Source organism: Azolla caroliniana, unplaced genomic scaffold, assembly GCF_043228905.1.
Source record: "Azolla caroliniana isolate FFs.n. ecotype wild unplaced genomic scaffold, voAzoCaro1.0.p SCAF_4, whole genome shotgun sequence".
Classification (NCBI taxonomy): domain Eukaryota; kingdom Viridiplantae; phylum Streptophyta; class Polypodiopsida; order Salviniales; family Salviniaceae; genus Azolla; species Azolla caroliniana.
Window position 1 is genome coordinate 7,015,790 of NW_028230439.1, and position 72,089 is coordinate 7,087,878.

Below are 72,089 nucleotides of genomic sequence, written 5' to 3' on the forward strand. Positions count from 1 at the left end.
GAGTGTATCTTGGGTCCTCTAGCAAGCAGGAGGTTCCCCCTGTGGAGTGTCCACCCTCCCGAAGAAAAACCGGCACGAATGTCGTCTTCATCTAGTTGTCCGACTGAGATCAATGGCCTTGAGAGCTCGGGTACATGTCGGACATTGTGAAGTACAAGTGTAGAGCCACCTGCAAGGTTGAGCTCTACTGTGCCGATTCCAATGATGTCACAGTGTTGCGAGTTGCCGACTCGAACTGAGTCGGAGTGACGGATCGTATATTGCCGAAATTGGGATCTATGAGGAGTCACGTGAAATGACGCGCCCGAATCTAAGAGCCATGTGCTCGATTCTTCAGTCGTGAGCAGAACTTCTGATCCGACTGGATTTTCGATTGACAGTATATTCGGGTCGTTTGGTAGCACATCAGCTGAGAAGCTGACGTAATTGATCTCCTCATGCCGGCCACTCTTCTTGTCTGATTTCTGAGACTTGTCGTTCTTGTTCTTGAGTGCGCGGCAGTCGGCTTTGATGTGTCCGGGTTTCTTGCAATAGTTGCAGATTCGATTATCCCGTGACTGGCTCCGTCTTCGTTGATTGTTCGGCTACCGTGAGGAATCTCTTCCTCGTATGTTCGATCGGTCTGTCGAACCTTGTACTACATAAGTGTCGTATGTTGAGTCTTTGGCGAAAGACTTTCTCCGAGCTGCTTCGGTCAGGATTGCGCTCGCGACTTCGGAGTATTTAACAGCCGTGGTTGACGCGTTGCACACGGTTGTGACGAAAGTTTCCCATGATGAGGGAAGGCTGCTCATGAGTATCATTGCTCTGAGTTCATCCTCGATTTCCGTCCCCTGAGATGAGATTTGGGAGCTTATGCTTTCGTACTCATTGAGATGTGCTTGAACCGAATCTGATTCTTTCATTCGCAAGTTGTAGAGGCGCCGGATCAGAAACATCTTCGTTGCAGCGACCTTCTTTTCGTAGGTGTCCGACAGTGTTTTCCACAGTTCGAATGTTGTCGTACACGATTGCACCGTAAAGTATACCGATTCCGATAGGTGCATCCGAATCGTGGCGCGGACGATTCTGTCCAACTTCTGCCACTCAATTGGTTTGTATCCTTCTGGAGGTTCTTCATTTTCGATGGGATCGATTTGCCCCTTGACTATGAGATAGTCCTGCATTTGCTCCTTCCAGAAGTTGAAGTTCGATCCATCGAACTTTCGTAGACTCATTTCTGACGAGCCGGATGTTGATGCCATCAAATTTGGTTTCGGTTGACGAAGCTCGGTTCGGAGTTGACTACGAACCTTGTTGGAGTGCAGCCGGTTGGCTCACCCGATATCGTTCTAGTCGGATTTGAACCCGAGTCGGTTCGGCTTCGGATATATGTATTGTTGAACTTGCTCGAATTGACTCCGGTAACTTGAGGGACAGAACCGACTGGTCTTCCCGAATGTTGCCGAGTCGGAGTGAGCCCGGTTCGCTTCCGAATATATATGCCAAATACCGATTATTGAAACCGATTGTCTGGACCGATTCTGCTTCGGGTGACTGCAGCGACGAGAGAGACGGATCCAACTGATCCTCCCGAATGTCGATCAGCCGGATGAAGCACGAATTGGGGTTGTTGTCTTGAGAACGATCTGCACCGAGTGGTTACAATGAGCAGCGAGCAGCGTTTGATGACCTCTTCGGATGCCGTTTAACCGAGTGGAGCACGATCGTGTCAATGTTGCACAAGGGGATTTCACCTCGAGCGGTTACGATCACAAGAAACATAGTACAACCGGCTGGCTTACTCCAAGCGAAGATGATCTAACGCGATGAGATGCAAGCCTCGTTTTTTCTTCTTCTTCTCTCTTCTTCGAATGACGCAGGAAACCGAATGCTGTGCAGGCTGAGACGACGGCCGACAGCGGATTGAAGGACCGAATACTGTGCAGGCTCTGATACCAGATGTTGGAGACAAGGCCGTGTCGATGCGGAAGATCAAGAAGCATTCGATTAGGGTTGAGTACCTGCGTATGACAGTTTGCACGATCGTGCACAGAGAGAGAGAGAGAGAGAGAGAGAGAGAGAGAGAGAGAGAGAGAGAGAGAGGCACAAAAGACTTTCTATTCCATAGAAACAATAATACAACCAACCTTACAAAAAGGTTACAAGGTCACTTTATATAGTGAAAAACTTAGGGCAACTACCCTTTATGTTAATTACACAAATGGCCCAAACTTGAGCTATACAGAAGGATAGTGTGAATACGTCCATTATACACTTGTATTCGACACAAACTTTTAATTGTTGTTGTCATTTTCTGTTTTGCACGAGATTAGTGTGCGTAACTGTACAGAGAGAGAGAGAGAGAGAGAGAGAGAGAGAGAAAGAGGTCGTTGCCTTTGTTGTAACCGCCGCCTGTGGCGAAGATTTGTGAGCACGAGGTCGGTGCCTCAGTGAACTCACTGTTGTATATTCCTACATAGTGACAGTTTGCAGCCTGTGGGCTGCCGTGGTTTTTCCCCTAGTTTGGGGTTTTCCACGTAAACCTCCTGTGTATTCTCTTCTTCTTCTTGTCGTGTTTATTTCCCGTTTTCTGTGTATCATTCTAAGCTCGGTTGTGGCCGAGCGTCGCGCTTAAGGAACGTTGGGTTCCCGTCATGCTCTGAAAATAAAGAGCATATGTGAATCACTTGCTTCTATCAATGTGAAGGTAGAAGATGATGATAAGGTGGAAATATGCTTAAGAGGTTTAGGACCTCAATATAAAAGCTTCAAAACTTCTATTCTCACAAGGGATAACACCCCAAGTTTTCCAGATCTGGTTTCAATGCTTGTAGTAGAAGAAAGAAATCAAATGGATGATGTAAACAAAGGAAACTTAGAGAATGAGAGGTAAGCCCTCTACAATAGTCCTGGAAGAGACCGAGGAAGAGGCCATGGAAGATTTAGTTCAGCTAGAACCAACAATAATTATCAAGGAAGAGGACAAGAAGCCATTATTGGAAGAAACAACATCAGAGGCAGGGGAAGTAATCGAGGCAGAGGTAAGCAAACCTATTTGAATGATGATGGTTGTTGGTATTGTGGAAAACCAGGCCACACACAAGCTGAATGCTATAAAAAACAAAATGATGAGAAAAGAGGGAAGAGACAGCAAAATAATTATGCCTCAACTAGTGAAGATTGTGATAAAGATGGTGCATTTGTGATGCAACATGAAACAGCAGCAGTGGCCGAATGTTCACAGAGATGGAATGAAGAGTTTATGTGGTATGTAGATTCTAGGGCATCTAATCATATGACAGGACATAAAAACTGGTTTGAAAGTCTAAGAGAACCAGAGATTCCTGGTTATGTACAGACAAGTGATAATACTACTCACCAAATAGAGCATGTTGGAGATATCCCATTGTGGGAAGAAAAAGGGAAAACAAAGTATATGCTAAATGTGATGCATGGTCCAAACCTTGCAAAAAATCTGATTTCTATTGGACAGATAATAGAGCAAGGAATGCAGGTTAAGTTTAAGCAAAGTGGATGCTTCATAAAGAAAAATGGAAAGCTCATTGCAAAAGGAAAACGAGAAGGAAGGATGTTTGCGTTAGATGTGGATATGCCTAGGAAGATTACAGCCATGTTTACAGAAGGAATGAGTGTAATCTCAGAAGTGGAAATGTGGCATAAAAGAATTGGTCACATAAGTATGCAAACATTGAAAAATATGTTGAGGAAAGATGTAGTGGTTGGACTGCCTAAGTTGAAAGACTGTGAGATGGGAAAAATATGTGAAGCATGTCAATATGGAAAGCAAAACAGGTTTCCTTTCCCTCATGAAAGACATGTAAGCCAAAATTTGTTGGATTTGGTACATACAGATGTATGGGGACCAACAAAAATTGCATCAATTAGTGGATGTAAGTTTTATGTAACTTTCATTTATGATTGCTCAAGGAAAACATGGGTTTACTTCATGAAAGAAAAAAGTGAAGTATTTGATTGTTTCCATAAGTCTAAATGCATGGTAGAAAATCAGGTTGGAACTAAAATAAAGTGTTTAAGATTTGATGGAGGAGGAGAATACTTCTCAAATGAGTTTTCTGAGTTTCTATGTAATCAAGGGATAAGGAGACAGTTTACATGTAGATATACTCCACAGCAAAATGGAGTTGCTGAGAGGAAAAACAAAACTTTGGTGAACATAGCAAGAGCCTTAATGACAGAAAAAAATATGTCATTGTATTACTGGGCAGAAGCTGTAAACACATCAAACTATATCCTAAATAGATGTATAACATTTGGAGTACATGAAGTAACTCCTGAAGAATGTTTCTATGGCAGAAAACCGAGTTTAGGACACTTAAAAGTGTTTGGATGCCTTGCCTATGTTCATGTACATGTTGAGGTGAGAAGTAAGCTTGAGCCAAAAGCTGAAAAATGTATTTTTGTTGGATATTCAGAGGAGCAAAAAGGGTATAGATACTATAACCCTTTGACAAAAAAGATTGTGGTAAGTCGGGATGTAATATTTGATGAGTTGGGTAGCTGGTACAACCCAAAACAAAATGTAGAAACTGATAAAGACTGTGAAAATGAAGACAAGGATAAATCTGAAAATGTAAGAGATAACCACAGAGATGGAAACAATGTTGGACAACAAAGTTCCACATCAATGGAATGTAATGGACCATCTAGAAGCTCAGGTAGTAAATCTGAATCTAATGCATGGAGTGGAAAACATGCAAGACACAAAAAATATGATGATAAAAAGGGGAAACAGAAGATGCCAGAATATGAAATGCTTGATGATGGGTCTAGAAACATGGAAGATGTAGATTCAGATACATCATTGGATGATGAGCTTGGTATAGGAGTCCTGAAAATCCCTGGTATGAAAAAAGCAATGAAGGATGCAAATCAAAAACTAAGAAGATCAGATAGAGAGAAAAAGATTGTTGAAAGATTTGGCTATGACACATATATGGCTATGCATTATGCATACATGTCTAAAGTGGTACAAATCCCTGATCCAAACAGCTTTGATGAAGCAAAAGTTGAGAAAAAATGGGTGAATGCAATGCAAGAAGAAATAGATGCATTGGCTGAAAACAGAACATGGGATTTGGTAAAGTTATCGAAAAGAAAAAATGTGGTAGGTTGCAAATGGGTCTACAAGACAAAGCATGATTCTAATGGAAATGTTAGTAGACATAAAGCAAGACTTGTGGCAAAGGGATATGCTCAAATGCAAGGAATTGATTATGATGAAACATTTGCACCGGTTGCAAAGATGGCAACCTTGAGAACACTACTTGTTGTGAGTGCAGCCAAAAGATGGGTTCTGCACCATATGGATGTAAAAAATGCCTTTTTACATGGTAACTTAGAAGAAGTGTATGTGTCTGTTAAGAAAACGTGAAGAAGGCACTCGGGCTCTTCTTATGTGCGCGGCGGATCGTAGTGTGCTGGATCGTTAGCGTGCTCTAAACAGACAGAGAAAGGAAAGGGGACTTACCTCTGTAGTAGCAAAATGGTTTTCTTCTATTACATGTAGAGCTCAACTTGCTCTCGTCAGTCTTCTGGTCTCTCACTCTCTCTCAGAGTTCTCTACTCACTGTTCTCTGTTTTTTTCTTACTGCTTACTTTTCTATTCACTCACACTTACTTTTACCTAAGTCATAAGTTATTACACATGCAGCTAATTAGCTGCCAGTAGCTAATTAGCTGTCAGTCGCTAAATAGCTGTTCACTAGCTAATTAGCTGTCACTAGCTAAATAGTTGTTTTACCTTTTTGTTCACTAGTAGCTAAATAGCTACTATAGCTTATTTCTCATAAGCATCACATACCATGTTGAGCTTGCTTCTCAACACTCCCCCTCAAGCTCAACTTATTCTTGCTTGAGGTTCTCTTCAATCTTCTTTTCCATTTTGCTTTTTAGCCATCTCATCAATGTTTACAACTCCCATCATGTTCCGAAACTGTGTATGCTTTTCCACACTCAATCCCTTCGTAAGGATATCAGCAACCTGCTGATTTGTATTCACATACACCAGATCAACTTCTCCTTCAATCACTTTTTCTCTAACAAAGTGATAATGCACTTCAATGTGCTTTGTTCTTGCATGGAACACAGGGTTCTTTGCAAGCTGAATGCTGCTCATATTGTCACACCAGATTGTGACAGCACCATCTATATATACTCCCAGATCAGCAAGCAGTCTTCTGATCCATACTTCTTCACATGTGGCTATTGCAACCCCTCTATACTCAGCTTCTGTACTGGACAATGCAACAGTAGCCTGTTTCTTGCTACTCCATGAAATTCCTGCACTTCCCAAGGTAAACATGTATCCACTTGTGGATCTCCTGTCTGTTTGGCTTCCAGCCCAATCAGCATCTGTATATCCTTCCAGATTTATGTCTAGATCAGCCCTGTAAAACAATCCATAGTTCTGAGTAGCTTTTACATACCTCAGAATTCTTCTAATGCAGTCCAAATGTGGCTTTGTTGGCTGTTGCATAAACTGGCTGACTAATCCAACAGCATAGCTCAAATCAGGTCTTGTTATAGTCAAATAAATAAGGCTGCCTACCATAGACCTGTACATGTTTACATCTTCTATCTTGGCTCCCAAATCAGCCCTCAACTTGCAGTTTTTATCAAGTGGTACAGCAATAGGTTTGCATCCAAGCATACCATACTTTTTCAACATAGTTGTTGCATACTGTTTTTGCAACATACATATACCACTTTCAGATCTGATGATTTCAATACCAAGAAAATATCTCAGATCTCCCAAATCTTTCATATGAAACTGCATTTCCAGATTTTTTTTCAACTTCCTTATTTCATCCACGGAATCTCCTCCAATAATCAAATCATCTACATAAATCAGAATAATAACAATGCAATCATTTTCACTTTTTACATACAAAGAAGGATCAGCTTTTGACATTTTGAAACCAAGATTTTTCAGAGAATCTGACAGTTCTCTGTGCCATGCTCTTGGTGCCTGTTTCAGTCCATAGAGAGCTTTTTTCAGCTTACATACATAATCAGGATGTTTCTTATCTTCAAAACCTGGTGGTTGACTCATATACACTTCTTCTTCCAAGTTACCATGTAAAAAAGCATTTTTTACATCCATGTGATGCAAAATCCATTTTCTGGCTGCTCCTACAGCAAGTAGTGTTCTCAAGGTTGCCATCTTTGCAACCGGTGCAAAAGTCTCATCATAATCAATCCCTTGCATCTGGGCATATCCTTTTGCAACCAATCTTGCTTTATGTCTACTTACATTCCCATTGGAGTCATGCTTTGTCTTGTAGACCCATTTGCAGCCTACCACATTTTTCTCTTTTGGTAACTTCACTAAATCCCACGTTTTGTTCTCAGCCAACGCATCAATCTCTTCTTGCATTGCATCCATCCATTTCTTCTCAGATTTTGCTTCTTCAAAGCTGTTTGGGTCAGGGATCTGTACCACCTTAGACATATATGCATAGTGCATAGCCATATATGTATCATACCCAAATCTTTCCACAGTCTTTTTCTCTCTATCTGATCTTCTCAGTTTCTGATTTGCATTCTTTATTGCCTTTTCCATACCAGGGATTTTCATTTCCTGTATTCCAAGGAAATCATCCAAAGACATATCTAAATCTTCATCTTCCATGTTTTTTGATAGGTCATTCGGGATTTCATACTCTGGCATTTTCTGTTTTCCTTTTTTGTCATCAGATTTTTTCTGTCCAGTTTTTCCACTCCAGGAATTTGAATCAGATTTACCATCTGAGCTTTTTGATGGTCCAGAACATTCTGTTGATGTTGGACTTTGCTGTCCAACCTTGTCTCCATCTCTGTGACAGTCTTCTACATTTTCTGATCTGTCTTTGTCTTCATCTTGACAGTCTTCATCAGTCTCTAGATTCTGTTTTGGGCTGTACCAACTAGCCAACTCATCAAATATCACATCTCGACTTGTCACAATCTTTTTAGTCACAAGGTTATAACATCTGTACCCTTTTTGTTCTTCTGAATATCCAACAAAGATACATTTTTCTGCTTTTGGATCCAACTTACTTCTTACTTCTGCAGGCACATGTACATATGCAAGGCATCCAAACACTTTCAAGTGTTGTAAGCTAGGCTTCCTGCCATAAAAACACTCTTCAGGAGTTGCCTCATGTACTCCTGATGTAATACATCTATTTAAAATGTAATTTGCTGTATTTACAGCTTCTGCCCAATAGTATAATGGCATGTTCTTCTCAGTCATCATTGCCCTTGCTATGTTCACCAAAGTTCTGTTTTTTCTCTCAGCAACTCCATTTTGCTGTGGAGTATATCGGCATGTGAACTGTCTTCTTATTCCCTGATTGCACAAAAAATCAGAAAATTCATTGGAGAAATACTCTCCTCCTCCATCAGATCTCAAACATTTTATCCTTGTACCAGCCTGCTTTTCTACCATGCATTTAAACTTACGAAAACAGTCAAATACTTCACTTTTCTCCTTCATGAAGTACACCCATGTCTTCCGTGAACAATCATCAATAAATGTAACATAAAATCTGCATCCACCAATAGATGCATTCTTTGTTGGTCCCCATACATCTGTATGTACCAAATCCAACAGATTTTTGCTTACATGTCTCTCATGAGGGAATGGCAACCTGTTTTGCTTACCATATTGACATGCTTCACATACTTTTCCCATTTCACACTTTTTCAAGTTTGGCAGTCCAGCCACTGCATCTTTTCTCAACATATTCTTTAATGTTTGCATACTTATATGGCCAATCCTTTTATGCCACATTTCCACATCTGAGATTACACTCGTTCCATTTGCAAACATGGCTGAAATCTGTTTGGGCATTTCTACATCCAAGATAAACATTCTTCCTTGTCTCTTCCCTTTTGCAATGAGCTTCCCATTCTTTTCTATATAGCATCCACTTTGCTTAAACTTCACTTGCATACCTTGCTCTACAATCTGTCCAACAGAAATCAGATTCTTAGCAAGGTTTGGAACATGCATCACATTCAACATATACTTGGTTTTTCCTCTTTCTTCCCACAATGGGATATCTCCAACATGTTTTATTTGGTGAGTTGTGTCATCACCTGTTTGTACATAACCAGGAACCTCTGGTTCTCTTAAACTCTCAAACCAATTTGCATGTCCAGTCATATGGTTAGATGCCCCCGAGTCTACATACCACGTAAACTCTTCATTACATTTCTGTGAGCTTTCAGCCACTGCTGCTATCTCATGTTGCACTGCAAAAACACCTTCCTTTTCACAATCTTCACTAGTAGAGGCATAGTTACTCTGTTGTCCTTTTCCTCTTTTCTCATCATTTTGTTTCTTGTAACATTCAGCCTGTGTATGGCCTGGTTTACCACAATACTAGCAGCCATCATCATTTACATAAGTTTGCTTACCTCTACCTCGGTTGCTCCCCCTGCCTCTGTTGTTGTTTCCTCCTCTATGAGCTTGTTGTCCTCTTCCTTGAAAGCCATTATTATTGGTTCTTCCTGAGCCAAATCTTCCATGGCCTCTTCCGGCATTATTATAGAGAGCTTGCCCCTCGTTCTCTGAGTTTCCTTTATTTGCATCATCCATCTGATTCCTTTCCTCTACCACAAGCATTGAGACCAGATCTGAAAAACTTGGGATACTATCCCTTGTGAGCATAGAAGTTTTAAAACTCTTGTATTGAGGTCCTAAGCCTCTTAAGCATATTTCCACTTTGTCATCATCTTCTGTCTTCACATTGATAGAAGCAAGTGATTCACATATACTCTTGATTTTTAGGGCATATTCATTTATTGACATCTTACCTTTTTCTAAGGTATTTAGCTCAGTCTTTAACTGGAGCTTTCTAGCCTTTGTGTTCACAGCAAACAGTTTTACCAAGTTGTCCCAAGCTTCTTTTGGGAGCCTAGCATCTTGTATATGCCCAAGCATTGAATCTGAGATGCTGAGTGATAGCCAATGCATTACTTTCCTTGCCCCTTGATTCCAATCTTTAAATGCCTTAATATGTGCAGCTGTTGCATTCTCTTCTGGGATCTCTGGAGCCTCTTCTAGGTCTCCTTCAATGTAATCCCAGTATCCTTTCCCCATCAGAAAGTTTGTCATTCTGAATTTCCACGCCGGGAAATTGTTTTTATCTAGTTTCTCTGTGACCATTTGGCCTACATTCTCTGCAGCCATTTTTTTCCTTCCAAAGACCAGGGTTTTGCTTTAGTTACTTCAACAAGTAACTTTCTGATTTCTGATCAGCAACCAGAGAAATAACTTTCTCAGATTAAGGCACTGCTATACTCTTCCTTACGAGCTACTCTGCTCTGATACCATGTTAAGAAAACGTGAAGAAGGCACTCAGGCTCTTCTTATGTGCGCGGCGGATCGTAGTGTGCTGGATCGTTAGCGTGCTCTAAACAGACAGAGAAAGGAAAGGGGACTTACCTCTGTAGTAGCAAAATGGTTTTCTTCTATTACATGTAGAGCTCAACTTGCTCTCGTCAGTCTTCTGGTCTCTCACTCTCTCTCAGAGTTCTCTACTTACTGTTCTCTGTTTTTTTCTTACTGCTTACTTTTCTATTCACTCACACTTACTTTTACCTAAGTCATAAGTTATTACACATGCAGCTAATTAGCTGCCAGTAGCTAATTAGCTGTCAGTCGCTAAATAGCTGTTCACTAGCTAATTAGCTGTCACTAGCTAAATAGTTGTTTTACCTTTTTGTTCACTAGTAGCTAAATAGCTACTATAGCTTATTTCTCATAAGCATCACATACCATGTTGAGCTTGCTTCTCAACAGTGTCAACCACCAGGTTTTGAATATAGGAAGCATCCTGAATATGTTTGTAAGCTGAAAAAGGCTCTCTATGGACTGAAACAAGCACCGAGAGCATGGCACAGGAAACTTTCAAAATCTCTAAAAAAAATTGTTGTCAAAATGTCAAAGGTTGATCCATCATTATATGTAAAGAAGATAAATGATTGCATTGTTGTGATCTTGATATATGTTGATTATCTAATCATTGGAGGTGATTCTATGGAAGAGATAAGTAAGTTGAAGAAAAATCTGGAAATGCAATTTCATATGAAGGATTTGGGAGAGCTGAGATACTTTCTTGGCATTGAGATGATAAGATCTTAGAGTGGTATATATATGTTGCAAAAACAGTATGCAACAACTATGTTGAAGAAGTATGGTATGCTTGGATGCAAACCTATTGGTATACCACTAGATAAGAACTACAAATTGAGGCTTGATTTGGGAGCCAAAATAGAATATGTAAACATGTACAAGTTTATGGTGGGCAACCTCATATATTTGACCATAACAAGACCTAATTTGAGTTATGTTGTTGGATTAGTCAGCTAGTTTATGCAATAGCCAACAAAGCCACATTTGGACTGCATAAGAAGAATTCTGAGGTATGTAAAAGCTACTCAAAATTATGGATTGTTTTACAGGGCTAATCTGGACACAAAGCTGGAAGGATATACAGATGTTGATTGGGCCGGAAGCCAAACTGACAGAAGATCCACAAGTGGATATATGTTTACATTAGGAAGTGCAACTATTTCATGGAGTAGCAAGAAACAAGCTATTGTTGCATTGTCAAGTACTGAAGCTAAGTATAGAGGAGCTGCAATAGCTACCTGTGAAGAGGTATGGATCAAAAGATTGCTTTTTGATTTGGGAGAATATATAGATGGTGTATGTCACAATTTGGTGTGACAATATGAGCAACATTCAGCTGGCAAAAAACCCAGTGTTCCATGCAAGAACAAAGCACATTGAAGTGCATTATCACTTTGTTAGAGAAAAAGTGATTGATGGAGAAGTGGATCTGTTGTATGTAAGTACAAATCAGCAAGTGGCTGATATTCTCGCAAAGGGATTAAGCATGGAAAAACATACATAGTTTGGAGACATGATGGGAGTCATAACCATTGGCATGGTAGTAGAAAAGATTGAACATGATCCAAAGAAAGGATAAGTTGAGCTTGAGGGGGAGTGTTGAGAAGCAAGCTCAACAAAGGTATGTGATGCTTATTGAGAAATAAGTTATAGTAGCTATTAGCTAATTAGCTACTAGTGGACATAAAGGTGAAACAACTATTTAGCTATGCACAACTATTTAGCTACAGGCAGCTAATTAGCTACATATATAAGTCATTTATGTACTTAGGTAAAAAGTAAGTGTAGTAAGTAGAAAAGTAAGAGTAAGAGTGAGAGTAGTGTAGAGAGTAAGAATAGAAAACAGAAAACAGACAAGAGCGAGTTGAGCTCTGCGTGTAATGAAGTAGAAGCTTTTTGGACTGTGCAGAGGTAACCCTCCTTCCCCTTCCCCTTCCCCTTTTCGGTCTTGAGCACTGAACGATCCAACATTGAACGATCCGTTGTGCACACAAAAGAGCCGTAGCGCCTTCGTAACACTTACCACAAAGTATAGAGCCCTTTTAGGGATCTGATACTACAATGACCACAAACTCAATGCCACCATGCACACCAATTGAAATGGCAAATATGATGATATGTGCCTTGCAAAGATCTCTCTCTTCATGGTTGAGATTTTGTGACTTCTCTAGCACTGTCAATTGCCACAAAAGGAATCCTTTTAACTTTACAACATATTTTCTCACCCTAACTTGCGAATCAAAAGTGAAGGCATTTCAAATATTCCAATTGAACCATAACCCCCAATACTTCAAGAACTCAAAAATAATTTTGAAATGAGGCATCGACTCATTGTTCTCCATATGTGCAAAAAACCCAATTGAAGGAAGATAGGCTTACTTCAGTTAGAGAAGTCCATACTAAATTGATACACCTCCAAACAATCCTAGCCATCAAGCATGAAACCACCAGGTCATGGGCTTATGAAAACCCCATATCTTTATAACCCTTTCTTTCATCCACTTATATTTGTCTATCAACTTGTGATAAGCATTGTTTGTTGAGATAATATTCAATCTCCTATTTCCAACAAACGTCCAATCAAACTCTTGAGATCCCCCATCTAAATCATGACTTGGCTCATATAATGATAGTATTTATAGGCTTTCCACGCATCTTTGTTCAAACCCAATCCTTGCACAAATTTCTCCCATAGTCATAATGTGCACTCTTAGTTGCGACAAACATTAGTAAAGTTCTACATACATTACGTGAAAATGATAGGTCATATTTGACCTCTGAAGACGATAATCTCTCTCTCTCTCTCTCTCTCTCTCTCTCTCTCTCTCTCTCTCTCTCTCTCTCTCTCTCTCCTTTTTGCAACGCCAATGTATCATGACATGGGACAAATGTGGTGGCTCACGCTTCACACATTATACTACAAATGTTGCACCTAACTACAAAACCATATTCTTCACAGAACGGGGAAGCCGTACACATCGATACATGTTAGAGCCCATCCCGATATCTGCCATTCGAACCATTGCTTCCATCCGACTTAGCTCGCATGCATTAAGATGTGAGATGGGGCGTTGGGGCACAAGTGATGAGAGTGGCCGACTATGCACACTTTGCCCTAAACAAGTTCAAGAGTCTGAGTATCACACTTTGATACAATGCTCTACCTTTGATCATATTCAACCATGCTTTCCACATCTCTTCGATCAAGCCCAATCCTTGCACGAATTTCTCTCACAACCACGATGTGCACTCTCGATTGCAACATTCATTGGTAAAGTTCTTGAAAATCGAGAGTCGCTACTCACCTTCACACATATCACATGAAATGTAATATTTTTGGTCTCATAGGTCATATTTGACCTCCGAAGACGATAATATAATCTCTCTCTCTCTCTCTCTCTCTCTCTCTCTCTCTCTCTCTCTCTCTCTCTCTCGTTTTTATTATCACTTCCTTTTTCAACAATCTCTTTGGCTCTTTCCATGAGAACAATTGATTGAAACAAGAATGGTTCGATGGTGCACACGTCTCCTAGGCATAGGGGTTTTGTAAAGGAAGGCAGGCAAGCAAGGACGTTCTTCGACGACCGAGGGGGGAGGGGTCTTCGAGCTGTCCGAATTAAACTGACTTTCTCCTCCGATGTCCCCCGATTGGATGAACACCTAAAACTTTCTCAGTCCCTCTTCTCCGATGATGATGCTCTAGGCATGATGTGTGTGTGTGTGTGGCACACGGGTTCGCCATACCATCGTGATTGCTGGCGGGCAGGCGCCTCCTCCTCGACCTGACCTGGGTAGGAGTGCCACGTCAGCCCTAATCATGGCAAGACTTACCCCCACCCCCCACCCCCACCCCATCATCATCGTCATTTACGAAGTTCCAAGATTGTTCCTCTCTGTCTCTCTTGTCTGTCTGTCTGTCTGCCTGCCTGCCTGCCTGCCTGAAATGATTCCATAGCTATATTCGTGGTCTGTGTTTTGGCGACCTGCTCTATCCCCCCCCGGCCCACCTCAAGAGCCTTCCCCTGCGAGACATCCATGAGCTTCACTTCTGCCGAGAAGCACTATGGATCATCATCCCGCCGAGGTTCTTGTTGATGCTTCCCTGGAGGAGCAAGATTGGGGTATGCTTTCTCGCTTCGCTTCCTTTCTGTTGTTTTTCTTCTGTTCTGCCGTGGCTTCTATGGGTCAAGAATCTTTGCGAAAGTCATACCGGATTCCTTCTTTGAACAAAGTTTTCATTGCCACGGAACGATGTACTGCAAGAAATGGAGACGCGGTAGTGCGGAGATACATCAGAAATCTGTCTTGTCTTTCTTTAGTCTTATATGAATGTAAAAGTCTTGCTATTGATGTTATTTCATAGCCTTCAACAGACTCTTCTTGGAACGAAAGTCAGATATGGATTCGTTTCTTTTCTTCCATGTGGCTTCAGCTTAGAACTCGTGGCTTTGGCAGTTGGATGTTGAACTTTTTATTTGGCAGATAAAATGATCTGCATAGAGGTGATCCTTCTAGCTCAAGCTTAAAAGAAAGAAAGAAACAGACTAGTTCAGATCTGCTTATCTGCAATGTCAAAGTGTGACTTTGCTGTTGACTTTAGAACTTTGGAAAGAACCGTTAATCATGAAGTAAACAAGACCATGTGAGAACCTGAAAATGATTGTCCAGGAAAATTGCAGTTCAGTTTAGAACCTCAAAATGATAATTCTAGTTTAAGAAGCTCAAGTTTTCTTCTCTTGCTTCGACATATCACCACCAAAACCACAAACATTATTTTGTTCTCTTGAAGAATCCAACTCTGCAGAAACACTGCAGAAATATTTTAAGGTAGTAGTTTTTTTGTCTGACTGCAGATGCAGATGACTTTGAAATTCCAACTTTAAAACCAGAGAAGGATCAACCCTCTGAAGATGCTAAAAGTGTCAAAGTTGATTTAGTTAGAAAGGTATTGCAATTGCTAAAACTTACAAAGATAATATCTTCTTTGCATTCTTACTGATAATGAAAATGTATGATGTGAATTGATACAAACAGGATAAGGTTGAAACGGGAACGATTTACCTTGGACCCCATGGAGCTCCACCATCTCAACTGAAACAACAAGAGCAGAATTCTGCTAGTACAAAGAAGAGCAAAAACAAACAAAAGCCCAAAGAAGCAGATAAGAAAGGTCATAATGTAGGAAGAGAGATTAAAGTAGATGCTGTTCGAGATCCTACTGGTAGCAAAGGATATCATCAAAGTCCTAGAGGGAATCAAAGTGGATAGATTATGATCCTTATTTTCATGAACGCATGTTTGACCTAAGTATCACTAGCTGACTCAATCCTGGTGGTGTATCTCGTCTTAAAAGCCCTCTATCTCTGTTGTGTTACGCACCGTGTTGTGTATGACATGATATATACAGGTGTTTGGTGGTTCATCATTAGAACTATAGTAACCAAGATTCTGTTTTCTCATTTTGGTTTCTGATTCATTGTAATTGGCGGTGAGTCTTTTGATTTGTATATCTTTCATGATTATAAAGTACTACAGACTCTTCTGTCATGGTTTCGATAATATTTTTCTTATTGTATATGTATTATATGCATAGGTTATATGAATATCCATGTGTCAGTTATGATCGGATAGTGTTTTTTTTACAACGCTATAATAATTCTGTTAATGACATTAACTAATACAGGAATTCATTCATTTGCTAATGAATGCAGTAGTGTCAGCCTGGTTAATCATTTGCATCGGTGTGATTGAAGCTTGTCTTACCGTTCTGTCTGTGTTAGTTACTATTCTTGTTTAGATAGAATGGCTCATTGGTTATAATTTAAAATGAAACTCAACTGATAGAAGTTGGCGAAGTTTGCACTATTGTGTTGCAACTCCCCTCAAGCATGTGTTTCATGTTTTATTAGATATGTTTGTAGTACCTTACAATTGTTTGTGGTACTCTTTGCAAACAAAAACAGTGGTTTGTGAACTAACGCATTCAATGAACAGCAGTTGAAATCTTAAAAATAGAAACAGGAATGATGCGAAAAAAGGAGGGATATCTGAGATTAAGAGGTGAGAAAACAATGAAGACATTGTACAGAGAATAGTGCATAGCTGCAATCTAATGGCACGTTAATTGTTGAAGTATTTAAATCCAGACAACATTCATCCAGCACAATTATTACTAGTAAAATTCCCCATCTCGTTTACCTAGTGTATACGTTTATTTCCCATCTTAAACCATGTAAGGATGCATTGCATTTGTATCAGCCTGATATCCATACCTTGCACTGCACATGATTTAGGCAATAGGTGTAGTTCGTTCCTACCTTAAGCATGTAGGATATGCATTGTGTATGTGTATCATCCTGATCATGCCTTTCATTCCTTCCCCTTCTTTGCTGAAAGACACATGCATGCTAGAAAAACATTGTCTACCTGAAGTTAACTTATCACAAAGAAGGTTTATGAAACAAAGTTAAATATATAAACAGTAGTAACATTTAAGAGGTTGCCTCACATTAGCAAATATATGCTTCTTACTTGATTATGTTAAGAGCAAAATGAACTACCAAGCAAAAATACTGCACAGCTATAGCTAGAGACACAAAACGTCTATTGCACAAATAGATAATTAAAATAATTGCTGAGAATTTTGCACAATCCATAATTGAGAAATGACAGCACAGTAAAGGTTTACGACACAAAGTGCAATAGATAAAAGTTTCAAATATGTGCCTTCACATTAGCACATATATGCCTGTTACACGATCATGTTAGAGGAACAAAAAGAAACATCTGAACAAAAATATTGGACAGCTATATAACTAGAGAAAAAAAATTGATTGTACAGAACTAAATTAAAATAATTGTTGATAATTTTGCACATTTCATATTCAGATTCATTTCTCATACACATACATTATCCATATGTACAATCCGAACTGCAAAGAGAACACTTTCCAAACGTCACCCTGCTACAATAATTTGTTGGTTTCCTCTAAAAAATAACAAGAACCAGAATTCGATCCTTACGAACTGCATGGGTAAAGTGCATTATGTGTCACGGGACTTGAGGGTGACACTGTTACAATTTTGATGGGCAATAATAAGACTATGGCATGGCAAAAAGTTACTTCAGTCCAGTATTTATATTACTATGACCAAGAATGTATATACACAACCATTCAATTCAACTCTGTACAAGATATAACCCTGCATTCACTCGTGAGTAAGAATTTACAACCCAAAAAACCGAGGCTTCCTCGCCTCTTCACTTTCATCAAGCTGTGGCATATATGCTGTTGTTTGAATCTCATCAGCGTTTCTGTCTTCCCTATGCTCAGTGGGCAATATGACAACCCTATCAGCATTCTTCATAAACCAATCAGAGAACTTAGGAGATGCTGTAAGTTCTTGCATGGCCTTTCTCGTATGTCGTTGCGTAAAGTTAGTCCATTCAGCTGGACTCATTTGCTTCTTTGAGGGCATCTTATGGAAAGATGAGTAATGATCCTCAATATTGTTCTTTAAATTAATTCTTGGTGGAGTCTCCTCTAATCTCCCTACATTTGAAGTATCAACTTTTAGTGCACCCAGATTACAAACGAAATTATGTATATATATATATATATATATATATATATCATCCAAAGTTTCACAAAGAAATTGACAATGGTTCTGACAAGAAGCACAAAAAGACTTCCTAAATTCATAAAGCATAGTAATCCCTCTAAACCCTCTCTGAACCTAGCTACCCACACTTCTAAGTTCTAACTAATAACAGTGGTAGAAACTGCTGACAAAACATTGTGCAATTATATGTACTGGAAAAACTGGCACATTCATAAATCGTCGAAGCTTATGAAATCTTTCATTTTGCATTTTGATATGTTGGAAACAGATATGAGCTCATTTCCAGAACCTGGGAACCATCATTTCTATTCTGTGCAGCTACTTGTAACAGTGATGGGTTTACTAAATTAATTGTGCAACACCTTCCAAGACTGAACCCCAAATTGGCATTTGAGATTTTCCACCATTGTTGGCTGAGAAGGAATCTTGGGACATACTAGCACAGGACACCAAATAATTTACACTACATGGGCTTTTCCCCAATACATCCCAAAATCACTATCATGGGAAATTAACCACCATGAGCAGAACAGCGGAAACAGTTAGGAAAGCCCAACTCACACACAAATTACAATGTCACAAAGAAAATCACAAGTTTATGGTTCTTACTGGAGAGAGTTGGTGAAGCTTGATGTGGTGATCTCATTTGAGATCTTAGGAGTGCATCATTTTTAGATAAGAATTCTGCCTTTGCAAACTGCTGAGAAGCTGTGCTGTTCAGCTTGCTTTTGAAACTGTAGCGCTTCTTGTTATAAAGATGCCTACATACAAATGCAAAGTTATCACATGCTCAAACAATCATTTTTAAAGACGAAAAAATGTGTGTATAATAAATATCACATTTAAACTTACTCTTGCACGAGTAATAGTAATCCATCACCGACATCCATTAAATCTTGGAAATGCAGCTTTTTGATGATCCAAGTTAAAGAGATCCCAAATATTAAAGCTATCATGGCAAGTAGAGGATCATGGGAACTCTGGGTAAACATGCAGATGAACAGAAAAAAATTATAACAGTATCTCGGTGGTTTTTCTATGAAATAGAAATCCACAGCCTACCTGCAGGATCATAATGGAAGCTACTATACGAATGGCCCATTTTACAAATTGGGCAGTCCCAACATCAATTGTGCCATCTTCAGATAGTACCATCTTGCGCACTCCCCAATATCCTAGCCATGCTCCCATCAGTGCTATGCCAACAATCACAAATATTGCAACCTAAAAATAAAATTCCCTGATTAAAAAAGGATAGCATAATAAACATATGCTGTGAGCCTTCTCTCTTTATTTACAAGGATTTATAAGTTATCCTTTATATTTCCAAGAAATGAGTGCTACAGCCTACATTAGCATGTTATTCCTGATACTGGTGGCCTTCTTCTCAAGAATATAAAAATAGTTAAAGCATTAAGCAAGCTAAGAAAGAACATAGAATGTCTCATTCACTGACATTTACAATACTTTTTATAAATATGGTATTAGAAGTATTTCTTATGCAGGATTAATTGTTCATATAAAAACCTGGAACAAAATGATATCATGGAGATTTTTTATTTTTTTGATCATAATTATGTGAAGCATTTGGGGCAAATTGCAGGCACCCAAAGAGTAAATTTATTTGAACCATGACAGAACTGATTATTGAGCATACATAACATTCAAATCAGACCATTTTATTTTTTCTAACCATATTGTTACAACAATTGGGGCCCTTTTCTTTTTCTATAAGTTCAGTGCAAAATTCAATTAAAATTACACATGAGTTTCTTAAAATTATGTGCTTGCTTTGATTTTAAATTGAATTTGTCACACGTGCGAACAATTCAATTTAAGAAATGATCAACAATGAGGGTACTAGTGCACCAGTTGATTAAACCTCTTCTTAAGTTTGAAATTCAAACAAGTGAAGGCAAGGTTGCTTATAACTTACAGGGTTGTATGCCTCATTGCTTATACCAATTTCTTCAAGAATAGATGATACCAAACCAGTAAAATAATGCAAAATAACTGTACCCATTCCAACCTGCCATTTAGTATTGTCAACAAAAGTAAACAAATAATAGTAAGAAAGTAATAAAAGACAAAGTAAAGTTCCCAAACCACTGAGCCATATATGAGAATGTAAAGTGTACTCTTTCGTCCAGTGGGTAGGAGTTTCATGCCCTGAATAATAAGAAACCAAGAATGAGTAAAAGATGTAGACATAAACAAGGCCATGGTGTTATTTATGAGAATGTATGAATGGTAGAACTATTTGCCTGAAATAGAAGTATCAAGACAATCAGAAAAATCCCAAGCATCATAGCACTGCTGTAATAGAATGGCACCCAGCTGCTTATAACAGGAGCTACTAGCAAAAACACCAAACCACCAGCCAAAAAGACCAGTCGAAATGGCCAAAATTCTGCATCATCGTGTTGAATGAATGACGTTTCAAAGTTCTTTTAAGAGAATTTATGAGGTTACCTGCAGAACAAGTATGATACCTTCATGAACAGAGACTTCCAATGGAAAATCTGTAATTGAATCTCGCATTCGTATATCAACATATTTTATCTCAAAGGGAGACATTATTCCAGTCCAAGTTCCTTTTTCAAGAGACTGCCAATTCTCCTTCATGCATTTTCCCAGTCCCATCGATTCATTCCTACAAATAGAAAGAAAACATTATTACACGGCACTGTCAAAAACATTATTGACAAAGCGTCCTTACCCATGGAAACAAATATCAACTTTCTGAGAGTTCTGCAGTGAACTCCTTGTTGATGCCTCAATCTTGACTCGAAATGAATGTGCATACTTTAACAAATTTCTCAGCCTAGAAACATTTGGTATACGCAAGCGTATACAAGATATCAATTCACCATGCTTTACTCCCGGAGACATCTCAATGAATGATCCCATGGAATGTCGTACAGTTACAGAGGAGTCAAGCATAACATCTGCAAAATTCAATCTCTCTCTCTCTCTCTCCCGTATTAAGATATGCAAGGTATGCAATGAAAACCCAGAGGAAAATAAATATCACTTCCTTTTTGCATGCTCAGCATATAAGGTAATTCACAAGAAGCAGGCCATGATAATTTAAGTGTCATACAATATCCACCAAGAGAGGTGAGCAAATATGTTAATGCCTTTTCTCACATAGAGTTTTTACAACAGTGGTAAACCCCTTCTTAGGAAGGATTTACATACAAGATGACACGTTTATTTGGTCCCATAGTTCAAAGTTGGCCTTGTCGCGGACGACAAAAATCTATAATATTCTCTATTGAGTTCCAGATGAATGGAAGATGTGACAAAATAGTTTGGAAAGAGGATGCATGAATAGAATCCTCCATGAATGAGGTTTTCTTTCATCACAGCTTGTGAAAGATGTGCAGGCTCACATTTCACACATTATTACATATGTCGCACCAAACTACAAAACCATATTCTTCGAGGAGGGAAACCAAAGTCATCAACAGATGTAGAGATTGTATGCATGACCTTAAGTTTAATATTGTACCAATGGTTTACGCTCTGATTACAATTTGGGTGAAATCTAATAAACTTTAATAGAGTTAAACATGAAGGGCAAAATGGAATATGAGACCAAACAAGAGATTACACCTTAAAATGCTGTCTCATCTTCGATAACAACAAACAAAAAGAAGTATAACTAAATTAGAACAGCCTAAGATACCAAAGAATCTCATTAACTGAGCACTTAACATTGTGACCTTAGGTGGACAGACTTTTGCCTTCGAAAGATCTCTAACATTGGTTGATCCAAGATGGGAGGTCTCCAAAATGATGGAAGTAGCTTCAATGTCAAGTGATAATGACCTTTATTTGTCGATAACAAGGAAGATAAACCCCAATACTACAAAATCTAAAAAGGGCCAATACTTTCTTATCGATATCACCAGCCGAATCAGCCTAATAATAAAGTGAATTGTAATATTAAGGACTAATTAAAAGTGACAGAAATAAAGTATCATGACCAGTTGATATAAATGAGAAATTCAGAAATTTAAGATCAACCACTACTCGGAAAAGATCATGCTAGAAACTCTGATAAAAGCCAATACTTTCTTACGACTATGGAAAGCAGAATCATCCTAAACAGTAAAGTGAAATGTAATATCGATGGTTAATTAAAAGTGCCATGAATAACTTTTGTAATGTGAGTCTATTAGAGATAACGGAACCTTTTGTGCCCAATCACCTCATTTGGGACCACTTTATTGACCTGTTCCACACAGTCAAACCTTCACCAAGATACCAATTTTCAACAAAAATGGTCTCCATGCCCTCAGCATTGTGCCATGTCTTCCACGACTATTAAAGCATACCTCATTTCTTTGAAGTGGAAATGACTTTTTTGTATTTTTTTTGTTGTGTATGGGCTATATTTGGCATTCGAGATCCATCATATGGTGATGGATACAAGGCATGGGAAAGTGACATATTAATTATCAAAAGTACATTACAATCATGAGCACAGGTTCCAAATAATGGTGACAGTTCGATTTGTTAATAGCAAATGCCAAGGATGTTTTTATTACCCACAAATATTATATATCTACACAGTTTGAATCAACTTAAAGGTCAAATACACTGACTCATCACAAGAGATGATAGAGAGATAGTGTGAGCATGTGTGTATGTTTGTGCACATACCATTGTGTGCGTGCGCAGAGACAATATCGCTACTGGACAGACTAGTCACATGTAAAGAATGTTGCAGTTGGATATATTACTAGCATGTTGTTATAAGTTCATCAATATAACATACTCATCTACCAAAACTCTGAATTAATCAATTAGGCAATAAGTTGATCTAAGTATGAATCAGTAACTTGTATGGTTTTCTTTAAATAATGATTTTTATGCATCTGTATAAGTCATCACAATTTTTGAGCACCAAAAATTCAAAAATATGTGTCCAATTTTTTTTGAAACCTAATTATTTGTCAGTTTCTATTATGTGCAGTATAAGATCTCACACTTCTATATTTTTAAAAAGTTGAATTCGCCTAAAGACTTCAAAAACGACTGTCCATAATTCATACACCGAATTTTCCATTTCTTTTGGACACCTAATTGTTCATGTTCTTCCATTCTGTGAAATATTTGTTCTTATGGTTTCTAGAGGGAAAGTTGAATTAACTAGGAGAACTCAAAATTATGTCTTGTGAACACCAATCAAGCAGCAATCGAACTAATGTATATGATTCCAGCCCCCCCTTCCCTTCCCGGCCCTCTCCACTTACATTTCCTTTGGAATCTAACTTTTGCAGCTCTCCAAATTACGCAGTATAAGCTCGTATTATTCTACATTTTTGGAAAGCTCAATGGACCTGGGGAGTTCAACCACAAGTCTCTAGGATTTCATGGATCAAACAATGCATGTCTTTCAAAACATGAACAGTTTATGATTCATCGTTTCTGATGTAAATGTTCTACATTTGAAAGTTTATCTAAGGGTACTAGTCATGGAAAAGCATGGAATTCTCGAAGATTCCAAATAAATCCATGTTCATTTTCCTTCAGTTTTGGAAAGCTCGAAATATAATGCGGTTCTATTTATTTCAATCTAGAAGCTAAAGAATCTGCAAGTTTTTCACTCTTGAAAACTAGAAAGATCGAGCAAGTTCTTCATCCTTGAAAACTAGAAAAATTCGAACAAGTTCCTTTTCTTCTTCACTCTTGAAAACCAGAAAAAATCGAACAAATTCTTTTTCCTCCAGTCTTGAAAATTAGAAACCTAACAAGTCCTTTGTCCTCCACAGTGTGGTGCTAGAAGACCTACAGAAATTTTCAAACGAAAGACGTGTAAGAAAAATGATTACCTTGAATAAGAGGAGGAGGTGCGGGATCAGCAAGGAAAATGTCTTGGAAGGAGAAGACAGGGGCAGCGATGAGTAAGAGAAGCCATGAGAGATGGATCGAAAACCAGGGGGGCATCGTTCCTTTTGTCTTCGTCCTCCTTCTTCTTCGTCGTGGAGCTACGAACAGACGAGAACAAACCCTCAGAAGTGAAGCTACGAACAGACGAGAACAAACTTCGTCGAAATTGCTTGCAGCAGAAGCAGCAAAGTGGGGGCTTTCATGCTGTACATACATACATACATACATACATACATACATACATACTTACACACATACATGCATACTACTTACATACATACTGATACATATATACATACATACTACACACACACACACACACACACACACACACACACACACACATACATACATGTATGTATGTATGTATGTAGACACACATTGTGTGTGTGCGTACATGCGTGAGGGCTTTATCATGTATTTTTTGTTCCATCCCCCCCTGTAACACATCCGATGTGTTGAGGGGTTACATGATTAGAACCACAACACCCACCTCGACGGATTGAGGTGAGTGCCTTTCTCAACGGATAGAGAAGGTGCCCATGACTCAAGGTAAGAGTCGTGGGCTTCTAAGTCTTTTCAATGGATGGAGAAGACACCTATGACCCAAGGTGTGAGGCATGGGTTGCACGTGTTCAATTGCCAAGGTGCACATGGGGAATGTAACCTCTAGTGCATTCAATACCCCAAAGTACTCAAGTACCTTTGTGGGTGAAGGGAATCTCCCTATGCATTCAAATAATCCAATGGAGTCAAGTCCTATGTGTGGGAATGGAATCTCCCTAGGCATTCAATAAACTTTAAATGTAGTCAAGTACCTGTGTGGGGGAATGGAATCTCCCTAGTGATTTGTATTTAATACCATTATGATTGATATAGGGTACTGATGTACTATATGGGAGACTTATGAGAGAATAAAGAGGATCTTCTATATAAGTTGGACAAAGGGTGGTTGGGCGGAAGTTCAATGGATCCAAGTTCTCTCTCTTAGTCATTTATCCCCGTAGTCGAAGAGCATTGACACGCGAGTCCGAATCCGATCGGCGATCCATCCTTATCGCAAATTTTTGGTGGTGTTACACCCCCCCGTTAAGTGGGCAAGCTCAACAGAACCCAGATTGACTGAATAAGCCAGAGCCGAATCAATATATGGAACGGAGAACCGGATAGGTGTCCAGATATATCGGTATTCGAAACCTAGAGTCGGACCGGAGAACCGGATCGTACTCCGAAATAGTAAGAACCGGTAGGCCATTGGAGCCTACGGTTCGAGCCTAGTACGTAAGCATATTCCTTGGAGTTATTGTTAGTAGCTTGTATGAGCATTGAAGTACATGTCAGTCCTTTTCAGGACTTGTATAAAAAGTGTTTTGTAGGACATTTGTATGTACATAGTGTTATTATTTTGAATTAAGTTTATGCTTGTTGAGAATCGAACTCAACTTCCCATAGAAATGGGTTTCACACTAGCTCATGGACATACCAACCTAGTATTGTAAATAGTAGAAAGGGCCCTTGCCCTAGTTTAGTTGGTATTTAAACCAACATTTTGTAACTTTGTTACTGTTGGAAGTAATACATAGTTTTCTCATCTTATGTGTCATAGACACACCAAGTGCGGACTAAGACGGAGCACGGATGATGAGGCTACGACGGAGCGATGACGGAATGACACAAGAGCATAAAGATAGAGATGAAGATTAAGGAGAGAAGATGAGCGAAACAAGATACTAGATTGATATGTCCATGACTGGCGCTGAATCCCTTCAAAGGGACCACGAAGGTTACAAGTATTTATACTATGAGTCGAAGTACATGTATTAGAATATTTAGGAGAATATTCAAGAGAATATTCTAGATTCTTCTAGTTCTAGAACTTTCTACAAACTACCAGAACTTGAAATAGATTCTCTACTAATAATCTAGGGACATGTATATAACATAACCATGTATTTGGATGTATTGGTTAGAACATAACACTTTGACTATAATACAAATCGTCAAGAGTTCAAATCTTGGCATGATTGTTGTCATGTCTGTGACATTATGACTCTCTTTGTTTCTCATAAGTGCTCATACACACACACACACACACATTGTCCTGTTGCTACATACAATCACTCTCCTTTCTTTACATGGTATCAAAGCGTGTGGTTTTTTTATCAAGACTAATTGACTATGGTGTTCTACATATTGACGATCAATAGAACCAGTCCAAGAAACAGAGAAGAAATCATCATGAATACTCAGATGGGAAGCGCTCTTCCTACGGAGAAGCTCGACGGGACAAACTTCGCATCTTGGTAGTACAAGATGCATCAGTACCTTGTCGAACAAGGATACTAGAGCTGTATTGAAGGAGTAATGCAGCCCAACCCAACACACGCTGACTATCCCGTTTTGAGAATCCTATATTTCAGGCTTGAAATATGCACATTGAGGTGCATTATGACTCCGTACATGAACGAGTCCTCAATGGTGAAGTCGAACTTCGGTATGTTCGGACGAACCGACAAGTTGCCGACATTTTCACCAAGTCTCTTGGAACCGACAAGTTGCAACACTTCTTGGAGATGCTTGGTATTCAACATCTCGACATGCCGCTCTTGAGGGGGAGAAAGGAGGAAATCAAAATGGGAATGAAAACCGCAAAAACAAGCAAAGGCATCGGACAATCAATCGTTGCGAAGGAAACAACCGAAATAGGGGGAGACAAGAAGAAAAAGGAAATCGAGATGACGGAAGAAGTCGGCACATCCAAGAAAGTCGGAACAAGCGGCAACGGCGGTAGAGTCAAGAAGGACAAAGCCGACCAAGGGAAGAAGGCCAAGACACGGACGTGGCCCGATGTTGTGAAGGGCCTGAAGACCAAGGACGAGGTGGAGACAACCAACTCGAATAAGAGCGAGAACGAATCGGAAACTGCCGATTTGGACGAGCTGAATCACTTGGAGGCCAAGCGAACAAGAAGGCCGCGTAAGTCAACACCGACACGGAGGAGTCGACGGGTTGACAAGCGTCGAAGTCACAACAATGGAGGAGCTAAGATGGGCCTGTTGAGCAGACAAGCCGACCGAGAAGGTCGAGGAGCGCGAGCAAGGCAGGAAGACACAAAGAGGAGCCGAAGGAAAGGAGTGGCAGACACTGACACCATGATCCGACCTCATGTTGAGCTTGAGGGGGAGTGTTGAGCAGATAAGCTCACCGGATCCGGATTAGCTGAATAAGCTAGAGCTAGATCGGTATGCGGAACAAAGAACCATATTGGTATCCGGAACCAAGATCCGCATCGAATTGTAACCGATAGGCCGTTAGAGGCCTACAGTCCTAGCCTAGTACGTAGGCATATTTCTTGGAGTTAGTGTCAGTCACTTGTACAAGCATTGAAGTACATGTCAATACTTCTGTTAGTCCTTTAATAGACTTGTATAAAAGTGCTCACTAAGCACATTGTATGTACAAAGTGATATTTTTTGAATTTGAGTATATATTGTTCTACTCTCTCTGTCTTTCCTGTGTACTCTCTATGTGTATTGAAGCTTCTTTTCTGTTAATATCCGGTGAAGTCAGTAAAGTCTTCACGCTTCCGCACTTTACTCTTTTCAATATGTATGACTGTGGTAGCCTAAGAGCAGTTGAAAAAGTAAAAATCTATTGGTAGAAAAAACAAAAGTCTATAAAAGATGCTACCGTAGTATTCTACACATGAGGATAAAAGTGTGAGGGTTAATCGAGAGTGTAAAGAAGGGATGATTATTTTTAATCGTAGGGATTGAGACAACTCACAAGGGCCAAGTGTGAACTTACTTGGGGGCCTTAGGTTTCGCTATAAATATGAGGCCTAGCTATCCTCATTAACACATTATTCGATTACAATGAGATTGTGATCTTACGGTGAGTGTGCGCCCAAGTACGACTCGATGCAATGGCGAGTGTCTGGAAGTCGTTCAAGGCTCAGGTCCAACTTGATCCCTTCACTCGGGGGTGGTCAAGTGGATCAACACCCTCTTTCTCTCTCTTTCTCTTTACTATCTATTTCCTTATTTTATGCTTACATCAGAAATCATCTCTAACAACTTAGACAATGTTGTAGTGCTACTATGCATAGTGAAGAACATTCCCCAAGATTCGGGGAGTTTGCTTGGTACTAAGCCAATCTTCATGTCTTCTAAGATGTAATTGTTAGCAATAGTTACATCGTATTTGGCTGCCTCCCAAGTTGATAAGTAGGAAGGGACATCTTTTTCCTCCCGTTATCCACACATGTTAAACATAGTAGCTAAAGAATGAATTCTAGTTTTACCATCTTGAGGAGCATATAGTTCCTTTACTTTTGTCCACATTGTATTTGCAAATGTGAGTTTTTCGAATAACATCTTATTATTTTTCATCTTCATTTAGTATTATCTCCAATCTAACTCTTTTGTCCAATTTTTGTCACTCCTTTCATTCATCTGACTATCGATTTTCAAGTTCTTGAGTAACACTAGTTATCACTTCAAAGAGTTCCTAAACATCAAGTAGAACCTTCATCTGAGTCTTCCATTTTTTGAAGTTTTTCTTCTTCAATTTGTCCAAGGTATACTTTCTACCTTGGAAGTATAACTTGGACAAATTGAAGAAGGAAGTATACTTTCTACTCTTCTACAATCAACTCTGTGATATTATAATGCTTGCCTTAGGAATTTGTGCTTGATTGTAGAAATAGTGCACCCGTGAGATTTAGATCATGTAACTATGCTCTAATACAATGTATGGAAGACTGAACCAAAGTAAAAGAAGAGTTGGAACAAAGAGGAAGAACATTTGATACAAATGTATAACAAGAAGAACTTTGTATTAAGAAGACTATTATAGTAAGAACTCGATGTAATAACTTAAATGTACAAAATACTCTCACACCCTACGCACACTATATTTGATATGATGGGTAGGCGGAGACCTTGAAACTGTTACTTTGTCTTTTCTAAATATACTTATTGTAGCTGTTATTTTGTCTTTCTTTGTCCTCTTTTGCATGTTTGGGAAGAGATCTCCTCCTTCCATGGCCATGATGTTGCAGGTAAGGTAGGAGCTTTTCATCTTCATCAAGTGTCCATGGACCCTTTCTTTAAACTCACATTATCACAATAAGGAGTTCTTATAATGAAAGTGTTGCCTCTACCTTTCTATATAGTTGTGGTTTGTTTTTCTTTTTTAAAGGATTTTCTTCAATAGTATTAAGAAAAAACGCCCGAAGGCTACAACTTGAACCTAGCTACCAAGGAGTTTACGACATTTCTTATACAATGATGTAAAATACTCCGAGTACCAAATATCGAACTTTGTAGAAGATGTTTACATTTGTTGATATTCGAGAAAGAGTCCATGGAAGTCGATATTGCCATTGAGGCTCTTGAGTTGTGGTTTGTTTTTTGAAAGGTTATATTCCAATGAATTGAAGTCACCACTAGCAATGGGCACGGTTTCGGCTCAAACCGAACCGAACCGTTAAACCGTGGCTTAACGGTTTATCGATTCAAAATTAAATAATGAGTTTGGTTTGGTTTAAAGAATGAAAGTTCGGTTTGGTTTCGGTTCGGTTCGGTTTAACATTTATCGGTTTATCGGTTTATTGGTTTTATCGGTTTAACGGTTTCTATTAATTTGGTTCGGTTTATAGGTTTATAGGTTCTTACCCTAGCCCTAAATTTTCAATTTTATAAATTATACCCTTCCTAAATTTTCTATTTTATAAATTATACCCTTCTTATTTTTACTATGGACCTAATACTAGTTAGTAGTAGTAAGTACATACTACAAACTACAGTGTATCTACAGACAGACAGACACAACTATCGAACAGAAAGGATTCAGGAGGCGCACTACACAGGTGGCATTGTGTAGGCTGAGGCGGCAACCACCAATCACCACTTCATTGCTCTTCAGACTCCAGACTCTCCATAACACAGGTATGATCCATAACACATGCTAAGTTTTTCCTTTTAGTTAACATGAAAAAATTGCAGTCTTCTCTTTGACTGATGAGTTGAAGATCATTTTAGACATGTATGAGAAGTAAATCATGCTCTTGATGGTGGAATTTATTATCACATCGTTTTTAATAAATTGGATTGAAACCTTATCATTTCCGGGTTTCCTCTGCATTACATTTGTATAGTGCACCATAACATATAGTTCCATTGCATTTAATCGGTTTCTCACAAATTGGGCCGAACCCTTATCACTGTTCCCAATACTTTACTTTATATTTGTATTGTATTGTGCAGCCAGAACTTCAGTGCATGGGATGTTAGTTTCATTGCGATTTACTGCTCTATGGAATTATTTATATATACAAGATTCCTCTTGACATTATCTTTATGCTTATTAGACTCGGGATTTGGCTTATGGTGCTTCATAAAATAGGTCCAAAATTCTCTCTCAGATTTAATTATAACTAAATTTGATTAAATCACATAACATAACATCTTCCCTCACCTGCTTTTGAAAGGCCATTGGCAAGGAAATTATAAGTGTTTATGTTGGGCACTTCTCCCTTTTCTTTCATCATCTTAAATAATGCAACATCTCCTGGTTTCTCTTCTTGCTAGAAGGAATAAACAAGAAGGTTACATATATACAAGTTTGTTAACAAAACATGCTGAAGCATCTTATCATACATCCCATAAGCTTGCTTTGGAAACCCTGCTTTCACCAATGCATCAATCATTATGTTAAATGTATGGGAATTGGGAATACAGTCATATTTCTCCATCCTTTCAAAGGCTGTGACAGAAGCTTCAAGCATTCCAACATAAGCATAGACCCTGGCAATAGCTATGAAAGCATTCGGTATCAAACTAACTTGATCCTTAACTATGTCTTCCATGAGAAATTCTATGGTCTTGAAATCCTTTGCCTCCCCAAGAATCTCAAAAAGCCACCAAGTTGAGCTAACTTAGCAATGTAACAATGTATCTTTCTATGTTAACATGTCTATCTTTCTATGTTTGCCATTAGACATAATGGTTGTTTTACTGTTCTTAGCTAACTTAGCAAACTTTCTACTTCATTTATTTTTCTCATTATAATGTATTTGAAATGTGCTAATTGAGTTAATTGAATTTTATAGGACACCATAAAATGGAATCATCATCTCAAACTGATGCTGCAATGAACTCATCTTCAATTGATGTTAGTCGTGGGTCAACAAGTACCTCAAGAAAAAGGCTACGCACATCATGGACAGATGCTCACATCATATTTTATATGGATAATGGCACACCTCGACGACGATGCCATCATTGCCATGTTTGTTGGTCTTCTACAACATCCACAGGCACTATAGCCAAACATTTAGCAGAAAAGCATCGTTTATCAAGCGACCTAGACCAAAATTAAGGTATATCACAGCACATTCAATCTTCAATTGAGTCAGCTAGAGTATCTCATGTTTTAGAGAAGAAAATTGATGCTGCCATCGTGAAGTATATTGTGAAGGGAACATTGCCCCATGCACATGTGGAATCACCTGAATTTAAGGAGTTCATGCAACAAATTGTACCTGGATATCAAGTAAAGTCAAGACGCACAATTAAGCGTTCTATCCTAGAAATGTATGTGGTGTTGCGTCGTCAGGTGATAGATTTGCTATCGAAATGCCAATCAAGATTTTCCATAACATTTGATGGTTGGTCAAATAGTAGTTTGAAGGGCTTTTACTCAGTGACACTTCATTGGGTATGTCATGAAACAGCAAGGTCAAGGTCAATGTTATTGGATTTTGTGCATGTATTTCTAGGTGTTGGATCAGGGAAGCGTTGTGCACATGCCCTTTTTGCTCGACTTCGATCCTTTGATATTTCTAGTCGACTCTTAGCTACAATTTTTGATGGAGCGAGTGATGCACAAGTAGCTGCAAAAGAGTTGAGCATGTTGTTACAAGATGAGCATGGTAAGGAAATTTTGGCTCCATCACATATGTTAAGATGTATGGTTCACACTTTTCAGTTGGGTATCAAGGCAGCATTAGAGGTTATCTCACCCTCAACAGAAAAGTTGAGAACAGTGCTCCATACTATTAGATCTAGCAAGGTTCGAAGGGAAGTGTTTAGGAAGTATGCTAGGATGGTTGAGCATCATGAAAGGGAACCCCCAAGGCTCGATGTTGTTACAAGATGGAATTCTACCTTGGAAATGTTTAGGCAATCTATCAAGGATAAAGATGTATTGAACTTTACAATTTCAGATTTAACAATATCAAGTGATTTCAATGGTAATGTCTTGACCAGAGAAGATTGGAGTCACATACATGCCATGGCGGAATGGCTAGATACACCGGCCGAGGTTTCTACTTTTCTGGGAGGCTCAAGATATCCTACATTATCACTAGCATCGCTAGCATATAATTGTTTACTAAATCATTGCAATCAATTTTTAGATTCTTCGCTTCCAGGATCATCTAGATTCACACAAGAGGTGCTTCAAAGAGCATCTGAGAACTGCTTGCAATATTTAATTAAGTATCAAGAATCGTTAAAGTCTATTCCATCTCGCATAGCAATGTTTCTTGATCCCAGGTAATGCTTACCTTTATATCGTACAATTATCATCATGATTTCTGATTTTTTATTTGAGTTTAAAACCGTTTTATTTGTTTGATAGATTGCCTCTTCCAAATAATCATACAGAAAGAGAGTTAGATATTAAGTTGGTTGAAAGCATGATTGAGTCCCACTATCACTAGTTCTCGAGTGATGTTGAACCACCTTCGGCTTCAACCACAATACATGAAAATGATAAGAATTCTAAAATTTGGACGTTAATGGGTGTAAATAATAAAAGACTTATTTCCGATTCACAGTCAGAAATTTAGCACTTTATGAGACTTCCTTCGGCTAGCACGGACAAGGATCCTTTACAATGGTGGAATGATAATAAATCGGCAATGCCTTCACTATATAGGATGGCATGTGATTACCTCAGTATACCAGCATCATCAGTACCTGCTGAAGAGGCTAATTCGGCAGCAAAAATGACCTTTGATAATAGGATAAAACTACATTCATGCACTTTCAAAGCTGAAATGTGCGTTCGATCATGGATGAATGTTTTAAAAGAATGTAATGTTCAAATGTTAGATAATTTTCACATCAGTTATGCGGAACTAACAATGAATTTGGATGATCTTGTTGCTGAAGACGAGGTAATAGATTACATATCGCATGATAGTCAAAGGAAAATTAAGGTATGCATACTTGTTACTTGGTTGTTTTTTATTTGAGTCTTTACTTAAAGTATTTTTATTAATAATTACTTACTTGTTTTTATGTATTTTATATGTACAGGAATCATGTTGATTTTTGACATATTAACGACAATAGTGGTTGCAATTGGAGATCTTCAAAGTCATTGTAATTTTTATTACATGTTGTTTACTATTTTGTTTTTAGTCGATTCTTTAAATTTGTTATTATGAATTACTTAATTCTTTTGTATATTTTATACTTTCAGGAATCCCTTATTCAAATATTGGAAACAAAAAGCTGGATTAAGTTTACATATATGGTCCTATGGATTTGGAAAATTGGAACTCTATTATATGGATTGTTGTTCTTAATTGGAAATTTGGAACTCTATTGTATGGAATTTTGGAACTCTATTGTATGGATTTTTGTTATCATTCCAAAAAACATTTATCTTTTTATGTAATATCTTATCATGTTTCACAAATTAACAATTTTCAGAAAATGTGTTGTGAATTTCTGTTATTTTATAGTGTTCTAGTCTTTGATTTGGTACAATTTATTGTTTCGTGTTGCTTGGATTATGTCAAAACCAATTTGGTTTGGTTTGGTTTTGATGTTTGATACACTGGTTTGGTTTTGATTTTTGGTAAACCGGTTCGGTTTTGTTCTACATTTTACATAAACGGTTTGGTTTTAAATGGTTTGGTTTCTCATACCTATTAAACGGTTTGGTTTAAATGGTTTGGTTTAAATGGCTTCAAATTTTTTAAATGGTTTGGTTTGGTTTGGTTTGGTTTCAAGGTCAAGAAACCGAACCGAACCGCGCCCATTGCTAGTCACCACCAGCACCTTCCTTGGAACTAGAGATAGGTAAAGGCTTAAAAGTTAACATGGATTTGAAGCTTTTGTAAGGAACCAAAAGAAAGAAAGAAGATTCTAAGAAAGAAAGAAGATTGAGAATGAGTGCGGGACAACTTTAAGAGAAGAAAAACCCCTACATACACACACACACACATATGTATGCATATCTTTTAGGTCTCTACCATTACATGGACATGGCATGCATATGCATGATGATGGGTTAGCCATCTATGTGGTGCCTCTTAGAAGACTGCTATACAATGTGTTCGCCTTCTCCCACTAGAGCTAGAGATCGTAGTTCATTTGTTTGTGTGAGTATTGTTGCCTATTTGTCCCTATTTATGTATCTCAAATTTTGTCTTTTAACTCTCTTCCGTTAAGTCGGTTGATGACGAGAGCTTCTGAATGGAAGACAATACTTGTTGAAGGGCTGTGTCTGGATCATTTTGGTTACTGATAAGGATCTCAGAGACCATTGCTGGGGTAATAGAGAGGTTGGGCGAGCTCGCCATGGTGTCTTCGATCTCTCGGAAGAGCACATGATCATGCCGAAGGTCGAGATAGTTCATGGACAGCTTCTTCACAACAGGGAAGGTGCAATAGGAGAGCAAGATATGCATGTCCATCCGACCAGGCCTGAGCAGGGCAGGGTCAAGCTTATCCTTATGATTTGTTGTGAAGATGAAGATCCTCTCCTCCGCGTAACACGACCACAAGCCGTCGACGAAATTCAGGAACCCGGAGAGCGTAATCTTGCTGCTTTCTTTATTGGCCGGGGTTTCCATGGACTGAACACCACATCCTGTAGGTGTAAAAGCATTGGTGACTTCCTGCTCATTGCAAGGTTGGGTTTCAGGTCCGTCGGATCGTTTGCACAGTGAGACGGTGCAATCGATGTCTTCGACAATGATGATGGATTTGGGTGTAGTCCGCATGAGTAGGGATTTGAGCTCAGTGTTGTTCTCAACATTAGAGAGCTCAAGGTCATAGATGTCGAAATGGAGATGGTTCGCAATGGCGGCAATCATGCTGGATTTTCCTGTACCAGGTGGGCCATAGAGGAGGTAGCCCCGCTTCCAAGCACGCCCATTTCGGTGGAAGTATTGCTTGTTTGAGGAGAAGAAATGGAGGTCATCCAGAATACGGCAGGAGAGGCCATCGGGGAGCACTAGCGTGTCGAAGGTGGAGGGATGATTGAAGGAGCTCCGATCCCAGGAATCATAGATGTTCGTGTGGATATAGAGTTGGGAGCTTTTGTGGCGGATGTCCGAGGCCAGTTTGGAGACATGGTGGAGGTAGGCCGGAATGATGGCGGCCCTGTGCTTGTGAGGGAAGCGCAAGGTAAAGCACCTTTGAGGAGCAAGCATTTCAGTGAAATTAAACTGGCCTCGGCCCCCGCCATTGTTGGACTCCGCAACTGCCGAGGTGTGGCGCCATGAAACCGAGATGCCATCAAATGTGTCGTGCACCATCTCGTCCTCCGGCAAGGCGAAACAGAGATCGAACGGCCGATCCGATAACGCCGGTACCTTCTCATCGTCGTCATCGCCTCCGCCAGCCGCGGGCCGTCCCACTTTAAGACGAAGCAGAGAATCCGCGGACTTGGAGATGAGGGGAGAGAGGTATGTGCACACGTCTTCGTACAATGCATTGTTGATGTGCCTGTTGGCCCGGTGCATCGACAAGTTGTTGCCGCCGATGGACTTCTCATCCACCTCCACCTCCACAAACCGATCGCAGCCCGAGAGTAGCCACTTCCATAGGAGGTCGAGGTTGGTACCGAGCCAGTGTCGAGTGGACTGTGGCAACAAGCTTTGCAAGATGGCGTAGATGCCCATGAAGGAGTAGAACCTGTTGATCATGTTCTCCATTGTAAGCAACGCTCAACACTTCAAAAGGGACAAAACATACATATAGAGAGAAGGCGAAGGAATCCTAAGTCTTGAGAGTATGTGTGTATATTGGTCTCTACTCTAAGCTCATGTGTGTGTACATACATATATACATGCATACATACATACATACACTATGTATACGCGTTCCCTTGAGTCTCAAGTCTCTGACTTCCTTTTAGGGTTAGTCCAATACCATGTTCTGTAACGTGCTTCTTACGATTGAAAACTTGCGGAATCATTATCAATTATTATTATATAGTGCTCTTCGTTGTTGCCATATGGTCGGCATTTTCTCCTTGAAGATGCAAATGGGGAGAATGCCTACACTTTTCGAGCGAATGGCTTCCGTGAAACAGTTCTTTTAAGGCAACAACTTGAACTTTTTACGATTATTTTATGCTAGTGCCAATGTCTGAGTATATGTTTCTTGAGACTCAAGAGGCTAGAGCTACCTTGTAAGCTTCTAGAATTTGTAAGAGTTACCAAGGCGTCTCACATGAATCCATTCAATGCTATATTTTATTTTTATTTTTATATTGACCAATCAAAAGGTTGTGTTTTTAACATGAGTATTGAGTAATAAAGCACATCACAAAAGCAATAAAGAATGTATAAAATTGAGTAAGAAAGTCATTAAGGTTTTAGTTTATCACCTAGAACAACTCCCCTAAGGCTGAATTTTTACATCATATTAGCAATTAGACAATCATGCAATTTAATGTATTTGGACAAATGCCGCACGCCCTATCCAGTAATGCCTATTTTCTGCAATAGACAAGATTTTGAGCACTCTCGACTATTTGGACGGCCCGCAATAATAAGGTCTTTGATCGAAACCAACTGCATGAAGTTAGCTTCTTTAAGCAATCCCTTAGGCAATCTCTATTCGATTGTCTACAACTTAGTGACATCACACTACAAATTTACACACTTTAGTGATTCTAAGGTCTTTAGTGTCTAATCGACACTTGTATATTTCTCTTTGTTCTTTGTGGGTTTTCACCTCACTTTGAGGTTTCCCACTAGTAATAAAGTGTGTTACTAAAGAACAAAGTGGCATATATCTAAATGGGACCAATCTCACATGACTTTTCAAACTTATCATGTGTGGCTAGAATCTTCACACAAACAACTCATTGTCTTCTTGATACATTGCATAAACTATCTCATTTTATTGTTGTTTATAATAATCCTAAAGCATTTGTATTCTTTTGATTCAGAAACACATGCACAAAAGGTGATCCATATAGAATAAATAAACAAAAAAAAAGAGTGGTATTGTGGATATACACAACTGTTGTTTTTGAAGTTTATTATTCTTAGGATAGAATGTACCGTTTTTGGCCTCAATTACCATTGCCTCTATATAAAGAGGTGTTCAATCCTCATGCACCCCTAGTATCTCATCTATCTCAACTCTCCATAGTCAATGATCTCCTATATGTGTGTTATGTATGAGTTTATCATCTATATTGTGGAGACATATCTGAAGGTATGAGGCCGATACCCTATGACTACATTTATCCTTGAGTCACTGGAAGAGCCTCACAAGAGGCAATCAATATTATCAAGTACATTAAAAAGAAATGCATTTCTCGAGAATTAGACCCCATGAAAATGAATTACTCTATAACGATGCTTGTTTGACACAAAGAATACATGGTCTAATCACTATGACTCCACAAACCTTTCATCATCAAGGAAGCACATTGATTATCTTGACATCAATCAATGTAGAGGAATTTCTGAGCACGTCCAAAGGTTTTAATTTTTGTAGTGGATTTTTGAGTTAAAGAGCTAGGTTGTGCATACTAAAAAATCCACTACCGTACATTTTTTAGGCAAAGAGTTAGCTTGTGCTACTTGAATGTAATGAAATATAAATACTTGTATCATACAAGGGAACAAAACAAATTGAATGTCCACTACAAGATTACAAAGAGAGAGAATGATATATGAAATAAAACCTTCACACTGAGGGGATTGCCCATCCCCAATGTGACTAAAGATCTTCTGTTATCTGAATATGTCGATGATACGATCCTTTTCTTGCAGGGCAATGATGCAAATTTGCAGCGAGCTGAACATCTTGTCGAGGACTTTTGTCAGGCAGCTGGTGCCAAGGTCAATTGGGATAAAACCCAAGGCCTCTGGTTTAGCGAACAAGAGAAGCCAAGGTGGCATCCTCATGCTGATTTTGCATGGGTCCCTGACGGGACGACATTCAAGTACCTCGGATTTACGATGGGGAGGGCAATCCCCAAGGGAGCGCAATTGTCCCATGTGCAAGCCAAACTACGCAAGAAGTTGAACCAATGGAGCAAGTCTAAACTATCCTTTGCTGGTAGGGTTCTTATTGCGAACCAAGTGATGCTCGCCACCATGTGGCACTCAATCTCTTGCTGGATTATGGACCCTTCAAGTTTGCACGCGATTAATGTCAAGATTCGAACTCTTGACACGACCATGTTATAATCTAGTATTATGAGTTAACCAAGATATCTAGTACTAGTTATGTATGTAATTGGTCCTTATTATTTTGCTAGCATCATGTGCATAGTTGCTCCCTTGTAGTATTTACACTTGGCACATGCATGCATACCTACATGCTCTATTGTAGATTCACATGCGTGCAACAAGTATGCATGCCATGTAGTATAAATAGAGGAGTTCACCTTGAATTCCTTCAAGGTGAACAACACCAGTTATGGAGTCTTTCCTTTAATACTATCTTCTTTCTTGTCCATTTGGTTATCTTCTTGCTTGTCTCTTGAGTTTATGATCCGTGACAGTTTGTTCACCTTCCCATCCTCATAGTTGTCCCTCTCATAAGCCATAGCTATGTCCAACTCAACTAATGAGTTAGGCCAAATAATGGTAGCCTTACGACAACTACAACTTGAAAATGAAGCTCTTCGAAATTCTTTACAAGAACTTCAAGTCGGTACCTCCCTATCCTCACAACCCCCGAACCCTAGTCTCCCACAACAACCTAGCCTAGAGCCCGATCTTCTACCAACATCTAGCCTAGCTTCGTCACAGTTTCTTGAGCCTAAGGTTAGCCTCCCAGAAAAATTTGATGGAACGAGGTCGCGTTTCCGAGGGTTCATCAACCAAGTTCGACTTATCATTCGGCTACAACCTCAACGTTATGGAGATGGTCTTCGACAAGTCGGCCTTGTGGGCACCCTTCTCTCCGGTCCGGCCCAAGCTTGGTTTGCACCATTGGTAGAAACCTCATCACCTTTATTGGAGGACTTTCCCGCCTTCCTCGCCGAGTTAGAGGCCACATTTGGAGAGACGGACCGACGACGTACAACTCTTAACAAGATTTATGCACTCGAACAAGGTTCACGTGCAGCTTCGGTCTATGCTTCCGAATTTCGACAACTAGCATGCGACGTCAATTGTGATGATCAAGCTTTAGCTGATCACTTTCGGCGCGGTCTTCGAAGCAATGTCAAGAATCTTCTCTTAAACTTTCCGGAGCCCACCTCGTTATCCCAAGCGATTTCACAAGCAGTCCATTGTGACAATCGTCTTTTCGAATTTCGCCAAGAAGAGCGCCGGACTTGGGTTCCACCTCATTCACTTCCACGCCACGCTCCGGTCATACAACCCCAAGCATCCTCACACTCGCCTACTTCGGCAAATGCTCCTGTCCCCATGGAAATTGATCAAGCCCGATTTCGTCCATTGACTGATGCTGAACGACAATTTCGGCGGGCTAATGGCTTGTGCATGTATTGTGGCGCCTCCGGTCATGTCGTTCGCCATTGTCCTAGGAGTACTCGCCCACAATTCCATCGAGCTAACAGACCCCAACATCCGGAAAACGACATCGCTCGATCACATTTAGCAAGCCAAGATGCTCGTGCAAAAGTATGAAGGTAAATTCAGTTTCCTATCCTTCGGAGACGGTCGACTCCGAATTGACTACCGCATCATCCGTCCAGGATGGGTTTGTTTGTGGCGCCATTTCTAACACACTCCATGTTATTCCCGAAAAATACCAACACTTCTCCGACATATTTGAAAAATGTAATGCTGATCGGTTGCCTGAACACCGGCTCTACGGCTGTCCGATTGATCTTCAAGAAGGTGCGTGTCCACCCTTTGGTCCTCTATATGCGTTGTCTGCACCAGAGTTGAAGGCCCTTCGTGTGTATCTCGATGAGAACCTCGAGAAAGGCTTTACTCAACCTTCTAAGTCACCAGCCGGGCCCCCCATTTTATTTGTGAAGAAGAAGGACGACTCTCTACGCTTATGCGTCGACTACCGAGGTCTCAACAAACTCATTGTGCGCAACCGCTATCCGCTACCTCTGATCCCCGAACTCCTTGATCGGCTCCGAGTTGCGCGTGTCTTCTCCAAAGTTGATCTGCGTGGAGCGTACAATCTAGTACGCATCAAGCCGGGGGATGAATGGAAAACTGCATTTCGAACACGGTATGGGCATTTCGAATACAAGGTAATGCCTTTTGGTCTTACTAACGCTCCCGCAGTTTTTCAACATATGATGAACGATATTTTCCGGGAATATCTTGATCTTTTTGTTGTCATTTACCTCGATGATATTCTCATTTTCTCGCCAAACATGGAGGAGCACACTCGCCAAGTCCGATTAGTTCTTGCCAAACTTCGCGAGCATGGCCTTTATGCCAAAGCCAAGAAATGCGAGTTCGACCGTACCTCGATCGAATTTCTGGGCTACATCACTCGCCCACTGGCATCACCATGGATATGAAGAAGGTCTCTGTCATTCAGGCGTGGGCGACTCCAAGGCGACTTAAAGATGTGCAATCCTTCCTCGGCTTCGCGAATTTTTACCGTCGCTTCATCAAGGGGTTTTCCACCCTAGCACAACCTCTTATCGCTCTCACCCATAAAGGCACTCCATTTTTATGAACCTCGGAGGCACAAAATGCGTTCGACTCACTCAAACACGCATTCATCACTGCCCCGGTGCTGCTACATGCCAACCCCACAAAACCCTTCCAAGTCGAAACCGATGCCTCTGACTTTGCCATTGGCGCCATCTTATCCCAAGTAGACGACAACAACCTAATGCACCCAGTGGCTTACTATTCCCGAAAATTTACGGCATCCGAAATCAATTATCGCATTTACGACAAGGAGCTTGTTGCTATCATTGCTGCCTTTGAAGAATGGCGACCCTACTTGGCCGGCGCACAACATCGTGTCCAGGTAGTGAATGATCATAAAAATTTAGTTTATTTTTCCACCACTCGTACTTTGAATCGAAGGCAGGCCCGTTGGTTGACATTTCTCGCCGACTACGATTTTGAGATCGTATTTCGACCTGGTGGCCAACATGGGAAGGCTGATGCCCTTTCTCGCCGAGCTGACCTTGCACTCCGCCCTGGGGATGCTGCTTATGCTCAACAATCTAGACGTTTGTTGAAACCCGACCGATTGCATCTGTTTGCCACTTGTATGTTGCAGGATGATTCTTTACTCCAACAAATCACTGATGCATCCAAGACCGATGCGTTCACCAACGAGATTCGAGATAGTCTGCAAAACCCCTCCAAGGCGACCAAAAGGAAGGATCTTGACACCTTCACCATACAAGAGGGTTTGTTGTTCCGAGATCATCTCTTATACGTCCCAGAGGGCCCATGTCGCATCCGGGTGTTGCGGGAATGCCACGATGACCCACTTGCAGGTCATTTCGGGGTCGCAAAAACCCTCGAGCTAATCTCTCGGGGGTATTGGTGGCCACAACCATGGAAGCTGGTCAAAGAATACATAAAGAGTTGTGAGGTTTGTGCTCGCTCCAAAGCCATTCATCATCAGCCATACGGCTTACTACAACCGCTTCCATGTCCTTGTCGTCCTTGGGCCTCTATCTCTATGGACCTGATAACTGATCTACCCTTGGTCAATAGCTATGACTTGGTGTTGGTTGTTGTTGATCGGTTTACGAAGATGGCTCACTTCACTCCATCCTCCAAAACCATTTCCGGAGAAGGAATGGTGCAACTCCTACTCAACAATGTAGTACGCTTGCATGGACTCCCCGATGATGTCATCTCGGATCGCGGACCCCAGTTTGTCTCTCACTTCTGGCAGCGCCTGCTACAAACTTTAGGCATCTCTGTCAAGTTGTCCTCCGCTTATCACCCCCAAACTGACGGGCAAACGGAGCGTGTCAACCAAATCCTTGAGCAGTATCTTCGGTGCTCGGTTAGTTACCAACAAGATGATTGGGTCAACTTACTTTCGCTCGCGGAATTCGCCTACAATAATTCTCTCCATGCATCGACTGGCGTCACTCCCTTCTTTGCCAACTACGGTTTACATCCTCGCTTCAACATTTCCCTTCCTACCACTTCCGTGAACCCTTCGGTGGAGGATCGCGCCCGCATTTTGGAAGAAGTACATCATGGTTTATCCTTGGAGCTTAGTCTTGCTAGTGAACGATACAAGAAGCAGGCTGATCGCCATCGATCTTCCACTCCACACTTTGTCGTTGGAGACATGGTCTGGTTGTTATGTCGACACATCTCTACTACTCGTCCATGTGCGAAACTTGATTACAAGAAGTTGGGACCATTCCGTATCATCGAGTGCATCAATCCCGTCGCCTTCCGGCTCGCCCTTCCATCCCACTTCCGGATTCACGATGTTTTTCATGTCTCCCTCCTCGAACCCCATTATGCTTCACAACTCCCAGGATGTCAAGCCCCACCACCACCACCTGTGCAATTGACGACAGGGGAGGAATACGAGGTCGACCAAATCCTTGACTCGCGTTGGCACCGTCGACACTTGCAATACCTCGTCCTATGGAGGGGTTACCCCATGTCTGAGGCCACATGGGAACCATCGGCAAATTTACAAAATGCCCCCGAGGTCGTCCAAGATTTTCATCACCGATATCCCCACAAACCAGCGGCCGATTTGGGAAGGCGGCGTAAGAGGGGGGATAATGTCAAGATTCGAACTCTTGACACGACCATGTTATAATCTAGTATTATGAGTTAACCAAGATATCTAGTACTAGTTATGTATGTAATTGGTCCTTATTATTTTGCTAGCATCATGTGCATAGTTGCTCCCTTGTAGTATTTACACTTGGCACATGCATGCATACCTACATGCTCTATTGTAGATTCACATGCGTGCAACAAGTATGCATGCCATATAGTATAAATAGAGGAGTTCACCTTGAATTCCTTCAAGGTGAACAACACCAGTTATGGAGTCTTTCCTTTAATACTATCTTCTTTCTTGTCCATTTGGTTATCTTCTTGCTTGTCTCTTGAGTTTATGATCCGTGACAATTAAGGCTGCCATCAGGAGGTTTATATGGTCAGATAAGGACAACCCAATGGCTACCGCGAGAGTGTCAAGGCATTGGTTAACACAACCGCGTGCCAAAGGGGGGCTTGGCCTCATAGATCCCTTAATGCAGAGCCGAGCATTGCTAGCCAAAATGGTGGTTCGATGCCTCCTGCTAGGTAAGGGGTGTTGGAAGGTTCTACTTCACAATAGGTTGCAGGCAGGGACTCCCAAGTATGGTAGGCCTTGGCCCGACTCCTTGAATTGGTGTTGCATGAACGGAGTCCCACCGAAGATGGCTTGTCTTCCAGAGGAGAGGGTCACGTACGACATCATTTGGTCAAGCACATGCCAGAGACACTAATCGAGTGGTCTAGACAACCATTATTTTGGAACCCTCAGGTGCGAACAAGTGACGACATGATGTTAGGGCAGCTTAAGGGTCTAGCATGGGGAAAGTTGGCGCAAACAGGGCTCCACTCTATAGATGATTGGCGACGCACGATGGCTTTAGGAGGAGCCCAAGAGGTCCCATTCCCTCCCCTCAAGGGAGCCATGAAAATGCGGAGATTGATAGCGGAGGCAGTTGATAGGGTTCCGATGGGGGAGGTGAGAGAAGATGCTTGGTTCAGTCTCTTTGATGAGGTTGGAAGGGTTAAGTTGCTGAAGGGCATGAGCGGATCGGGAAGAGATACAATTTTTGGGGAGAGTTAGAGTAGAGGCTCTTGGCACCCTATCCGCGTGGTGGTGCAGGTTGGTAACACCTGGAAGATAGACCCAGATGTTGCTAAGGTGGAACCCCATTGGAAGTTATGGGTATATGGTTGTCGGCCCCTCGTCGAATTAGAATGGGATCCAAGGGATTTTAGGTGGAAACATGATGGCAAATTTCGTCATTTCATCGAGTACAACACTAAACTGGGCCGAACTTTTCAACTGTAGCTAGACGACCCCTTACGCAACGGTTGGCATACATTGGGCATCCCTGACGAGGTGCTCATTACCTTTTGGAAGGGTCTCTGGCGTCTCCACATGCCGGAAAAGATAAAGTTTTTTTTGGTGGCAAATCAGTCATAATGTGGTTCCCGTTGGGGAATGGCTAGGTAAATGTGGCGGCCCGTGAGGCTGCCCACTTTGCCATTCACCTATTGAGACTTTAAGGCATTGTCTATGGGATTTCCCTCAAGCTCAAAAGGTATGGGATAGAGTGACTCGCCTCCTTGTGGCATGTGAAGTGGAAGGAACAACATCGTGGAGTGCTGCGGCATGGCTTAATCACTTCGTTGATAGGTGGACGGATGCCTTCAATGTGGATAGTTGGTACTACATATGCATGAGAGGCAAAATCGCCAAGATTCGATTTGAGAGAGGCTTGCAGTCCGAATCCCCTAGGTTCCCGGACATTTGGATGCTGATCGTAGACTTCACCCTGTGGTATGTATGGAAAGCGCGTTGTCGTGCCTTTCGGCTCCGGATCGTTGCGTGAGTCGGGTGGGAACCGCTGGGGTTTTGGACTAGGAAGAGGAGAGTTTTAAGGCTAATAAGAATATAAATATGTTGTAAGAAAGAGTTATAGCAAACTCGTGAATCCCACGAGTGTATTGTATTAGATTAATCAATATGAATATAAGAATATAAACTTCGGTTGAAAGAGAATGATATAGAATTCTCGTGAATCCCACGAGTATAATTTATTAATTGGTGTTTTTTAGAAACATATCTAGTTTCCAAATATTTTTCACACACAATTACATTGTGCTCCCCATCCTTATGTAGTGATGAGGAAGTCTTAGTAATCCATGCTTTTTCTCTAACTATAGACCCCATGCTTTTCCTATATATAGACTATATGCTTTATCTAAAGTGATCATGCTTTTTTCTAACTTGTGCGTTTTTTATCATGCACGCTAGATGTGTATGTGTAGCTTTTTCTTTTGTTATGCGTTTTTCTAATGTTTATCCTAGCGTGAATTTACCTTTCTATGTGGGACATCTATACTTTAACACTAATGAAATGCTAGTGTAATGGTAAGACATTACATTATTAACATGGAGGTGCAAGGTTCGAATCTTGCCCTATGCATGTTCCATTTATTTTGCTATTTTCTTCTATTTCTTCATTTTTTATTGAATCTAATACTATATACGTTTTTCACGTAGTGTACAAAATACACTACGACAGCGTTGCCTAAAGGTCTTCTAGGATCTGGTGCAGCCCCCGGAGGAAGTGATAATGGACATATGGTTTGCGCTGATCAACTGCTTACGAGGGCAATTGGACGAGGTTTGCAACCATTCCAATGACGTGGTTATTGCCCGTTTGTGCTTTTGGCAGAAATGGCGGAACACGCCTATGGTGGCACAAGGAGGAAGTGGCCCGAGGTGGAACTACAAGCCCCACGCTGGTTGTTTCCGGCTCACTTACCACCCTCCCTTCGTTGTCGACCCCAGGAGGTGTCTCGTACTAGCCATCACTGAAGGGCACTGTTTTTAGCTATAGGTACTTACATTAAGTAGTCATTCTAAAAGGCGATGTAACTAGTCTCATTTTCTTGAACCTGATCGGAGGCAGATTCCCCGTTCTATGTATAAGCCTCCTTGTACAGTCTCTTTGTAATAATCCTTCCTAACTAATGGGAAAGTGCCTTCATTTTGGAAAAAAGTCTCTTTGTAATAATCCTTCCTAACTAATGGGAAAGTGCCTTCATTTTGGAAAATAAAAAGATATCTTCACACTCTAAGTTTTGGATTATCAATAATAGTGAGAAGATTGTATATCTATTGCGATGTCTCATTTAGGACAATTCACTCCCTTGTTGCTAATTTTCCCTCTCTAAGACAAAAACTTACATAAATGTCTCAAAGTACATGGTCAAAGATATCATAATTTATGATTTATTAGAAATGCTAGTCTCTAAGTCCTTGAGATATACAATCCAATGCTAGTTAGCTTACTAGCCTATACCACATGTCTTCATACCTGAGCCAATATTCTGAACTCAATCGAACCCTTCATGATAGGTTAGCTTGACATATTTCCATCCTATAGATAAATCAATTTTCTAATAGTCATAGTTTTAGAAGAGATGTGTAAAATACATTATTCAAGATGTTTAATGGATTTGCAATTTTAGGATACCTTTTCATTATTAATTTCTTGATGAGCCAATAGTTCTTGTTTGGACATTTCTTAATTGAATGACTACCAATGAAAGCTTGAGAAATCAATCAGAATGCTTCTTAATGTGTAATTAAAAAATTGATCAAAACTTTTCAGCTCAATGATGGTACTTGTTACCGGCCGGCAAAGGAGTCCAGAGTGGGAAACGGAGAGCTAATTAAGTAGTAGGAATGTGGTTGTAATTAAGCTATGAGTGTGGACGGACGGACCGGAATCGGTATGCCGTTCCGGATCCGGACCGATCTCGAACAGGTGCGGATGGCACCGTTTTGTAATACAGACCGGAAACCTATTTAAAGGGCCGGATACAATGTAATAGTTAGCGGTTAATTAATGAAAGCTTAAGCATTGTTATCTCTCTGTGTTAATTGTCGTTCTGTCTTAATTGTTATATCTTACGCGTGTTATGAAAGACGATCCTAATAAGTAACTTAATTAAGTCGGATTAAGCGTTGAAGTCTAATCCGGTTGCCGAAACACCCTTTGGTGAAGTGTCTCCCGTAGACACCCTGTGTTAGGCCATTGTCCGGCCCGAAGAGTTAACACAGTTTTTGGCGACCACGATTCCTGTTTTTGCAGCGAATGATGGCACGGATGGATGTCTAGATCAACGCACGACCTGGTTACAGATCGAACTCGACGCCTTGCCGAAAGGCAAAGGAGACGCGAGGCTTTCCAGCAAGCGGCGCAGGAAATTAGAGCGGATCGCTCGTTTTCCAACGTAATCCGGAGAGTAGCGGAGGACTCCCTCTGGTTACAGCAAACATCGCACCCGGACGACGGCAGCAGCCTAAGCAGCCTCCGGGAAACCGAATCCCTTCTCCACGCGTTGGCAAACGGAGAAGGCGAAGCAGAGGCCTTTTCAGCATATGAATCGGACTCCGAAGGGGAATACAGCGTGCACACGAACTACCGTAGCAGCAACGAAACCCCGGGCGGACCGGAGGACGAAGGATCGAATACCTTACCGACACAGGAACCGGAACCGGAAGTGCTAACGCTGGAACCCCCAAAACCAGTAGAGGAAGAACGACCTCCGACACCGGAAGTCGAAGAGGAGAGGCCTCCGTCACCAAAGGAAGAGAAACAACCGACACCGGAATCAAATCGGGAAAGACCACCGACACCGAAGAAAATTCTGGAACGAGCACCAACACTACCAGCTTGCGCACCGATACCAGACGACGACATGCCGTTCCAGTACTCCAAGTATAGAGATGATCCGGACGCGGAAGCTCATGTGCACGCCTTTCAACAGACATGGGAAGCCAACCATGTGTCCCAGCGATTGACCCCAAAAGAAGAAGAACGCTCTAAGATAGCGGAATTTGGCGTCACATTGGAGGGACCAGCAGCAAGATGGCGCCGGACGCAGGACCCGTCTACCATCAACACCTTTGCAGATTTAAAAGCTAAATTCATGCATTTTTTTCAAAAGGAGGTGGACCAGACCGTAATGGTAGGCTTATTTTATACCATCCGGCAAGAGGCAGGGGAGAGCATTCCCCAATTTGTCATCCGGTTTCAACGGATGCATAGTCAGCTTGCCCGTGCACCCCCGGAGGAGGAATTACGGACGATATTCCTAAACGCGCTCCGGGAACCCCTACGCACGGTTTGCATGGTAATCGACTTCCGCACAAGTACCATCGACCAGGTCATTGACCGGGTGAGAGAGATGGAAAAGACAAGCTCTTGGCTCACACTGGGAGCACTTCAACGGGCGTTACCGTCCGATGAAGACCTCCGGTTTCGGCAAGCAATACAGTGCACAACCTGCTTGAATTCCGGACACTCGGCCCTAGAATGCACTATGAGGACGCAATGTGTAATCTGTCAATCCAAGAGCCATACGACGGATAGGTGCGAGTATAATCTGTTGAGTCGGCAAGCACCGCCCGTCCGACAAATTGAGCCACGCAGCAGTCGGGATGAAGAAGACGAACGCTGGCGGTGAATGGACCGTGACCGACCGGCACAGGATGTCCGGTATGGCGAGCGACGGGAAAATGATGTCCGGTATGGCGATCGACGGGAAAATGATGTCCGGTACGGTGATCGGCGGGATAACTATGACCGGCATGATTGGTACCAGGATTACAATAGACGATACGAACAGTACGACCGGGAGCACTCCCCCGGGTATCGTCAACAATGGGAGGAATACGGCAGATATAACGGGCAACCCCGTCAAGTGTACCGTAATAAGAAGAGCTATAACAAAAAACAGCATTTTAAAAAAGGCGGCTACCCCCGGGATCCGGAACAAGGAGCTCCAAGTAGCCAACCGGTACAAAACCCCGCGCGTACCGTAGGACCTGCCCCGGGTACAACAGACAATGCCGAATCTAGCAATACCCGGAAAGCCTACTGCTACTACTGCCGACAGGAAGGCCATTATAGTAACCAATGCCCGGTGAAGAGCTATGAAAAACGACCGACGGTAAATATGGTAGTCCCTGAGGTGGCAGACCTGCAGCAGGTGACCACAAGGTCGAAGGGCATGGCCAAAGAATGCGAGACACAGGAGACCATTCGGAAACAAGCAACGGAATGGGTAAAGAAAGCAAACGAGCAGAATGTCACAGACTTACAGTAGCAAAAGGAGAACACCGCAGGGCTTGCCGGCGGTAGTCACTCCGAGAACGAGACATGGCAGGCGTTGCAAGAATGCCAGATTACGTTACCACTAGGAAGACTCCTACAACTCGTGCCAAGATTCACGGAAGGACTGAAGATAACCATGACGGCAGGAGAACCATCACCGGCACCGGTACTCTTCTCGAATCCGGAGGAGGGACCAACAATGGTAGACACCAGCAGTCCGATAATCACTGCCATGGTAAAAGGGAAAGAACTCCCCGGCACAGTTATAGACGGAGGCTCTGGGGTAAATGTAATAAGCCTCCGGACGTGTGATGACCTAGGAATCCATGAGTGGGAGCCGTGTCCGTTCTGGTTGCGGATGGCCGATACAAGCTCAGTGCGGCCGACAGGATTAATACGGAAATTAGAAGTCACCGTCGGCGGTCATACATTTCACATCTCGGCCGTAGTGCTACAATTACAGGCACAAGGCGCATACCCACTATTGCTGGGGCGGCCATGGTTGAAAACGACACATATCAAACAGAATTGGCGAAAAAATATAATTACCTTCCGGCGAGGAAAAGCCAAGGTACGGGTACCAACACAGCCAAGGACGAGCACTGGCAAGGAATGTACACCGTTGTATGCGGAATGCGTCAACATGCTAGAAGGGTTAGCGGACGAAGAAGAAGCTCAATACCTGTAGGAAAACCCGAAGATCATACCCCTCTTCGAAATTGACATTGCCGAAGCCGTAGCACCATACTTACTGCAACCGGAAGAGGCGGAAGCAGAACCGGATAAAGACGCAATCCGGGAGTTACGGCAAGCGCAGGAAGCGTTGGAACGGGAAATGGTCGTTTCACAGCGCGTAAAAGCATCGCAACTGGAAGAGGTGAATTTAGGCACCAGGGACGAAGCAAAACCGGTGCACATCGCCAAGGAGATGAAGTCCGGAGACAAAACGGCGATGATAACACTTCTCACGGAATTTCGCGACGTATTCGCCTGGTCATACGAAGACATGCGAGGACTCGACCCTCAGTTATACCAGCATCAAGTGCACTTGAGCAAGGACACAAAACCAGTGGCACAAAGACGGTACCGGATGAATCCTAATTACGCCGCCAAGGTCAAGGAAGAAATCGACAAACTGCTAAGAGTTGGCTTTATCCGTTCGGTAAAGAAAGCGACATGGCTGAGCCCGATCGTAGTCGTACCGAAGAAGAACGGCAAAATTCGAGTTTGCGTGGACTACCGGAAACTCAATGCGGCTACGGTAACGGATGCGTTTCCACTTCCGTTCACAGATGGAGTGTTGGATGTCGTCGCCGGCCATGAGGTCTATAACTTCCTAGATGGATTCAGCGGGTATAATTAGATCCAGATGCACCCCGACGACCAAGAGAAAACAACATTTGTCACCAAATGGAGGGTGTTTGTGGCCGTGGTGATGATGTTCGGACTCAAAACGGCATCGGCAACATTTCAACGAATCATCATGGAAATATTTGGTGAATATATACCGGCTTTTATGCGAGTTTTCCTTGACGATTTCGCCGTCTATAGCCGGGAGGAGGACCATTTTCAGCACCTCCATCTTTGTCTAGAAAAGTGTAGAGCGTACCGGCTAAGCTTGAATCCGGCAAAGTGTGTATTTGGCGTGTCCAGTGGAACCTTATTAGGACATATTGTGAGCTAGGAAGGTATTGCAGTCGACCCGGACAAAGTGAAAGCCATATTAGAAGCACGGGCGCCGGTAACGGCAAAGGCATTAAGCCGGTTCTTAGGCCAGATCCGGTGGCACAACCGGATGCTTCGATACTTGGCCGACCTGGCTACACCGTTGCATGCCGCCGTACATCGGACACCATTCTAGTGGACCGATACTGAGGATAGGGCGTATAAGGCCCTCAAGGTACTATTGTCGAAGGCACCGGTAGTACAACCTCCGGATTGGAGTAAAGAATTTCACGTGTTCGTGGACGCCTCCGACATCGCAATCGGAAGCGTACTGATGCAGCTTACGGAACCAAAGTGGTACTGGCCAGTGTACTATGCCAGCCGGAAGCTATCCCAAGCAAAACGGAACTACTCTACTACGGAACGGGAAGCTCTAGGAATGATCTACAGTGTGACAAAGTTTCGGCACTATTTATTGGGAAGGAAGTTTTCCTTCCATGTAGATCATTCGACACTCCTTTACCTGGTGTCCAAGGTGTCACTCACCGGCAAATTGGCCCGGTGGACCTTATTGTTACAGGAGTTCGAGTTTGAAATATTCCACCGACCCGGTATACAGCATGCCGTAGCGGATTACTTAAGCCGATTAGAGTCCGGAGAGATGGGGGACGGAGTACCGGATGAGTTTCCGGATGCGGAGCTGTTTCGAGTCACTATGGAGATGGCAGCAGATGAGACAGTGGCCCAGGAAGACAAGTGGCTCACAAATATGCACCAGTTTCTGAGCACAGGACTGCCTCCGGAAGAGCTGAACCGGGACGAACGGAAACGCCTGGCGGTACAAAGCCGACATTTCTGCTTACTGCAAGACACACTGTACCACAAGGGCGCTGATGGCATATGGAGACGGGCGGCGGTGTGCAACGATGAAAAGGAACTAATACTGAGGGAAGCCCACTGCGGAGTTGCCAGAGGTCACTATGCCGGAGATGCGACGGCCAGAAAAATATGGCAAAGTGGCCTATGGTGGCCAACGACATTAAGAGATGCGGTACGGTACGCAAAAGAATGTGACCTATGCCAGAGAATGGGCCAGCCAACGGAGCAGGCTCGTATGCCACACTAGCCGGTACTACCACTCGAGCCATTCCAAAAGTGGGGGTTGGACTTTTGTAGGACCGTTCAAGCCACCGGCAATGAGAACGGGTAATCGGTACGTTATCGTTGCTACGGATTACTGCACGAAATGGGTGGAGGCCAAAGCTTTACGGGATAACACCGCTGCGTCAACGACAAAGTTTCTATATGAGTACATCTGGTGCCGTTACGGATGCCCCATTGAATTGATAAGTGACCAAGGGGGGCACTTTCTCGGACAAGTAGTGGAAAGCCTAACGACCTTCTATGCCGTGGTCCACAAACGAAGCACACCTTACTATCCATAGGCGAACGGATTAGCGGAATCAACAAACAAGACGCTCCAGAATATCCTTCGGAAGATCGTCAACGAGAACCGGACGGATTGGGACACAAAGCTACATAGCGCGCTTTGGGCATACCGGATGGCATACAAAACGAGCATCCGAACAACACCGTTCCGGTTGGTGCCGGTAGAATTCCAAGTACCTAGCTTACGGATCCAGCTACGGGAAAGGCTGAACGAGAAGGAGTCGGAGACAATAAGGTTGACAGCGCTGTGTGAGCTCGAGGAACGACGGTTGGCCAGCATCCTACATTTAGAATTGGAGCAACGGCGACGGAAAGCATTCGTCGACCGGCACAGGAAAGGTAACGAAAAAATGTTCGCAATCGACAAACCGGTGTTAGTATTCCAAACCCGGATGGGCAAGATGTTAGGTAAACTATGGTTTAGATGGATCAGACCATATTGGCTAACACGGGAGTATAATGGGTCCTACCAGTTAGGGACACTTGCCGGCGAAGTGCTAGGCAAATGGGTCAACGGATTCCGGTTAAAGGCATATAGAGGACCGATGCCTAAGAACCCGTTTGAGCAAAGGACCGACGGCAACCACCAAGACGGTAGAGACGGCAAGCCGGGAACCGGAGAGAATGAGGCCGGTAAGGGTCCGAGAGGACCAACGGACAAGTGACGTCACACTAATAATAATAATAACTGAAAAAAAAAAAAAAAAACAATCATGCAAAAGCGAGGAATGAATGGAGGAAAGAGCGAGGAGCGAAAAGGTACATAGTGGGCATTTAAAGCGCCACCACATGACATAATGCTATTTTAAGTACACGACATGCACACACTCGAAAAAAGCGCCAGAATGCACAGACAAAAACCACTGCGCGTAGAGACCCTCTACTTTCGCGAACCCAAGAGCACAGAAGCACCAAGACGCTGCAAGATCATCAGACGAGAACCTGCGCACAGAGAACCCCCGTCTTCTGAACTCTCTCTTTCTCAACCCCACTCTCATCACCATCCATCCTCGCCACCGCAATCCGACCCCGACACAGAAATGGACCCGCAAACGCTATCGGAAGCCGCCAAGACATGGCTGAAGCAACACGGGCTCGAGGGCTTCTTGATGATGATGGAAGTACCGCCACACAAAGAAGCTGACAAAGTGATCAAGGAAATCGATACAGAGGTCATAACGGCAGAGGCGATTCGAGCGTTAACAGGCCTTCACGATCGACAATCCAACCCCGGAGCAACTCATCAGGTATTTTGGTGAGTACTCTCTAGCCAGCAAGGGCTACCGGACACAGGGCGGCGGAGATATGCTGTTCCGCGAAATTGCTCGTGTGCTCCATGAATACAGCCACGTGTACCCTAGACCCCCTGTCATGCCGCAGAACCGGGCATGGATGATCATCGCCACCTATGAAGGGATCAAGGTGGATTGGCCGGTATTGATCACAGACGGGTTGTGTGCGGCGATCAAGATCGTCAGAGGCAAAGACGGCAAAGAAGGCCGAGACGGACGAAGGATATGGCACGCCGTAACGCAGTGGCTCACCTTGCTGGTGCCACCCGTTCAGACCGTCCAGCCCAAGAAGCGAGGAAGAGTGGCGGACGGCACCCCAAGGACGGCTTCCAAACGGCAACAGTTGTTGGCCTCTAAGGCCAGTAAGGGAAAGGCGGCGGATGCAGAACAGGCGGCAGCAGGAAGCGGCAGCCGGAAGCGCCCAACGGAGGCGCAGGAGGAACCACCGGCACGGCCCGTAAAGGTCACACTCCGCCGACTGGTGAATCGAGAAGTGGACCCCTTGGCGGCAAAACTCAATGCCGGAGCTCAGGAGGAGGAAATAGAGGAGGAGCCTACGGAGCACCTCCAGCGACGGTCATCGGCAAGGACCGTTGAGACAGCCGGGAAACGTTCGGACCCTCAGGCGGAGGGAACACCGACTCCCCATACTGAGACTCCCACGCCAAGGAAGGAACCGGAACCGGTGCAGATGGCACCGGAAACAGAAGCCCCGGCACCACCGGCAACACCGGCAAGTCCCATCTCACCAGAGCCGGAAAGGTCACTGTAGCCTCCCTCGGTCAGCCAAGAAGAAGCGCAAGGGAAACCAGGACAGCAGGATGGTCCACGGGCAGAAACGGAACTGCAACTCGGCGCAACCAGGCGGGACTACCCCTCTACAAGTGAGCCCATCTGTCAAACCTCCGTGCAAGCACAACAAGGCACCGGTAGCCTGTGGCTCCGGTGGATAGGCGAACAGATAGCCGGAGCAGTGGGGTATATTGAGGCGGAAGAAAGAGCGCACAACAAACGGTTGCTCGTCACAACCGAACAACTAGAGACGGCCCGGTCCAGAATCCGGTGCCTTGAAAAAGACTTGGATCAGGTCACGACAGAGATGGCCAAAATACGGATCCAATCACCGGTGACTCCGGTAAGTGTACAGAATAAAGAAACGGAACGACTTGTACATAACAATAAGACCCCGACAACGGAAACCGTTCCGGCGAGAGATGCGGCGCAAGCTCAGGAGCTTGCGGAATTGAGAGAGGAACTTGCCGCACAAGAAGCGCTAAGGAGCCGTGAACGAGAATTGAAGACGGCGGCTGAAGCCGAATTAAAGAAGACTGCTGAGAACCTCCGCCGGGCAGAGGAGAGCCTCCGGAAAGGCCATCAAGCGTACGACCGGCTAAAGGAGGAGAAAGACAAAGTGTTGCAGGAAAAGGACAAGCTGCGGAAAACGGCGGAAACAGAGATGGAACGGCTAAAGGAAGAGCTCCGCCAGCAGAAGGGCCGCGAGGACCGGGCCCGTCATCAGATCAATGCACGGCTCAAGCAAAAGACGAATGATTTTGAGCACCTGCACCGGGACTACAAACGGCTGGAAACGAAGCATAAAGAACGGATGGCCGAGCTCCAGCAGGCAGTTGATCGGGCCGCGACGGCGATCGCCGACGAATGGGCGGAAAATACAAGACGCTTGGACGAGGCGGAGAAGGTCCGGATGGAACTCCAGAGGCAGCAGCAGGAAGACAAAGAGAGAGCGTCAACAGTATTGCAGAAATTACAAAGCACATATCAAAGGCAATTGACGCATTACAAGGCGCAAGCGGAGGACAACGTCAAAATCATCAAACAACTGAAGGAGGAACGGCAAGCGGCGGAAACCAAATCGCAATTGGGAACGAGCCGGATTCAGTCCATCCTCCGGGCATGGCTGAATCAGACAAAACACTTGATTGATGAAAGCTCCGTAAAATGGTGGACAAAGTGGGCACAAAATGCGGCGGAACTCCAGTTGCTACGGGCGGATGTGGCAAACCGGCGGAAGGAAGGAGATGACTGTTATACGTTGACTTTCGAGGACTTCACCGCCATACGGGACGAGCTGGCCGACGACTTCCAAGTCCTGGCAGATGAACAGCTGGCGCAGGTCAGGCAGCTCGTACCTCAGTTGGACGATGATAGGTTGGACGCTCAAATCCAGTTTGAAAGCTACGAGCGGTCCTGGGTTCGCGAAGAAAAAGCACGGGAAGCGGCAACGGTTAACCTTAGTGATGAGGAACTGTCGCCGGCTGAGGGCCAGCCGGGAACCAGTCAACCGGAGACCACTACGACGCAGGGAGCAACGACAGAGACGCCGGTGTCAGAGCCACAATCGGAGGAGCAGCCGCAACAACCACCAACGGACCCACCGCAACAGACTGCAACAGAACAACAACAACAACAACAACCATTTCCAGATGAACCATTGGAGCCTCTCGAACAAAGCATTCTGGACATTTTGGATGAAGAATAGCAAGGGTCGGTTGTGGATTTGACGTACAAGGTACTGTCCCACGGGCGTGCCATGTGTTACCGGCCGGCAAAGGAGTCCAGAGTGGGAAACAGAGAGCTAATTAAGTAGTAGGAATGTGGTTGTAATTAAGCTATGAGTGTGGACGGACGGACCGGAATCGGTATTCCGTTCCGGATCCGGACCGATCCCGAACAGGTGCGGATGGCACCGTTTTGTAATACAGACCGGAAACCTATTTAAAGGCCCGGATACAATGTAATAGTTAGCGGTTAATTAATGAAAGCTTAAGCGTTGTTATCTCTCTGTGTTAATTGCCGTTCTGTCTTAATTGTTATATCTTACGCGTGTTATGAAAGACGATCCTAATAAGTAACTTAATTAAGTCGGATTAAGCGTTGAAGTCTAATCCGGTTGCCGAAACACCCTTTGGTGAAGTGTCTCCCGTAGACACCCTGTGTTAGGCCATTGTCCGGCCCAAAGAGTTAACAGTACTCAAATCTTAAATATTGTAACAAGAACAAAAAATGCTTCGCAATGCTCTCTTTTCCATGCTTCAAAAATTTGAGATTGAGAGATCAACATTAAAGAATGCTAGTATAGCGATGATGGTCATGCATAAATAATTCAAATTGTAAATGAGAAAGGACATTGACGTTAGATGAGGAAGTAAGGAATGGGAGAAACATTAATGGATGAAAGTACTCCTTGAAAAAAATCATGCATGTTGTATACATATACATGGAACACACACTTTATTATATGCGCCATAACAATATAAGTTAAAACATTACAACAATATAAATAACTAAAGCCCAATCAACATTGCAAAGTATTTCCCACAAAATTGCTTTACTAGCAGGAATGAATTGCTTCATCAACTTAATGCGGGCTTTGTTTGTTGAGTCTATCTTCATTAGCTTTCAATAAACTTCTTTTGTTATTCAAAGAAGACCAAGTTGCTACAACATCGCGTATGACCTAGACCTTGACAAACTTGTGTCGGCTCTTCATTAGAACATCTCTCAACTCTCTCAAATTTTTTGAACATTATATAAATGCATCAATACAAAATGAAGACATGGAGACAACAAGCCCCTAAGATCTCTTTCTTTAAATACAATTGTACCACTCTTACAATAAAACCATGGTATTGGCCATTAACCTTTGATGGGGGTTTGACTACATATGTACATAAAGGGATATATGTGTGGGCACATAATAAATTGTTGAGAATCAAACTCAACATCCCATGTGTGGGAACACACTCTAGGATACTCAAGTGTGTGACCACCCCACTTCTTTGTATAGTAATTAGTGTGTCATAGAAGTTAATATCCTATGACACATATTCTTTAAGGAGTTAAAGACTTGTCCTCTTCCCAAGAGGCGGCTCTAGTGAGAGGACCTAGAGAGAAGGTGCACCTTCTCCTTCTCTTTGTAATATTTGGCTTATTCTTGCTTCATGCTAATACAAATTTACTATTTTTCAGTAACTCTTGAGTTCTCTCTCTCTCTCTCTCTCTCTCTCTCTCTCTCTCTCTCTACACACACACACACAGTTCTTCCTATGCACAGAATCATCACTGATTCTTTACATGATATCAGAGCATGTGGTAGCTTGATCCAAGCCCATTGCCTTTACGTGTGTTGTGCCCAAGCCTGCACTTGGAAAGAACCGACTAATCGTTGTAGCAGCAATCTACACAGTTCATATCAAAGAGAAGAAGAAGAAGAAGAAGAAGAAGAAGAAGAAGTTCGACATGAACACTCATATGGGACACGCTCTTCCTAGCGAGAAGCTCGACAGAAACAACTTTGCATCTGTCAAGAATCGTGCTTAGCCACAATCGAGTTTCAAATACCAATGGAATATCAACAGGAAATGAATCAATGCACTTACACAGTCAAACGAGACGACACTGGATGTTTACATGGAAAACCTTGAGAGGCAAAACCACGGGAGTTCTCTAACTCCAAATAGGATCACTATAGAGAAGAAGTACTACAATGTGAGACTTAGAGGCAATAACCTCGAGCTCTATCTTGGCCAACCGGTGGTTACAATAGAAAAACTTTTTGTATATCTCTCTCTCTCTATGTGTCTCTCTTTGTACAACAATAAGAATGATCTCTCACAAAGCTATTATTGCCCTAGTTATATTTATACTTATATAACGTTAGGACTATTTACAAATATGACCTTAATAGTCACATCAGAACATATTTACTAACATGTCCGACCGGGTACCTTCCAGATCCATCCGATAGGGTTTTCGGATACCTTCTGGATCCATCCGATCCAGTTCCGTCCTTTGACTCGTCCGATCTAGCTCATCCAGTTCTCATCTGGATCCCATCTGGAGGGACCGATTTCCCAACAAACTCCCCCTTCACTCAAGCATGGGATGTCTCGTCAATCTGATCCGTCTCCGACATGCGTCCAGCTTGTCGGTTGACAGTACCTTAGTCAACATGTCCGACCCATTCTCTCTGTATGGATCTTCATCAGAGCAAAGTCTTTGTCTTCTACCTTCTCCCAAAGCCAATGATATCTCCTCTGGATGTGCTTCGTCCGGGAATGGTAGGTCGCGTTCTTCACGAGGTGGATGGCACTTTGACTATCACAATAGAGCCAAAATTCCTCCAGTTAGAATCCCAGCTCTCCGATGAAGTCCTTCATCCAGATCACTTCCTTGTCGACTTCTATAGCTGCCACGTACTCCGCTTCCATTGTTGACAATGCTACGGACTTCTGTAGCCTCATCTGCCACGATACGACTCCCCCGACATAGGTCATGATGTATCAGGACGTAGATTGGCTAGTATCTACATCGGCCAACATATCTGAATCTGTAAAGCCTTCCAATAGGGGTTTACCAGAGCCAAATTGGAGGAAAATGCTCAAGGTGCCTTTCAAGTACTGGAGTCCACTTGATAGCAGCCAATGCTCTCTTCCCAGATTGCTTATAAACCGGTTGACCACTCCGATGACATACCTGATATCCGGTTGGGTACACATCATGCGTACATTAGGCTTCCGACTGTTGAGGCATACGGTACCTTCATCATCTCCGCTTTCTTTGCCTTTGTCTTTGGACTTTGTTTTCAGGACAACTTGTAGTTTGTCGAAAGTGTTGACCCGATCGCTTCGCATCTGTCATGCTGAACCGTTGGAGCACCTTCGTCAAATACTTCTCCTGTGACAGCCACAATAGCTTCTTTGTTCGGTCCCGGCCTATGTGCATCCCCAGTATCTATATCGCCGGACCCATGGAGATGCCTTCTGAGGAAATGACATAGCCGAGAAATTCCACCTGGTTGCACCCGAAACTACATTTTTCCAACTTTGCATAAAGACCATGTTCTCGAAGTCATTTTAGTACTAACAATACATGAGAATCATGCTCTTCTTGGGTCTTTGAGTAAACCAATAGATCATCCAAATAGATGATTAGACACACATCCAAGAGATCTTGGAAGATATCATTTGCCATGTGCTAGAAGACTGTTGGTGCATTAGTGAGGCCGAACGGCATGACCGTATACTCGAAGTGCCCATATCTGGTGCGGAACGCGGTCTTCCATTCATCTCCTGGTTGGATCCGTACGAGGTTATAGGCACCCCCCGTAAGTCGATCTTCGTGAAGAACCTGGCACCATTGATCCGTTCTAAAAGACTTGAGAAAAGGGGAATGCATACCTATTTCGAATTGTAACCTTATTCAAGCCACGGTAATCTACAACGAGACAAAGTGAGCCATCCTTTTTCTTGACGAAGAAAATGGGTGCGCCGGCTGGAGATTTCGAATGCTGTATGAAACCATTCTCCAAATTCTCCTCTATATAGGCTCGAAGGACTTCCAGTTCGGTTGGTGAAAGATTGTAGATCAGTCCCCATGGTGGCTCTTTCCTCGGTTGTAAATCGATGGGGCAATCATATGGTCGATGGTGAGGAAGCGTATTGGCTTGTGCTTTATCAAACACATCGGTATAATGACGATACTTCTCTGGAAGTTGAACGGTGGATTCCTCTTTAGTGGTACTGGAGGGTTTTACTAATATTACGAAGAGGAACATTTCTTCCTTGCGTCCTTCCTCACGCAACTGATGTAGTGAAATCGTTGCAATCTCATGAGTAGACCCTCGGGCTTTTTGATGCCTGATTTCTCTTGTCCGCCAATCTATGTCTGGGTTATGTAATTCGAACCATGGTAATCCTAAGACAATGGGGTGTTCTGGGATGCTAATTATATTAAATGATACGACACATGCTAGATTATCTAGGACAATATTAACGGGCTCTGACTCTTCTATGATATTTCCGGAAGCAATGGGACGACCATCAATGACTACTACAGAGGCAGGACACGAGAGTTTTCTGAGAGATATCTGATGAGCTTGGGCAAATTTCCTATCCATGAAGCAAGAATTAGCTCCGGAATCTAGAAGTGCTAAGACATGTACTGGAGGAGTACTTTTAGGACTAACTGTTACTTGGGCTACAAACACATTGCTAACTTGCTTAGAGAGAATGGAACCACTAATGGGCTGCACAGATCTAGGGCTGTCCAACCAAACGGCTCCTATTTTGGCTGGACTTAGTCGTTTAACTCTTCCTCTAACTGACTAAGGACATCAAATTTGTTCGCTAGATTTGGGCTATTAGTACTATTAGGACTATCAAATATCCCTACTGAAATAGACTCGGGTTTAGTACAATCAGAACTAGCAATTATTTGGTTTACCTGCCTTTTTGGCCTATGGGGACAGTTTACCGCGATATGCCCTAGTCCACTGCAATAAAGATATAGCCGGTTTGCTCGGCGTCATTGCTTTTCTTCTTCCGATAGCGGTCCACGATGATGTGTGGTGTCAATTTCCATCGGAGTTGGAGTACTTATTGGAGGCGCATTATATGACTCCCTTGGAAAAGGTTTCGCTACCACTGAGGCGTAGGTAGGCTCTAATCTTGCCCTCAGAATCTGGAATTGTCGTTCCGAACGTCGTTCGAAGAGGTGGTTGTCGCATCTCACCGCGCGACTAATTGCTTCTGTTAATGACTTTGGCTCTTCGGGGAAGAGTAAATCCTTGACATCGTTGCGTAAGCCATAACGGAATTGCTCCACCAATGCGTGATCATCCCAAGGGATATCGGCATCGAGTAGGCGGAAATCTGCAGCGTATGCGGAGGCTGGATGATCACCTTGGCGTAATTGCCGGATTTTGTTGATTGTAGTCCTTATGTTGTCAATATCTCCAAAACAGGCCTTAAACTCACTTATAAATTCTTCAAAACTGTTTAGTAATGGAGATTCCTTTTCCAACAATGGAGCAAACCATGCTAACGTTGAGCCACTAACGAGAGTGCCTACTAGTCCCACTCGTGATGCATCGGTGGGATATCGAGAAGGATGCATTTGTATCACTAAACGTACCTGATTCAAAAACCCTCTAAACTGTAATCAAGTCCCATCAAATTTTGCAGGAAGACCGATCTTGGGTTCTTTGTGAATCCCTTGAGTGCTTGATCCTTGTTGTTGTAATGATATGATAGTCGCTTCAAGTTGTTGTACACATAACATCAGCTCCCCATGTTGTTGTTGTTTTTCTAGCGCTACTTGTTGAAGATCCCCCAACAAATGATGATTTTCTTATTCTAGTGTTACAAATTTCTCTTTTAAGCACTGGAGCTCCGAGAAAACAAATTGGTATTCCTGAGCGCTAACAGTTTCCATTTTACTAGGGAGGATAAGAGGATTAATAAGAAGAGGAAAGGAAGAGGAAAGGAAGATCGACCCCAAAATCGGTTCAAACTGTCAGGAACAGTACTAAGACAAAGAAGGAATTAGTGCTAAAAGAAGTATTAGTACTAAGAGAGGTGAAGAACTCTCGAGAGAAGGAAAGAGTGAGTGAGAGGAGGGAGAGGGAGATTGAGAGAGAGAGAGAGAGAGAGAGTGATGATAAGAAAAGATATATATTATGTGAAGAGAATGTACAGTAGTAGCTAGGAGGCTTAAGACTGGCGTTGAACCGATTTGGTTCGAAATAATGCCTTGTGCCTCCTTTTATAGTGTCTAAGGAATACTCCTGAAGTTTCTAGAATGTTCCAGAGAAATCTGGAATATACATCAATTTTCTATAATAAAACATAAATGAAAATAATATTTTATGTATTACAATGTATGGTCTAATGGTCAAGAGCTCGACCCATGTAGCATAAGGTCATGGGTTTGAGTCTTGCCATATCATGACATTAACTCTCTCTCCTCTCACATTCACACTCAATGCCCACTACTCCCTACACCCATTCTTCATGTACTTTCGTCTAGTCTACAAAGTGCACATCATCTTTATGCCTCTACGAACCTCATGGTGCACCTTTAGCACCTGAGATTATTACCCTTCCCCTTACATTTTTTATCTTATTCTCATTATACAAATTTACAAGTGAATGTGCAATTTTGTACATCCCCATTTTATTTGTCTTACTCAAGTTTCTCACCGTAGCCGAAAATCTTCACGACATCTGTCATTGGTGTCGAGGATAAACATCCTCCCGTCTCTGCACCCTTGCGCAATAACTTGGCCTTCCTCCTCGATGAAGCACCAGAGATGCGTGAACCGGACCTGCATCCCCTAGTTGACGATCTGCCCGATCGACACCAAATTCTTCGTGATTGTCGGGACGTGTAACACGTTCATGAGTTTCCCTTTTTGCCCAACATGGCTCAGGGGAACTTCACCGACATTCTCGATCGGATGTGGAGTGTCGTCTCCTGTTGCGACTACTCCCGGTTGCATCGGTTTCTCAAGGTATGAGAACCACTCCTTATGGCTCGTCATGTGGTTTGACGTTGCGGAGTCAACGTACCACACCTCATCTGATTTCGGGGTGCTCTTCTTCATCGAGTTCGCCTCGTGTCTCGTCACGAAGGTTGCCCCCTTTCCGACTTTTTCGGATCCTTCAGCGTAGTGTGATCGCTGTCGATTTCCTTTGTCGGTTTCTGCGGATCCGGATCCGGTTTTCTCCGAATCGGCGCACTTCTTCCAGCACTCGGTCTCCTTGTGGCCTTTCTTGCCACAGTACCAGCATTCCACGACGGGTTTCCTTTGCCGGTTCTCGTCACCTTGACTCCCCCTATTTCCGGAGGGCCTGGAATTGTTGTCAGCATCATTTCGATGCCTTCCTCCTTGATCCCGTCGGCCGCCTCCATTGTGCACTGACTCGCCTCGTCCACCACGAACATGGGGCCTATCTCCCTCCGTGTATAGCATCTTGCTATCGGTGTGCGTACTCGTCAACTCACCCACGTGGTTCTCCTCTATAAGGAACATCAACTATAGGTCGATAAAAAACGACATATTATCCCATGTGCACACAGCAGTTTGGAACGCTCCAAACTTCGACGCTAGTCCTCCGAGACAGATCTGCACCATCTCGCCTTCCTTGACGTTCACATCGATGGAGGCTAAGGAGTCGCATATATCTTTGATTTTCGAGGTGTAATCAGCCACCGACAAATCGCGTTGTTGCAAGTTGCTCAACTCCTATCGAAGTTGGAGCTTTCTGGCTGTGGTGCTTGCGGCGAAAATCTTTTTCAGATTTCCCCAAGCATCCTTCGGCGTTTTCGCATCCCGAATATAGCTCAGAAGTTGTTCGCCCACACAAGACATACTCCATGCATAACATACATTCTATCTAACATACTCCATGTTTCCTTATATTGCATAGATTGAAATGTAAACCCAACCTCATCTTGATGCAACCATTTCCATACATCCAACTTCAAAACCTCTGATGCCAATTTGTCCCAAACTACTTGCTCATGAGAATCTATCAATGAGAATCATGAAGTAGATTGTGATGCATCAAAACACATATTAAAATCACCCATTAATAAACCAGTACGGCCCATTAATAGTCGTGGATACATTAAAGACCATAACTCAATGCATTGATTAGCATTATTGGGTGCATAGATTCCTATCAACCATATCAAATCCTCAAAATACTTGACTTCCATCACCAAAAAACGTCCATATGGATCATTATAGTCAATATGTGGACAAAACGAATCACGAATAATCATGACCATATCCTTCTCAACATCTTCCTTATTTTCTAGGGATAGTTCACCATGATATTGGCATTCAGCCATAAAATGCCCCAAATTACCACATTTAAAACAATGTCCTGCAAAAGTTTCCCGTTGAGGCTTAAAACAAAACCGACCAAACCGAGATGTATCGATACTCAACCATCTTGGAAGTTTACAACTTGTATCCCATAACATGCAAAATCTACAATTGTTCAACAAATTAACATGAGGTGCAACCAAAACTTTACCAATTTGAGACATCAATCCTGGTAGTAAATCCCAAAAGAATGAGTTTCTACAATCAACGGTCACCCAAATTGGACATTGTATTTTACTAAATCTTTATAATCCAGCACTGGAACCCATTCCATCACATTCACTAATCTTCTATCTAAAAACATTGGTACCTTTGCCATCAAAGCCACATGGTGTTCTGACGATCGAAAAACTACATTATAGAAACCTCTTGGAACCACATACATATCCTCAACACAATTAGGCATTACAAATGAATTCAACCACTTCTTAATCCATGATACCAAAGGAAGTTTGCTAGTGAAATACAAAATAACACCACGATCACAGAACCTGTCAAAAGTTGCTAACATAGAGTTGGTCTCCATCACCACCTCTACAACATCCTCCTCCACACAATCTTTAGCATCTTTGTCAATTTTTTCCATGAAATCAGAAAGCCTTAACAAAATCATGACGACTGTCAATATCATAATCATCTCCAATAACATCTTTCCCACCAAGAATAGCATCATATGATATTTTCTCATCTCTTGTAGAATCAATACACTTTTGCCTCTCCCACCAATTTTTTGCTTTTAACAATGGCAAAAACATAAACAAAAAAGAATATTGTGTCTTATGCTATTATAATATATGTATCTCTTATTGTGTGTTATGCTATTATAAGTACTTACCTTCCATCGCCCTTCAAATTTCATGCAATACTACCCTCTGTGAGTGTGATGGGGGCCAATAATTTTGCAAAAGTATTTTCTCTTCGTGGCAACTAAACTCGTGGAGTTCTAGTGCTCACTCTACATACACCACCAAAAAAAGAATATTGTGTCTTATGCTATTATAATGTATGTATGTTGTATTGTGCCTTATGCTATTATATAAGTCCTTGCCTTCCATCATCGCCCTTCAAATTTCTTGTATCCAATTCTTGTTGTTGGTCACAATTACCCTTCGTGCAATACTACTCTCTAGGAGTGTGATGGGGGGATCTGATCTTGTCGTAGTACCATCTCTCCATGGCAACTAAAATCGTAGAGTTCCAGTGCTCACTCTGCATTCACCACCCAAAAAAGAATATTGTATCTTATGTTATTATAATGTATGTATGTTTTATTGTGTCCTATGCTATTATAAGTACTTACTTTCCCTCGCCCTTCAAATTTCTTATTGTCAGTCACATCTACCCTTCGTGCAATACTACCCTTTGGGAGTGTGAAGGGGGCATAGGATTTTGTCATAGTACCACCATTCCGTGGTAGCAGAACTCGTAGAGTTTCAATGCTTACTCTACATTCACCAACAAAAAGTGTTGTTTTTTGCTAAAACAATTTTTTGTTTTTAACAATGACAAAAACATAAACAAAAAAGAATATTGTGTCTTATGCTATTATAAGTACTTACATTCCATTGCCCTCCAAATTTCTTGTATCCTTATTCTTGTTGTCGGTCATAGCTACCCTTCGTGCAATACTACCCTTTGGGAGTGTGAAGGGGGCATAGGATTTTGTCATAGTACCATCCTTCTGTGGTAGCGGAACTCGTAAAGTTTCAATGCTTACTCTACATTCACCAGCAAAAAGTGTTGTTTTGGCTAAAAAAAAATTTGTTTTTAACAATGGCAAAAACATAAACAAAAAAGAATATTGTGTCTTATGCTATTATAATGTATGTATGTTTTATTGTGTCTTATGCTATTATAAGTACTTACCTTCCATCTCCCATCAAATTTCTTGTATCCTTATTCTTGTTGTCGGTCACAACTACCCTTCGTGCAATACTACCCTTTGGGAGTTTGAAGGGGGCATAGGATTGTCATAGTACCACCATTCCATGGTAGTGGAACTCGTATAGTTTCAATGCTTACTCTGCATTCACCCGCAAAAAGTGTTGTTTTTGGCTAAAACAAATTTTTGTTTTTAACAATGGAAAAAACATAAACAAAAAAGAATATTGTGTCTTATGCTATTATAATGTATGTATGTTTTATTGTGTCTTATGCTATTATAAGTACTTACCTTCCATCTCCCATCAAATTTCTTGTATCCTTATTCTTGTTGTCGGTCACAACTACCCTTCGTGCAATACTACCCTTTGGGAGTGTGAAGGGGGCATAGGATTTTGTCAGAGTACCACCATTCCGTGGTAGCGGAACTCGTATAGTTTCAATGCTTACTCTACATTCACCAGCAAAAAGTGTTGTTTTTGGCTAAAACAAATTTTTGTTTTTAATAAAGGCAAAAACATAAACAAAAAGAATATTGTGTGTTATGCTATTATAATAGAGAGAGAGTGAGAGGGAAGGATAAAGAGAAAAGGAGAGAGAGACAAATTGTAGTGATTTGTTATGGACTCATCAATCTCAACCTTCATGTTTTAAACTATCCAATTTGTAAAATCTATTGGTATTTGGATATCTCCAGGTATTTCTATTTATGAGAAAACAATCATTTAATAAATAGAAATATATATGGCGACGAAAATGCATGGTAAATTAACTTTTCATTTAATAAAAAGCTTTAATAAATATAAATAATTATGGCGACAGATATGCATTTAATAAATAGCTTTGCATTTCTAGTAAAAAAGAAGAGAACCATAGATTTCAACGAAAATGCATGGTAAATTAGCTTTAATTTATATATAGCAAGATTTAAAATATTGTCTGATTCCCCATGCCCCTTCTAAACGTTTATTGCAATCTAGCATCATCATCTAAGATTCAGCTTAACACATTTTGTTGGGGATAAAACACAGATATTCCAACAAGATACAGGATTCTAGCTCAAATTCAAGAGAGGACACTCACATCAGAAAAAGAAAATGTTGGCATGAAGGAAGGGATGCACAAGAAAGAAGAAGAAATACTTTTGAAATAAAAAGAAACAATGTATCTGAAAGAAGAAGAAAATGCATCAGAAAATAAAGATGGATATGAACGCCATGGATATTGAGGTCACGAAAAGTTGCCTATTTCGACATATATAGACAATGCAACTTCCAAGTGAGATACGATCATTTTTTAGCAGAAATCGGAAATATGATCCACCTGCCATGGAACCTAAAGTGTAATCTTCCTCATAACACCTAGGTTAGCTTTGCATTTCCAGTAAAAAAAGGAGAACCATGGATTTCGACGAAAACGCATTGTAAATGAGCTCTAAATTACTTATAAGATGATTTACAATATTGGCTGATGCTCCTTCTATGCAATTCTTGCAGTCCGCCATCATCATCTGAAATTCAGCCTAACACATTTTGTTGCGTATAAAACACAGACATTTCTGAAAGATATAGGATTCTAGCTCATATTCAAGAGAAGACACTAGCATTGCCAGAAGAAAATTTTGGCATGAAGGAAGGGGATGCACACGAAAGAAGAAGAGATCCTTGTGAAATAAGAAGAAACAATGTATCTAACAGAAGAAGAAAGTGGGTCAGAAAATCAAGATGGATATGAACGCCATGGAAATTGAGGTGACGAAAAGCTACCTATTCCGGCATGTATAGACAATGCAACTTGCATGTGAGATACGATCAATTTCGAGCAGAAATCGAAATTATGATCCACCTACCATGGAAGCTGAAGTGTAATCTTCCTCATAACACCTAGGTTAGCTTTGCATTTCCAATAAAAAAGAAGAGAACCATAGATTTCGATGGAAACGCATGGTAAATGAGCTCTAAATTACTTATAAGATGATTTACAATATTGGCTAATGCTCCTTCTATGCATTTCTTGTAGTCCGCCATCATCATCTGAAATTCAGCTTAACACATTTTGCTGGGGATAAAACACAAATATTCCAGCAGGATACAGGATTCTAGCTCAAATTCAAGAGAGGACACTCACATCGGAAGAAGAAAATGTTGGCATGAAGGAAGGGGATGCACAAGAAAGAAGAAGAAATACTTCTGAAATAAAAAGAAACAATGTATCTGAAAGAAGAAGAAAATGCGTCAGAAAATCAAGATGGATATGAACGCCATGGAAATTGAGGTCACGAAAAGTTGCCTATTTCGGCATATATAGACAATGCAACTTCCAAGTGAGATACGATCATTTTTTAGCAAAAATCGGAAATATGATCCACCTGCCATGGAACCTGAAGTGTAATCTTCCTCATAACACCTAGGTTAGCTTTGCATTTCCAGTAAAAAAGAAGAGAACCATGGATTTCGACGGAAACTCATGGTAAATGAGCTCTAAATTACTTATAAGATGATTTACAATATTAGCCGATGCTCCTTCTATGTGTTTGTTGCAATCCGCCATCATCATCTGAAATTTAGTTTAACACATTTTGCTACGTATAAAACACAGACATTTCTGAAAGATACAGGATTCTAGCTCATATTCAAGAGAAGACACTAGCATTGGCAGAAGTATTTATCTATCTCTTCTTCTCCCGAGAGTTCTACACCCCTCTTAGTACTAATCCTCATCTTTTAGCACTAATTCCCTCTCTGTCTTAGTACTATTCCTGACAGAAGCAAGGGCGATGACGAAGATGGGTAATGCTTCCAATTGGACGGGATTCAAACTGTCACGGACACACCAACCGTGGCAAATATAAAGATAAAGGACACAAGATGGGGCGAAACGAGAATACTAGATTGATGTGTAATGACTGGTGTTGAATCCCTTGAAAGGAACCGAGGTTACAAGCATTTATACAAGTTTCGAGATTGAATATCTCTAGAATATACTCATCTAGAATATACCGTACAATATCTGTAGAATATACAAACACTAGAATATTCTGATTGTAAAATGTACTATACTCTAGACTATAGAATACTACCTCATTATATATAAATGTACGGTCATGTTAAAATGGTTGAACATGACATCTAATTGATGTGAGGTTGGTTCAATGCCCGCAACTATGTCACTGTGTCGTGACATTATCCTTCCCTTTTACAGCCTCCTTTTCGAGAATTAGAATATTCTAGTCATTAGTATATTCTCAAGAATTAGAATATATTCTAGTCGTTAGTATATTCTAGAAATATTGTACGGTATATTCTACACGGGTATATTCTAGAGATATTCAATCTCGGAACGTGTATAAATACTTATAACCTCCTTGGTCCATTTCAAGGGATTGAACACCAGGCATTGACACATCAATCTAGTATTCTTGTTTAGCCCCATCTCCTCTCCTTGATCTTTATCTCTGTCTTCATTCTCTTTTGTCGTTCTCGAGTTTCTAACCTCGTCACTTCTAGCTCTGAGTTCACAGCCCGTTACTTGTATCCCCCATCATCCATGCTCCTTCTTACTCCGCAGTTGGTGTGTCCGTGACAGTTTGAATCCCTTCCAATTGGAAGCATCACCCGTCTTCGTCATTGCCCTTGCTTCTAGAGTTACCATCATCCCCTTCCTTGCTTCTAGAGTTACAGTCATCAACATCCTTGGTTTTAGAGACACTTCCTCATCATCATCGTCTTCGTTGCCTTGTCTTCGACATCATCATTTTCAACACCCCTTGTTGTCTTCATCAAACGCTACTTCGCCCAACCTTCATCGTTATCAACACTACTTTGCATAGTGTTTGATTATCATCATTGTTTCGCCCTCTTCATTGTCATTGTCATCATCTATAGGTATCATTTTGCTTCACGATTTTGGTGAGGATTGATTTTGATCTCTCACCTTCACAGTTTCGATGGGGGTTACAAACGCTCACTTTCCTGGTGGGGATCAAATCATTGCTCGGTTGCACTCCATTTTCATTTTGGTCTACATTTCGCTCCACTTTCCTTTAACGAGGATCGATTTCGATCGTTGATCTTCCTAGTTCCAGTGGGGGTTACAACCGCTCACTTTCCTAGTGAGGATTGCGTCGGTTTCTTGCTAGCGCTACCGTTTGTGTCTTGTTTTGGGTCAATCTCGATAATTTACCATGTCATGATAGAAGAAAGCTAGTCGACCGCTTCACCTGCACTCCTTCACTCGTTATTGTTCTAGTTTCCTGTGACGATCGCACATGGTCAATCACGCTCGTTCATATTCCAATTCCAATTCCTGGTGAGGACTGCACATGGTCACTCATGTCTATCGGTGTTCTAGACTCCAGTGAGAACCGCACATGGTCGTTCACACTTGTCGATGTTCCAGTCTCCGGTGAGGGCCGCACATGGTCGCTCACACTCCTCGATGTTCTAGTCTCTAGTGAGGACCACACATGGTCGCTCACGCTCGTCGGTGTTCCAATCTCCGGTGAGGACCGCACGTGGTCACTCACCTAGTCTCCGGTGAGGACCACACATGGTCGCTCACATCCGTTGGTGTTCATGTCTCCAGTGAGGACAACACATGGTTTCTCACGCCCATCAGTGCTCCACTTCCTACTCACCCCTACACCATGCTTTCAAAAACGCGGTCGTAAAGGGGAGGATAATGTCATGACACAGTGACATGAAATACATAGTTGGTGAGGAATGAACCTACAACCTTACATCAACAAGATATCATGCTCAACCATTTTGATATGACCATGCATTTGTATATAATGGTTTAGTATTATATAGTCTAGCATATAATACATTTCAGAATTAGAATATTCTAGTCGTTAATATATTCTAGAAATATTGTACAATGTATTCTACACGGGTATATTCTAGAGATATTTCTCGAGTATATTCTAGAGATATATTCAATCTCAGAACGTGTATAAATACGTTGGCGTGATGTGGCATGCTCGAGAGTGGCAAAAACCGGTGAAAAGGGGGGAGGGGGGTCAAAATGTGCATGTGCAATGTGTGTGCACACAAAGGCGATTAATTCTGCACATGAAAAAGAAAAGGGAAAAGAAAGGGTGGAAAGGATGGATAGAAGCCCGTGTAAAAAGTAAGAGAGAGGAGAGATAAAAAGTAGAGGGGAGACAGGCTAAGAATTTATAGAGATAGAATTATATATAGTGGATAGTCACATTGACTTCTAGCTAGAGGTGCATAGTTCAAATCTAGTCTTACAGTGTAGCGTAATTTAAGGAATTTTATTCCTTTTTGCATTAAAGACGAAATTGGCGACCCCCCTTCCTTTTTTTCCTATAAAAGGAGGTCAAGGGGGGCTCATTTGGGGGAGGACGTTTTGGGAGGAGATTATCGCCACATGAAAAAGAAAAGGGAAAAGAAAGGGTGGAAAGGATGGATAGAAGCCCGTGTAAAAAGTAAGAGAGAGGAGAGATAAAAAGTAGAGGGGAGACAGGCTAAGAATTTATAGAGATAGAATTATATATAGTGGATAGTCACATTGACTTCTAGCTAGAGGTGCATAGTTCAAATCTAGTCTTACAGTGTAGCGTAATTTAAGGAATTTTATTCCTTTTTGCATTAAAGACAAAATTGGCGACCCCCCTTCCTTTTTTTCCTATAAAAGGAGGTCAAGGGGGGCTCATTTGGGGGAGGACGTTTTGGGAGGAGATTATCGCCATTTTTCCTTCGGAGCTCTTCATCTTCTTCTTCACCACTTCTCTTCATCTCATACCCCTTCATCCCCTCATCGCCACATGCTCGTCTTCTTCGCGTCGGCACTCAAAGTGCTCGTGAGCCCAAGCTTCGTTGGTTCAACATTGTGAGCCCCGTTCAACATTGTGAGCCCCGTTGAACGTTGTGAGCCCATGTGCTCGCCGTTCGAGTGGTCGTGGTTCGTTGGGGTTGGCCTTTTGGTGGTGCTCGTGTGTTCATCTTCGCCGTGTTTGGATTTGCTCTTGTCTCTAAGGACATTTAGTATTTATGTTTTGATTGAGCTTGTGGTTAACTATATAGTTGCCATTGTAATCAAACCCTAT

The 72,089-nt window shown here is 41.9% G+C and overlaps 4 protein-coding genes across 5 annotated transcripts; 2 read left to right on the top strand and 2 right to left on the bottom strand.

The window, feature by feature from the left end:
- The first annotated feature begins 14,342 nt into the window (after positions 1 to 14,342).
- LOC147864997 (uncharacterized) lies at positions 14,343 to 15,973 on the top strand. The gene is made up of 3 exons (XM_087317686.1): positions 14,343 to 14,547; positions 15,280 to 15,371; positions 15,461 to 15,973. The coding sequence occupies exons 1-3, from the start codon at positions 14,490 to 14,492 to the stop codon at positions 15,692 to 15,694; spliced, it is 384 nt and encodes a 127-aa protein (XP_087173812.1). The 5' UTR covers positions 14,343 to 14,489; the 3' UTR covers positions 15,695 to 15,973.
- Positions 15,974 to 17,534: 1,561 nt separating this feature from the next.
- LOC147864998 (uncharacterized) lies at positions 17,535 to 24,063 on the bottom strand. 2 transcript variants are annotated; one of them, XM_087317688.1, is made up of 10 exons: positions 23,893 to 24,063; positions 20,769 to 20,997; positions 20,542 to 20,702; positions 20,314 to 20,459; positions 20,156 to 20,218; positions 19,986 to 20,078; positions 19,112 to 19,273; positions 18,902 to 19,029; positions 18,659 to 18,810; positions 17,535 to 17,979 (listed from the first exon to the last, which is right to left on the bottom strand). In XM_087317688.1, the coding sequence occupies exons 1-10, from the start codon at positions 24,005 to 24,007 to the stop codon at positions 17,654 to 17,656; spliced, it is 1,575 nt and encodes a 524-aa protein (XP_087173814.1). In that variant the 5' UTR covers positions 24,008 to 24,063; the 3' UTR covers positions 17,535 to 17,653. The 2 variants fall into 2 exon arrangements, with proteins under 2 accessions (XP_087173814.1, XP_087173813.1); XM_087317687.1 differs by having other exon boundaries at positions 20,769 to 21,015.
- An 8,791-nt stretch (positions 24,064 to 32,854) lies between these two features.
- LOC147864999 (uncharacterized) lies at positions 32,855 to 33,354 on the top strand. Its single transcript, XM_087318563.1, has 2 exons — positions 32,855 to 33,179; positions 33,280 to 33,354. Exons 1-2 carry the CDS (start codon positions 32,880 to 32,882, stop codon positions 33,289 to 33,291), a joined length of 312 nt encoding a protein of 103 aa, XP_087174689.1. The 5' UTR covers positions 32,855 to 32,879; the 3' UTR covers positions 33,292 to 33,354.
- Positions 33,355 to 34,324: 970 nt separating this feature from the next.
- Positions 34,325 to 35,985, bottom strand: LOC147865000 (AAA-ATPase At5g17750-like). The gene has a single exon (XM_087317689.1). It carries the CDS (start codon positions 35,910 to 35,912, stop codon positions 34,404 to 34,406), a length of 1,509 nt encoding a protein of 502 aa, XP_087173815.1. The 5' UTR covers positions 35,913 to 35,985; the 3' UTR covers positions 34,325 to 34,403.
- Between the last annotated feature and the right edge of the window lie 36,104 nt (positions 35,986 to 72,089).

Bases quoted from the DNA above. Each gene is read 5' to 3' on its own strand.
- LOC147864997 (XM_087317686.1), top strand. From the start codon at position 14,490: ATGGATCATCATCCCGCCGAGGTTCTTGTTGATGCTTCCCTGGAGGAG. The intron at 14,548-15,279 runs GTATGCTTTCTC...GTCTGACTGCAG, and splicing joins CCTGGAGGAGCAAGATTGGG to ATGCAGATGACTTTGAAATT. The intron at 15,372-15,460 runs GTATTGCAATTG...TGATACAAACAG, and splicing joins AAGTTGATTTAGTTAGAAAG to GATAAGGTTGAAACGGGAAC.
- LOC147864998 (XM_087317687.1), bottom strand. From the start codon at position 24,007: ATGCCCCCCTGGTTTTCGATCCATCTCTCATGGCTTCTCTTACTCATC. The intron at 19,274-19,985 runs GTAAGTTATAAG...TTTTATTTTTAG, and splicing joins GCAATGAGGCATACAACCCT to GTTGCAATATTTGTGATTGT. The intron at 18,811-18,901 runs GTAAGTTTAAAT...ATTTGTATGTAG, and splicing joins TTACTATTACTCGTGCAAGA to GCATCTTTATAACAAGAAGC.
- LOC147864999 (XM_087318563.1), top strand. From the start codon at position 32,880: ATGCCTTCACTATATAGGATGGCATGTGATTACCTCAGTATACCAGCA.
- LOC147865000 (XM_087317689.1), bottom strand. From the start codon at position 35,912: ATGGAGAACATGATCAACAGGTTCTACTCCTTCATGGGCATCTACGCC.